Raw genomic sequence first — 70,068 nt, 5'->3', positions numbered from 1 at the left:
GCCAAAGCCGTCACAGCCGCCGGTCTACAGGACGAGCCTCGGCCAGCGACCATAAACCGACGGGCCGGCGGTCCGCTGTGGCCGATGTGCGCTGTTGCATGCCGACGGCTTTCCCTCATCGGGGAATTTTTCCTCTGTTTAAAGCCGGCCATTTTTTAAAGCCGCTGAGTCCGCTCGTTTACTTTTGCGCATCGGAGACGTCCTTCCAAGGATCCGAAAGGCGGACCCCCGGCGGGCCCATATTTCTTCGCAGCAACGCACCGTGGGCCGCAGCGCCGAGCCTACGGAGCCTTCCCGAGAGGCACCTGGGCCCCCGACAAAGCGGGCCTTTCTCTCTTTCTCTCTCTCGGCTCCGTGTAATGCTAATCAAATTTTGCTTAGCAACGCACACTTGTACCGCAAAACATTTCATCCGGCCCCGGGTCTCGGAGGTTTGCGTCCCGAGCCTCGCTCCATGTTTGCTTTGTGTGTGTGTCCTTATTCCCGTTTTTTTCTAATTTCCTTTCGGGAGATCCACCACCATCAGCCGGGGGGGAGGCTGTGAAAATGGCGCAAAACCTGAGGGAGCGAAGCAAACAAATAGAGGGCGAATACGCCAATTGGCATAGGCGCGCACACGGCCACACGGATCACTCACACCAAGAAAAGGCACTCGGGTAGGTAAAATACTCCACTCCCACGTCGGAAACGTCCGTAAAACAAAGGCACAAAAGGTGAAAGGGCAACAGCTGGAGAGCTGAAACAAGTTCCCGGTTTACGAGCATAGACAGAGCAGAACAGCAAGAGACAGAGAGAGAGAAAGAGAGAAAGAGAGAAAGAGAGAAGAGGGACATGATAATACGGTTTATCGACGTGCCATCTCCGAGCGGATGTTGGGGATGCCACCTCACTGGCTGCAAGGACCACGCAACGACGCTCTTTGCACACTTGTTTCACTGCTATTTCGCCTCTGGGACACTGGTTGGGGATGAACTTTGGGAACTGTCACAACCGAACGGTGGCGGTGTCACAGTACTGTGGGTTGTTCCAAATGAAGTAGCCTGATTTACTTGTAGTTTTACATTTCAATAGTCTTTTTTTATAACAAACTTCAGACGATTACTCTACGTAAGCTCTGCTTTTTGGGGATTATCTTTGTTGGGCAGAAAATAAGTGAAAAGATTCAAAAACGATTATGCCTACAACAAACTCATTGGCCCAATGACAACGGGCATGATTTAGTAGACCAACAGAATAGACCGATAAAGTGGGACCTCCCAAGGATATTACTGATTCTATTGTGAGTATCTACATTGGTTTAAATAACAGGCACCAATGGATTGTTCTACAACTTTTAAAATATTCAGTATTAGTCGTTTTCTAAGTAACAGACCGTTTCGTTGCTTGGATCTTATATTCTTGCATGCTCTGAGTCAACTTGTGAAGTTCTACAATTAAAACTTGATTTCCAAACTGTTTTCCAGTTCTAGACAAATATTTCTGCTAAACTTTGTTTTGTTTTAAATAAGTTTAGAAAGATGTTTCACTTTGGGAACTTTTTACTTCTTGACCACTGAACCACTAACCCCAGTCCAAAAGACCAAACCAAAAGCTCCTAAATTTCCCAAACCCACACAGCGAAGGGTGTCAGTATCGTGTGGTGCAGTGTAGTGTACAGACGGTCCGTATTTGCCCCGCAGTGGGAGCGAAAAGTAAACGCCGCAACGACATTCCGAACCAACAGCACCGGACCAGAGTATCCAGGAGGCACTGGCAGCAGCAGCCACACACACACACACCCACGCAGAAGAAAACGAGGGAGCAAAGAAAAAACACGAGCAGCCCCAGGGCCCAGGGCGTTAAGCTTCCATTACCAAATTCAATTTGTTCTCATTTGGCAGGCGTGGAAGCGTGCAGCAATCGGCGGCGAGGCGGAAGGCCTCCGGGGCCCAAAATCAGGGCCCGGGGCGGGCTCATCACCCCATCAGGTGGCAAATCAGATGGCGGAGAACGCAAATGAAGCGTACGCCACCAGAGGCTGAGGCTGAGACCCATCCCGAGGAGCCGAGAGCCCGTTTCGTATGGGCCGTCGAACCGGTACCGTCGGTTACCGAATGGTCTAGCAAAAAGTCCAAAACCCACTCCGGTGTCCGCACCATTAAAGGGGTGTCAGGCGGTGGCTGACACGCAGCTGACATCTCCGGGGAGTAGTCTGTCGACAAAAGTCACGGCGTCCGGCGGCACCGGCGGCATCGGCGGTTCCCGGTGAACCTGTTTTTGTAATAAACTCACCTCACCGGAGGAAGGCGATAAAAAAATCTTAATTTTCTCCAATTCCCCAAGCTTCAAATTACATTCCAGAAGTTTCGGCCATGTTTTTTTCTGCGTGTGTCTCCGGTGCTGCTGGTGCTGTCCCAAAACGACGGAGGGCGCTTGTTTGTAAAATTCTTCCCCAACAAATTTGCCACCACGGCACAACAACAACAGCCGAGCCGCCTCAAACCAACTTCAATTTGGGCCGCCCTTGGGAAGTCCCAGACCAGACAGCCCGGTGGGGTCCGGTGAGGCTCTGGGGCACTTGTCTGAAGCACGCATTAGCAGGCTACACGGTGCGGGGAGAAAAATAGGCTAAAACACAAGTAACTTGATCAAGTTAATTCCCACGCTTCCCATCGGAAGTAGTTGATACTCCACTGGGCTGGGGCCACTGGAGTGTGAGTATCACAAACTTTGTAGCTGGTCTCGCTAGGAAGCGGAATCCCAAAGACAAATATACAGATTAATAAATGCTTTCGATTATAGACCGGACTGGGAACTCCCGACCGCCATGAGATACGCAGCTCCCGACTGCAGACTTATTTGTTGAAGAGCAGCCACTTTAGGCGGGACGCTTCCGTTAATGGAAATATTTAACAAGATTACAAATGCTGAAGAACAAAACAGACCCTCTACTCTCTAGGCCTTCGCCAGCGACACTCGTCGTCCGCGATATCACCGCCAATGGATTCGAAATATTTTTCTTCGCCCGTACGCGCGAAGATCAAACTTCTCAGCTCCCCCGCCTCAAAAGCCAAGTCACCGTTCCGGACACTTCCGACGAAACCCACTGCCTAACAGACTTATCCAATTTCACGTGGCCAACCTCGCTTGGCAGGGCTACACGTTCAATGCTTTGTCGTTGCGACGTTGCGAAAACTTTGCCGGTGCGAGTAATTTATCCTTTTAACCGGCCCGATCCAGACACTCCGCAAAGCGCAAAGATTTATAAACTCCTGATCTGTTACCGAAGAATTCTCCGTAGCGGAGCCTGTGTGGTTCGTGGAACCGGAAAACTGGCGTGAAAAGTAAAATTAAGCGCGTAACCACCGTCAAAGTTGCGTCTGGGCTATCTTTATCCGTGGCCACGTCTAGCCGTTGCGACTCTATTGGCGAATTTTCGCATTTCACACACCAGCTTTCATTGAACCACGCAGAACAGAGAAGAGCAGTAAAAGAATGCCGTAGAGACTAGTTAATAATCGCAAACACAAATCACAACTCCACTTGCGGTTCTTTGATCTCGGATCTCCACCAATCAGGTCCACACAGTCGTTAGTAGACGAGCACATGATTTACCTGTTTTGTAGCACGGACGTTCGTAGTCCTTGCTGCAGGATCACCCGAACGTTGGAACGTAACGAGTTCCGGAACAAACAGCCGTAGAGCACCAGCAGTCACCACCACGATAGAGAGCACTGATTCTTGGACACCAAGCACGCGGTTTAATTTCCACTTCCTGCTAGAGTTATTCGTCCCGCCGGACATCGGACCCAATCGAAGTCCGCCTCGAAGTCCAATCTAATCCAGTGTCTGAAACCGTTTACAACCTCGACCACCAACCGTTATCGCCGTTTTTCGTAGCTCTCGCTGGAACCGATGGGTCGTATAAATAATGTACCGGGCTGTCTGTACACTTCTGGATCCGAAAGATGGAACAGCGTTGTTCAACAGCAGCCCCAATCCTATCGACGTCCGATGGCCACCTCTTCCCACCGATGCTGACGCTCGCTCGGACCTTCATCTTCAACACGTTATCCGCGCTGGTTCGCTATTCGCCCAAAAGCAAGAAAACAGAAACGCGAACACTTCCGATAAACCGTCACTGGTCGGTAGCAAAATGGATGCGTTGTCCTATTTACGCCCGCCGGTGGCGTTCCGTGTGGGATCCCGTCCAGGTGCAATTGATCGAAACCAACTGAACGTAACCGTAACAGCGATTCGGTACCGCAACACTCCGGCCACCCTGGAGAAGCAATCGATTTTCGTTCCCAAAAATGAAACCAAACAAAAACACATTTAGAACCCGGCCAAAGTGGCTGCGGTGGCGGACGTCTGTAAGCGGGCATGATTTGAGGTGTTTTTGTTTACTTCTCTTGACGATGACAATATTCTTTTATCGCCAAACTTTAAGTGCCTCCCCCGTTTTGGGCTATTGCGTTTCGTTTTGGGCTATTGCTATTGGGACACAGTTCCAACACCCGTTCCGACAGCCGCTGGGTGTTGGACCAAGAGCGGCAACCAGCTTTTAAATGTCCTACTTTCAGCAGCAACACCAGCAACGGCAGGTTCTGGGAGGCAATTCAAAAAAATTGCTGTTCTTGGCCACCCTCTCGAATTCTAGCTTCGCCCGGGGAGTGTAAAAATACTTGGTCCATAAAATACCGTCCGGACCCTCGAAAGGAACGGGAGGCCAGACGGGAACGGGCGGCAATCGAACCATGGGAAGGTAATAACTAAAACACACTCCGACCACTCCGATCCATGCGGTATTCCAGTAGAATGCAGCCTCGGCCGGAGTGATCGGTGGCCGATCGAAAGTGGCTGTGTCTTCCTTAACCCACCGGGTTCTGTCCAAATGACGTGCAATAAGTGGGAAGAAAAATGACCGAGGGAAAAGTGAGAAAAACATAGCCACAATGCCTAGGAAAGCAAAATACACAGCAAAACACACAAACGAATGCATAAACAACAAGAGCTACCCGCAGACCAACCAGCCAGCGACAGAACACAGGGTGACACCGAACGGAAGCCACAAGATGAACTGTTCAAATGGAAACTGGCAGTTCATTTCCTTTGCCACGTACAAACTCGTCCACCCCCGTGGCGCCCACTGCCTCCGTATTGGTGTGGCGTCTGGCAAGGACCACAAACACCCCACCCGCCACCCGGTTCCGGTTCCTCTTCAATGGTCGCCGGGAGCTCCCCGGTTGCCGCCGTTCGGTTTGGAACGTCGTTCGGAAATTTATTGTTTGTTTCCGCGTTTCGCGCGGCAAGTTTGTTTTTACGGTCACCATCCACCAATCCGTTCCGGTTTCCGTTCGGTCGATTGTTTTCACTTCACTATTTCACCATCGCAGGGACCGCGTCTCGGGCGCGACCGGATAAACGGGAAACCGGAGCAGCCCTATCGGTGGATTATTGGGTTATTGTTTTTTATCTTTCTAGGTCGCCCATGCTCACGCCCATCGGCGGGCGTTTCGGCTCCGGTCCCCGTCGCCACGCTCAGCGGAAGGAGCGGGGAACCTGGCACCAAGACCCTTATACTTTCGCCCCTTTCGCTAGGGTGGGGAGCTTTCTACCCAGGCCACCAGCTTCTGAAGGCGATTAAACGTCGCCATATTTTGTATATTTGAATATTTTAAGGCGCAGACATTGGAGGCGATGGTTTTATGGCCCCACGTAAGATCTTCTTTGGCAGCTTCACGCCTACCCCACAGCAGCAGCAACAACAGCTGTCCACTCGGACGTATGACGGATAGACGCACAGCTCACAGTTTTTCGCCATCGAATTTGGCTGCCTTTTTCTAATTTTTCACCGTTCGGTGAGAGCCCGAAACGCAGAACGAAGTTACTTTTCACTTTATTGGAACGAAAACACCCGGTCTTGGGTGTGGGTTGGGTGGCCAATTGGTGGCAGTGTTTTTCTCATAATTTTCACTAAACTTTTCAACTTCGGCGCTAGGCTCAGCGGAGCCCGCGCTCCCTCTGTTTTATGTTCGTCGGGTGGGCCCCTAGAAAACATTGCCGTGCAAACAAACAAATGAGGGCTGCGCTCCCTGCCACTTGTGACACACACACACATACACACGCACACACACGGTCACACTACACCTAGTTACGCACGCGTTTGCACGTACGCGGTTCGAGACCCGTGCCACAGCTGAGCCGCCGACCGTTTACTGATAAACGCCTCCAACGGCCGGCTGATGGCCGTGTGATGGCACTCCGGAGATTCCGGCACCAAATTCCGGTCCGAGTCTTCCAAAGGGACCTATCCCGGGCCTCGGGTCCGGTTCCCGGGGGAATAGCTCGAGGCGGAGGCAGTCCTGGGTTTGTGGGAGCTGCCGTTCTGCACGTTCGCGTCGTCCATTACATAATAAATAATTGAAACCGGTCCCTGGAACCGGACACGTCCCACACGGTGCCGGAAATGAGCCAGCGTCTGGACGGTGTGAGGGTCCCGCCGCAGCCACAGACGGAGACGATGCTAGTTTTCGGTGTTTTTGTCGATGTTTTTAAACTTTTCCTCCCCGTTCGGTTTCGTGTTTTGCTTTTCTCGCTCACTTTCCTTCTCCTAGACTTTCGGATCGGGGCCTGACTGACACGACACTTTAGGACTGACACTAGCGCACCATCGGACCACTTGAAGGCTGCTACCGTCTCACCCCGGGGTTAAACTTTGTTAGCCAACTTGCTACAGGAACTCACCCTCCAGAGCACAGCGGCCGATCCACAGCCCCCACAGCCTGTCGCCCGTGCTGGACTTGGACTTGTGACTTGTGGTGGCGAAGAAACTACGCACGGGACGCGCACGAAAGCCCGACGTCGGCTGGCGACGACCGGAGCAGCGTAAAGGTAGGTTCGAACGGATTCTGGCCGAGCGGACGACTGACACGGTGGATGCCAGCACGCGACGTTGACAGTGGCCACCATCGCCCAGCAGCAGCCCAGCAGCATGCTGCCAGCGGAGTTCCCGAGCCCGACCCGAGCGCCGACATCCCAGAAAGGGACGGAAAGCGTGGAAAATCTTCCCTTTTCCAGGGACGGCAAAAAAGCATCGCACGCCAGCGGAGACAAGCTGGCTGGCTTGGCCCGCCGGAGGATGTTCGCTTTTTGGAGGCTCGCCGAAAGCGCCCGAGTGGGCGGCTGGCACGAACAGCCCACGAGCCCACGACGAGTGCGTGTCCTTCGCGCCACCCGAAGCGAATGAACGCGTTCATCATGAACGGCGGATGAACGTTTCGAGGATTCGTTTCGAAAACTATCGGCCAAACGAAGAAGCGCAACACGTTGCCTACATTCAGGCACGGCGACGATGTTCGAAAGTTCATCCTCCGAGCGCACGCGGTAAAGGACGAAGCGTGACCAAGACATTACCCCTCTCCCGGCAGTCTGCAAGCGCCCATTCCACCGGATTGATGCTGGCCTATGGGCGGCCAAGGTCCAATTTTTGGGGGCGAAAGATGGATACGCACACGCACGGAAATCAACCTAAGTCCTGAGGCCGATATCTCCAGATTGCACTATGTGCCCACTCTAATCGGATATTGCTCCGACCCGATGCCTGAATGCCCGGTAAGATAAGAGGTATTGATTTCTGATTCCTGTCAACGGGCCACACTGTTGCCGGGGTCGGAGATTTTGAGCACTGCCACGTGACACGGAAACATCTTAAAAAAGTCGTGACATTTAGTTTTCATCTCGTACATAGTAACTGGAACCGTTCACCTTCTGTGGCTGTCGATTCTCGTAGGTTACGTTTGGTAGTAGAAACTGCAATGCCATGTTTGCATATCGACGAACATATTTGGTCCCTGTGAGTGAAAGTTGTGCTAACTGTTTGCTGATTTCCGAATTCAGTTGTGAATTCAATTTCTGCCTGTCCCTTAATTTCCATCCCCGTTATTTTTTCTTATTTCTGTAACATTTTTAAGAACACTTCAAAGTAAGTAACGTTTGAAGATTCATATAAAAAAATTTAATTTGAATACTTCGAATAAATGCAAATGGATTCAAATGATGCCAAACTATTTTACAACTTTCTTGTTTTTTTTTCTGAAAAATATACACCTTTGACCTTTATCGATTTAGCTGCGGCGACCGAGTGGCGACACTTGTAGTCAAAAGCTCGATGGATTGACGATACAAGCCAACAAAATGTCGACCGTGACCCATTCACGATGGAACCAAAGTGTAATCCTCCAGTTTATGGAAAAATAAATTGCACAAAATCCAGCACCCGCCCTTCGGGCGGTACTCGGCGGTACGACGAGCGATCCCACGGTCACTGATTGTTGCTCGTGTCAAAACAAAGCCCGAAACTTGCTGACATCATCGTCCCCGGTGCGAAGGAAGCGCGAACCAGGAACGATCATCGAACTATCGAATAAATAGAAGCATAAAAGGGGAACGGGTGAGCGTTCCCTTTAGTGGAGCCCAGAGAGTGGTGGCACCGTGCCCAGAGAGCTCCGCCATCCACATTCATCCATCATTTCCTTTCGATTGAAAATCGAAACCGGAGCTCCCCGCCGAAACCCTGGTCAGCCGGCTCTCGCCGGACCCTCCGGGGACTACAGCACCGCGTCCATCAGTACTTGAACCCGTACGCTAGCCGCAGGCATTTCATTCACCTTCCACCTAATTCAATTCAACTTCTGCCACCTACCATTACACGCGAAACACGGCATAAGGCCCCCTCCTTGGCATGAGTGTCCTTCAGCCGCGCTCCGTGTGTATGTGTGTTGAAAGCGCGAAGGATGTGAAATTCCCACACAAAACAACATGGCGGAAAAGGGGCCGGCACCGTCTTCGGCGCTTGCTGAAATAATATTGATAGCACCAATCAACCATGTGCCGCTCCGTTCGAAGCTCCCAGACACTAGGAGCAGGGTGCCTCGGCAGATGGTCGACGCAAAAGGGGCACGGGGCTAAGACAGATGATGATGAGGACGGTGATGAAATGGCGAAAATTGTCGGCCCACCAGTACCGGTGCGAGCCTTTGAACCCTTCCCAACGGCGGTCGGGGATGGCTGCATACCGCAACCGCAAGTGGATTGTGTCTACCCTCTCGTGTTGGCCGTGGTGACGTCGTCCTCGTCGTCGATCGATCCGAGTCGCCAGCCCGCACTATAAACGGACCGACACCAAGAGCCGACGGCGAAAACGATCGATTCTGCTGATTACTTAAGAGATTTGGAATGTGCCCTATTTTTCACTGCCATCATAACTCCTGTGTATGTGTGTGTGTGTGGAGTCGCTTGGTAGCCGGTGGCGCTGTTGTCTGTCGACGTGACACAGACGGTGTCACGGATGCTGGTGCCGTAGGACACCGTTCCTGCCAGCGCAAAGTGTGACTTCTCGGTGGTGAGCTGCTCGAGATGATGTATGAACCGCTGGAACCCACCTACCGGAAGCCACCTACCGGTTGCGGTAAATCTCACGTTTGCACTCACGAAATTTGCAACCCACCGTGGTTCGCCTCAAAATCTTCGCCCGCTGCCGGTGCCACTGACCGCAGCCCGACGCGCCGCCCTGTCATCGAAGCGCAACGAACCAACAACCCAACCGGGTGCTGGGTGACAATGATGATGATTAATGGATAGTCATTTGTAATAAAATTAAGTCTTCTATTTTAGATTCAATTCGGACAGCGGCGGCGGCCGAGCGGTGGTCGAAGCGAAGCCGAGCGAAAATTGGGATGCTCCGACGCGGGACCGGCCATTATTCAAAGTTCGTGTCGGTCGGCGAAGGCCCGAACTTGTTGAGCTAACCCCCAACCGACGACCGGCCTTTGTCGGGGCTCAGTTCAGAGGTTAAGCTGCCTGCCGGGTAGCAGAGAGCGAGAGAGCTTAAGATAGAACGTTAATTATGGAGCAGGAGATGTTTTTGGGCGAGAACCACGTCCGGCCGGCCGGCGGATTGATCGGAGCGATTTCATGGAACTATTGATTTTGGGACGGGCGAAATGTCAATCTTTCAGTCGAATCGATCACGGTTCGAAAGTGATTAGCGGGTCAATAACCATTTAATTATTTTCGGAACGCAAAGCCATTTTCCGAACCCTTAGACTAAATAAAGATAGTGTCAGGAGACTATTTTCGGACTGACATCCTGACCAACTCGAAGAGGAATCCTTGGTACAGTGATTTCACTAATTCGAATGCCACACTCAAAATGTGTGGGAAACTCTCACCTCGAAAAGCCCGTTCAAGTACGTACTCGTCCTGGGCTTTAAAATCCACCAGCAGTCCGCCAAGCGATACCAAACGAAACGAGGACGAAAAATCTCGATAGGCGGAACTCGTGGAACAGAAAGTCATCAAATTAAGCTAATGACACAGCTGTTATCACGATTCTACCGACTTCTGGCGGCCTTGAGTGTCTGCTGTTTTGTGAACAGCTCTCTTTCTGTGGAGACGGAGACGCACCAAGATCGCACACCGAGTAACGGATCGATACGATGGATCGGAGAGTAATGTACTCCTATTAACAACTGGGTGCCTCACCGAAACATGGCGCAACATGTTTCCTTTCGTCGATCTCAAGAAAGAGTAACAAGGGCTCCCGAAAAACCGAAGAGCACGAAAGTGTTGTGATTTCGGTGTTGTTACACGTTCAGGTGGATTTCTCAGTTCTTCCCGTGTGCCAACAAAAAAAGCAAAATGAAATCGTAATGTGCCAATTAGCGAAGTCACGCCGAACGGTTATCGACCAAGTTGCATCAACGGTCGACGTCAAAAAATTGCCGCGGCAGTCTGCTTATACAATGAGCAATCCAAACGGAACGGAACAGATCACGGACTTCAAGTAGTATATGGTTTAGTACATTGGATTATCTTAATATTGTCAGCAAAAAATAGAAACTCCATGTTTTCTTGGCTTCACCCGGGGCCGCCGGTAACTGATGAGGCGAGGCATACGAAATAATTTGGTCCTTCGGACCTGAAGAACCTCTCGGGCCACGGTCAAATCTTCCATCATACCGCTCAGGGGGTACGCTTATCTTGTGTCAACGTTTGCTGAAATTGTTCAAAATAAATCACGAACTCAACTAGGCAAAAACCTTCAACACTCCCGGTGGCCGTGTGTCACGGTCACTCTGCTTCCCTCCAGGACCCCAATTTGGCTTTTCATTAATGGAGCGTGCCAGTCGCCCGACCGTAACGCACACTTTATGGTCAATATGTGAGGATTTGCGCCCTCGAAACCTGTCAGCACGTTTCGAGTACGTGTACGTCCACGCGCGATACTTGGTCTCAGTTCCATTCGTCTCGTTCTTTCTTTCGTTTTTTTTACTTCGTCCCTGCAAACGATGGCAACCCCGTTCAGATCATGGCAAACTCTGCCCACCGCCAGCACTGGGCCGGGTCCCGCTCCGGAGCTTGCTGGTCGTAATGACTGGACCTTCGGTACGGCGTAGGGCGTAGGCTTGAACGTGCACCGGAAACCGGCCTGCGTGCGCACCACATATCTGCCGGGGCAGTAAATCTACGGATCATGTAGCAAATTTATCATTCGGTTTAGGATTGCCGGGTTCCGTTTCTTTAACGACTCATCTGTTAGCTTTAGCGCATGGCGTCGTCAGCGAGTTGGCTGGATCCGGCGCAGAACCGCTGAAGCTAAAATGAGGACGAAGCCACACATCGACTGAATATTGTGCGGATCTCTCGATCCGGTGAGCCATGTGCACCTTGGAAGCGCATCCTATCGGGCGCGTGTGGTGAAGATGGTCAAATGATTGGATTCAAAATAAGTACCTACGCTCGTCCCGTCTCCTATCCCTTGGGTTGCGATGCTGGCGGAGGGCGGCTTGATAGATAATCTCGTACCATGCTTTCGAGGCAAGAACACTGTCGGTACCGGTATTTGCCAATTGTCAGCTGCAGAAGCGGAAAACCTATATACCCGAAGAAAAAGGATATTGCGCCCTTCGGCGTGTGTGAATCGACCGGAGAACAGGGTGATTCTAAACGTTCAAGAAAAAAAGTATGAATTATGTTTTTAAAACTACCCAACTAATGAGCCGCACTCCAACGTTCTACTTCCTGTCCATTGCTTCCGGTTTTTGTTTACTTTGAAAATGTTTTCCCTTACTTGCAACTTGTCACTTTCTTTATTCAGGAGTCCACCTTGCTGTTCGTTCTTCAACTTCTTTCGTTTGAAAAATAGTCTGTGAGCTCTCGTATTTTTGCGACCGAGTGTCCCTGTACGTGCAATCCCACTCGGAGTCGGAGCAAGAATCCGATGGAAGCAATCCGATGGGCACTCTTTCTGCAGCGCTCCGTTTCGTGTCTTCCATTCGCTTCGCAGTACGATTTCGAATTTAGAATTCAATTTCAAAAACAATGCCCCCGGTCTGCCCTGCGGATAATAACGAAAGCTGTCTCAAGCGGTAGCTCCGGGTCGGGCCTTCGACGTGCGGCAGCCTCCGCCGGTTCCGGGTGTCGCACCGGAAGCCTCGGATGTGGTTTGCCGGAGGTAAAACATCGATTTAGATGCAAAACGCTCCCACATGCTGGATAAGGGCCTGGATTCGGTACCGATGGCATCGGAGGATTGCGAATCTTGTCAGCATGCTCGTCGGGTGTGTAATTAGCCAACACTTGGTTTGTTTTGTGCTCGTCCAGCTAAGCGGCAACGGAGATTATCATCGTGGGTGCCAAGCATAGCCGCAATGGCAGCCTCGGTCTGTCTCGGTGAACCATTTTTAAGAGGCGTTCAATGAAGCGTAAAATTTTATGCTCCACACTATGGCACATTAAACTGATTCCTATTTATTTGCCAATCGAAGTTATGCTCGGTCCAGTGCAAGTAGAGCAGTGGATTCAATTAAACTCTCGAATTGTTGCATATTTTAGTCTATTTGATAAGCACTCGAAATCGGCCCGAGTGTGCCCGAGACCTAACGTGAGCGTAATATTCACTCCCCACGGGGTGGGCCAAAGATTGAATTGCACTCATTTCGCAAACATCGCTGCACAGGTTCGGAAAATTTTCCCATTTTCCCATCAATCAGGGTACACAAATTAATGAATTGCCTTTTTCCAATCGATCAGGGCGCCTCTGGCAGATAATAATTTACATTTTTACGGTTCCGAAATGGTTCGCCGGAGCATCAGCTTCAACAGGGTCCGTTCAGCATCGGGAAGCCGCGGAAATGTGCCGATCCTGTGGACGCACCTAGGCCTAGGCGCGGATTATATTTTAGGATCCCGCCGAAATCACAAACTTTTCGATATTGCACCCGATAGTCACCTTAGCGACGCGCCTAAAGTTATGCAAAGCTTATTCATCTATTCCCGCACGCGAGCTTTGACCTCAAGCCAGCCCGGAAAAACCATTAAGCCACCTGGGCCCCGGAAAGTGCGACGCGAAATCGAAATCATCCTGAGCCCCGCCACAAACGGTGTCGTGTGTGTGTGTGTCACGCACGCAACCTTATTAGCGGCGGCGAACTGAACTTGGAGGAAAATCGAACCAACTTCCGGCACTCGGCGCAGAGGAAGTTCACGCCCACGGCCACCCCATCTGGCGTTTGGGGGGTGGCGAAATGTGAAAAGCGTGTAACGCACATACGCGGATGGGGCAGCCGTGCCGCCCGCCAAACGTTCGCCCCATTGACGTTCGTTCTACGCCGAGTGCGCCTGTGGCCAAGGGATTGTGGCATAAAAACCTGGCCAGCGGACGGGGATTTTACTTTGCTGGCGGAAGTCACTTATGGCACCGAACCAGCGGTGCCAATACACCTCATGCTTCCACTGGCTGGCGCGCCCTCGGAGATGGAGAAACCCGGGCTGCCAACTGGCTCAACTCATTTCGCACCACTTGTCGGCGTCGCATTCGGGTCGTAGCCAATTTTCAAATCACTTCCCCACGCCCGCTCATTTGAAGCCTTCAAAGAGCCACTTTCGCCACCCGCCAAATGGAGTTCCTGGCCCCGGTGCCAAATTTCAATACTTCCGTTCGGTTCCACGGGCACGGCTGCTGCGGATGCTACAATCTGTGGTCCGCGCGCGAGAGTCACACTTCTGCTGGGTGACAATCGTACAATGTGACATTTAGGGACAATTTTCGGTTACTTGGGCGTCCCTTACTGTTGCCTTCGTGCGAACCACGCGCTTAGCTTGGGCGTTGTTCCTCTCGGCGCAACGGTGAAAATGTGATGCATGAAGCCAAGAAGCGGCCGGTTTTGGGCGCGTTTTTTGTGCCACACGGAGCCACACCGTGTGCTTCCTTGTTTCCGGAAAATTTCCGTTCCCTGCTTCCGGTTGGCGTTGAAAAATTTTCCACGGCACCCAGGTTCAGGGCCTGAGCAAGCATGGATCGCTCACGCGAAATAATCCGGTAATGGTAAAGATAGCAGCAGCTCGGCGACAGCTAAAAATATACAACATTTTCGGTGTACAATTTTCCGCCCAGAGTGCCTGTTCGGCTGCCGCACGTTTCGGATCCGCTTAACGCCACGCTACCGCTGATGGATGGGTTTCGCTACGGATTGGGCCGGGCAGTCGACAACGGACTGGTCCGACTCATCCGAGCGAACCAATTGGTATCAGCTTGAGGTAGGGAAACACACGGGTTGGTTGGCGCCCGAAACGCTAGATGGAGCGAATCCGTAACCAAGGAGGAAGCGTTTAATTTCGGGCTCATCACGTGAGCTTTAATTCCGTGCCGGACCACTCGCCGGGGTCTCAACGTTCCCAGTAATCGTGAGAGCTGAAAATCCTACAAATTCAAGGATTGACCATTCAAGGATTCGTTTGTTGAGAGAATTCATCGAGTGCTCGAAATACTGCTTCCCATAAGTCGATTATTTTTACAGCATAGTTAACAACTTTAAAATACACAGTTAGTAGTAAGTAGTTAACACAATCCTTGAGAATTCAGGTTTTCGTCAGGTGTTTGCTACTTGTTTTTAACTTTAGTAACTCGTTTCTAAAATTTATCATATTTCAGGACTTCAATAGGATTTATTGTTAGTTACATAATTTATATATTCCTTTGCCAGATGTTGTTTTTTTTACATCTTTCGGGCAATTTTCTAGGACTAATGGAACTTCTTGTGCCCTTATTTCACAAACGAAATAATACGGGTCGATAATACTACTAAGCTTTCTACAAAATGTCGATCGATTTCTCTAACAGTGGTTCAGTACATTGAATTTGTGTGACCACCAATCAATGCTGTCATAATTAATATTTAATTGATTACATAACTGTCATTGGCTATAGTAAAGCACAAATCACCTTTTGAAGTGGTAAACTGGCAATCTTCGCTCATTCTTCTAGCGCACCTTGTTCGGGCATCGTGAAATACATATTTGAGGTTTCCGTACTTTGCAATAAGAATTACTATTCAAATCTATTTCTAACCTCGAAAAATTTACTATCAGGTAGCTAATAAAAGTTTTTTCATTCGTACACAGAATTACAGCAGGGCTGCTTTGTAATTGAGTTGGACAATAAATGTGGCCGACAGGAGAGCTTTCGAAATTCGCCAGTAATCTTCGGTGTACTTTCCTGAGTAGCGTCTTCAAGGAAACAAGTCCGGAAGAGCCCAGTTTAAGACCAACCTCTGGAGTTTCACGAATGACGAATGGGTACGATTGCCGTTCGCACAGAAAAACAACGCCCAAACAACAACAGACTGTTGGGGCCCAACGTTTAGCCATGTATCTGATCGTGGACTCGTGGACGGCTGCGGTTTCCCTAATCTCCCGTGAGTACACCGCCAGCCATTTCAATTAATCCACAAACCACAGCGAAACGGTCTTTTGGCGCTTCTTTCGTTTCCGGCTGTCGGTCTAAACCGCTTTTTTCGGGCCAGTCTGTGTCTGCGGTGGCAAAATCAGACAAGGCCTAAATTCTAATGCCACTTCCGCGAATCCATGCCAAAACCCTTTCGAATCCGCGTGTGTGTGTGTGTTCAGGGCCGTTCGTCCCGGTTGGCTTAACGTTGCAGGGCGTGCAAGCGCCGCTAAAATCGTGCATAAACCATCTCAGCCTAAAGTTAGCAAAAAGTGGCGCGCATAATGTTGAGCTGGGCGCGCAAAAAAGGCCCACAACAAATCAACAGACAGAAGAAGAGACCAAGTTAGGAAACACAAAGCACACGAGGCCCAAATCTCAAATCCTGCGCCTTATCTGTCGAGTACGATCGCATTCCCATAACCTTGTCCACGATTATATAAAGGAGATTTAAAACGAGAGCATCAAATTTTAGGCCATAACCTCCACCACCAGACTTCCTTTCTGAGTTCACGGCCGTAGGCTGTCGCTCCGCCGTCGGCTCAACAATCTTCACAAAATCTCGCTGGCCCTGCTGTGTGAACGATACAAATATATTTTTTATGACACGAATGCACCAAGACCATACCCACACAGACCCTGGGCAGAGATTCACAAAAGAGAGATCTTCCCCTTCCTGCCGATCTCAACCCTGACGCTGCAAGGTTGTGGTCTGGCAGAACTGGTAAAGGCTTTCATCGACTTTCGCCACCCCCAAAGGCAGCCGGAATCGGTGTGCCGGTGTTTGCCCTTCGCCATTCGATCTTCAAGTCGCTAATACAACGCCGTTGATTTTACAACCCGATCCGGGCGGGTTCAGGTCCCCACCATTAGTCGTTGGGTAGCAGAATTGGTTTCGAGCTCTTTCACTCAGCACACAGACCATCCGATAAGGCGTCGTATCTTGATTAAGGATGACTCTGCCGACCGTTTACAGATATTGAAAGTGCCCGTCCTATCCGATGGATTGAATCGTGGCGTAAAAGAAAGCGTAAAAATGAAACCAACAGAAACTGTGGTGAATGAAAGACAACCCTCGGCAACATTGTAACCAATGCAGGCGTTCGCAGTGCACAAGGAAAGTAGTTAGTAGATAGAGTTTCGATTTAATTTTAAATAAAAAAGGAGAGCTTTCTTTCTACCAAACATTTCTCCTGCAAAGGAATCTCCATCAAGCAGCGGTGTCTTATTACACTAGCGAGGTGAACCCAGCAATATTTGCCTTTTGACATGAGGCAACACCTACTCAACGTTGGAACAAATTGCAACATGCTGTTGTTGTATTGGAAAACTCATTCGAACTCCCAATAGTTTGAACCGAACCAGCTCATCAACCTGCGAGACAAGAGACGAGAAAAGTTTCCCCAACCGGACGATGACGACGCTTGTCGAAGACGGGGAAATGTAATAAAAGTGCACTTATCAACAACATTCGACAACAGTGAACCAAAAACAACGACATGTCAAAAGTTCAAATGAGAAAAACCGATCCACAAACAGTTCGCCAAACGAGATACGCAAACAGCTTTCGAACGCTTTCCGACTGCCTGCATCTAACGACCGAACTCGGTCATGGCAGGTTTTTTTGTTGTGCACGGATTCGGTTTAAGAAATCGGTTTTACTACTCTAATAAAACAAACCAATAGAAGAGGGCATCAAATGGAACAGCAGAGGAGAGCATGAAAGAGATAGAGAGCCATTCGACAGGCGACATTCGAAATAGATAGATCAATTTCCTTAACAAGTCAAAAACCGGAACTGCGCCGGGTTGGTGGCCAGTGGTTGTGGGAGGACTACCGCCGAGCACAACAGAGCGTGCACAGTCCCACGCATTACACCCATTCACCGGCAATGGACCCGGAACCAGGGTTTGTGGCATTCGCAGGGTGGGGGCAAAGTAAACGATGTCCACCCGCAGTCTGCAGCCCGTTGAAAGATGCAACAACGACAAGAAACGAAATCGAAGAAGTGAAACAAAACCGAACTGCACTCGGGGTTGCAGTTTCGTACCGATCCGGGACCAAGGACCTCGTCGCACATGGGACCGAACGGACAACTTGCACTTGCACTTCTTGCCTTCTAGCGTTGAGCACTGCTGATCCAGTTCGCAGTCGGTAGGATTGCGACAGCAAAATCCCTTGTTACGAGAGCAGAAATTCATTTTCTCGATACCGCACCATCGACGGCAGCGAGATCGTATTTCGGGCGAATTGTCAAACACACAATGTTTCGCATCGAGACAGTAAAAAACCCAGGCCAGACACCCGACCGACCCGAGAAGCTTTATGTTGCCGTGCGCCGGATTGAAAATAAGAGATAGCATTTATTGGCCACCGCTTCGCTCCGGGCCAATCCGAGTGGGTTTTATAGTTTTGATTAACACCGAACACTATCGCGCAACGCAAGCCCCAGAAAAACGAATTATAAAATATGGTGGACACTAAAACTAATTCGTCCTGTTCTCAATAAATTGGATTTTGCTCCCCATGCACGGATCCTTAAGAACAGGTTCGTGAGAATTGCTCAGACCCCGAGCCGTTCAACCTGATGGGCGCGCGGAATCGTGCGAGGCTCGAATTCGATTGGGCGCCACAAAACAACGGCCCGATGCCATTGAATTAAAACCAGCGCTGCGCCACCACCACCACCACCAACAGTGTAGCATAACTCAGCGCCCGCCCAGCGCCTTCCGGGCGGTGGGTGGGCTTATGTCGAGCCCATCCAATTTTCCACCCACTGAGCACGATGAGATTTCGAGACGGTCATCATACACGTGTTTCTTTCCTTCTATTTTTTGCTCTCCATCATTCCGGAGTCCGGAGAACCGTTTAAACGGCGCATCGGTGTTAGCCTGTGTGTGTTCCGCACGAGCATAGTACATCCACGTCCACTCCGGTCCGGTACGGTTGTCATATTTTAACTCGTTCGCTGTCAAACGGAGATTTCCACGGAGAAAAGGGTTAATTTGATATCTTATCTGTGAGCGTTCCGGGCCCGAGCATGGTGTTACTGTAGCGTTTTCACACAGTTGCGGTCGAATGTATGGGGGAACCGGTATTTCCCATAGTTGAAGGAAAGACAAGCAGACATCGTTTCTTTATCGGTTCGATTGTGTGCCTTGTACCGTGTCTTCCGATCAAGCGATTTTGTCGACGCTTTGGATGAACATCTTTCTTCTGTCCGTGGTTTTCTAGTAAGAGACTCCGAAACGGAGCAAGCGACACAACTGAGCAGAAATAACGGAACTTATTTTGAATACATGCGATCATATGAGGATGCAATAACTCATTTGATGACCAATTAACAAAAAAGGGGAAACAAATCTTATCGCTTTTGGATAAACGTTATCATTAAGTATGTCTAGTAGTGAAAGCTCTTAGCAATATCGAATAGGGTTTAAAGATCCTTTCTGTTTCATTTGTTTCTAACATTTTAGCTGTTTAGTTGGTAAATGAAACTGATGTGATTTGAACTACAAGAATTTTTAAAATTTGATTTATCTTACAATATAAAAACAAATAAGAGCTACTTGGTAGCCCATAAACTCACTAATCAAATATTTGCAACGCAGCGAAGTTCAGCCGTCACAATCTGACCGCATTTCTAGTTTAACCGAACAAACATTTACAAAACATATTGTGAGTGCGAAAAATAATTACTTGCGACACTTGCGAGTTTCTTGAGCGGCTCGTCCGCGAATAATGGGTTCCGGTAACTCGGTGCGTTTTATTCGCGGATGATACTAATAATACTGCTGGCGGCTCGTCCGCGAATAATGGGTTCCGTAACTCGGTGCGTTTTATTCGCGGATGATACTAATAATACTGCTGGCGGCTCGTCCGCGAATAATGGGTTCCGTAACTCGGTGCGTTTTATTCGCGGATGATATTAATATTGCTGTTGCTAAAAAACATTCACTCTTGTTCGCTTCTACTTTTGCACTGCCTGCTCGGCGTCCGGCGACGGCTCCGCGTCCTCGCCGGTCAGTGCCCCTTTTCTTCTCCCTCTATCTTTGGCGCTTCTCGCTCTAACTGTTTACTAGCGCCCTCTGGTTGCACTAGTTGCAGGCGTTTCCTACCACTTATCGTTTAGCTATCACTGGAGGGGAATACGCTCTATTTACAAACAACAACATATATTTACCATTCATTGTTAACAAACAGCCATTTTACTACCCGCATTTTGACAGCATCTTTCAAAAAGCGCCTTTTATCGAATGGGTCGTATCTATCGTTGTCCGAGAAACTCATCCAAACTAAAGTCCCAAGTGTTCCCCGCAGTCCCTTTGCGGTTTGCGACATTAGCTCACGCATCGATCAGCCTTCCAGGCGTGATCCAGGCTCGACAAACGGCGTTGTTTGAAGAGGGATAACTTGGGGCTATCTTGCCCCTTTTTATGCGTCCGATGAAACAGGGCCGACTGCTGACTGTGTGTATTTTTTTAAGCGATGAAACGACGAAGGTACCCGCCAATAAACATACGGCCCAAGTATGTTGGACCACTTCACACGAGTAGCACGTCAATGGACGGCGCGGGTCGGCAAGCTGTCAGCTCGGTGGCAGCTGTCAGTACTTCGGTGCCAAAGAGTTCCCCGGAAACCCGGTTGTTTGGGGTTTGTTTGCTGTGAACCTCATTGCAAAATCGGCATTTTGCTCACCTCTCAATCATCGAGCCCGGTGTCCAGTCATCGACCTACGACAAACCGGAAGACCGATCCCTTCCGGAAACGAATTGCTGATTAGGGCGATCGCCAACAATCTGCCGTACACCGTGCCTCGACAAAGGTGACCGAACCGAGGTGTGTTCGGAGAGTGTGGGGTCCGCTTTATTTTCTTATTATACGAAAAGGGCTCAACTCAAACACCAATCGGCCAGTTGTTCCGGTTCACCGGGTGTTCAGCTTTCCGTTCCGTTTACCTTGGCCTTTTATTAAAATAGGAAGCCTCATTCTTCGGGTCCGAACCCTCGCCACGAGTAGCGATCAAATATTGCTTCCCACCGGGGGGGCGCGCAATTCAGTTTCGTCAGGCTCGTGCCTCTCATTTCACGGTCAATTCTTCCTTAATCATGCACAGCTCCAAAATCGGATCGACCGACTATTCTCGTTCTTTTTGTTCAGAACCAACTGCGCCACAGATCACTTCACCCGAGCCCGAGGTGTTGTACCGGAAAGCGGGCGGAAGTTGCTTTCAGATGCATCTTTGCGATTGTCCAATTTGTCGAGAGCCGATCAGAGCCCGGCCCGAAAGGATGTGATGATTGGCACACTGGCACAAGCGTTACAGTCACCTAAGCATAATCAAATTTCCGGTGAAATAATTTAACGAAGCGAAAACACTCTGGACCCGGACACTCGGACCGTTCGTCCTTGCTAACGGCACGGTATGACCGCTGGCAGGGCCCAGTATTGAGTGGAGCGCACAAAAACCGGTCCCACTACCGCCCGTTTGGAGGTCATTGTGTGTCGCCCGTGACGAGTTCGTTTAGGATATGGATCTAAATTATATTTCACCCTTTCGACTATATTGGTGCGTGTGTCATGAAGCCAATCCCGTTGACACTATCTGATGGCTGAACTCGTGGCCATTCTATTTCACACTGCTACTGCTACTCCCACGTCGTCCGTTGGCCATTATTAAATTGCCAAATCGACAACCACTTTGCTCGCTTTCGTTCAGTTTTTGTTTCTCCGATACACAATTTATTCGGTTCCATCCACTGTTCGGGTCGAGTGCGCTATATTTTAGTTTCAAAATAGCAGACCGTTAGCGAAACACTCAAAACAAATGAAACAAGCGATCGATATGCAACCATTAAATGGTGGAGATAGTAAATATTGAACAATATTGATTTATTGCCGTTCAATGCATTTGTTTCAATATGGCGTCGTATCGTTTCCGGGAAACTAGTGCCACGCAATTAATCGTTATTGGTTTTTCTTTAAAGGAAGCTTTTTTATCGCATTCCTTTCTCTCGCTGTTGATGTGCTAATCCTCTTTTGCTAACCGTTTCAAAAAAACAAACACAACACATTGAAACGATTCATTCATTATAATGCAGGCGCTTACTAGCTTTTCAAATCATTTTCGTTAAAATTGTTTAAGTATGAAGCATAGCGGAAAAATTAAAAATTTAGTTTTATTTGTTTTTGTAGCGTGGTCTGCTACTGTCAAGGGCAAATGTAGAGCTACTTTTCAACTGAAGGCCAGAACAAGCCGTTCTTCATCTCCCTTTCTTGTGGAGACTTTTTCTTTTCTAAATTATTCAGATGCACTCGGTACAAGAGACTTTTCTTCTACATCCTCGTATCGGGGTGTTCACCTCAATGAATTCTCTTCATCTCAACAACTTCAATTGCTTACTTCAACAGTGATGTAATATTTTGTTTAGTTTTCTCTAAAGACTTCTGTTCCTGGTTTTGACAGTTTGAATATACAATGATTATAGTTTGAGTTTTACCTTTATTGTAACGACTATTCTTTGTTCATACTCTTGACTATCTCTCTGGAAGGCGAACCAACTATAACAATCTTTCATATACCTTTCTACTTACATCGTTTTCAGAACGTCAAGCAACCGAGGTTCGTGGCGGAAGATACACAAAATAACATTCAGTAAAGCCCCTGCACGATCCTAGTAAGCCTCGCCAAACCATCGCACCAAGCGTAACCGTAAATCCCGTTCCGGTCAGTCTAGCCTGGTTTGTCGTGTCGTGAAAAAACAATTTCTCTTTGACAACAAGTGCCACGCAGTGCCATCATCCTGGGACGGGCTAGACCCGCTGGTACATTCGGCTCGGCAACTTTGTTCCAATAAAAGAGCGTCGAAGATTTTAATCTTCGCTTAATAGGCGAAGACAGTATGGCCGGCCCAGAACCAAGTGGCGATGCTGGAAACGGCGATTACGCCAGTCTTATTGTGTTTGATCGAAGAACATTTTCTGCCTCGGTAATGAAGTTTGCACGCCGGATTATGGACCAGGCCGGTGTCGTGGAACCTCAACTTTTTCGCTCCCGTCTACTTCTCGTTCCGGCATCGGGCGTTGATGATTGGAAAATCGAATAAAATCTTTAAGCCCACGCACTAGCTCGAACGACCGAAATGCCGGAAGTTAAGGTATGTCTGCAGAGACAAAACGTCCCGATACGGTTGCGTCCGTATCGGCAAAGAAAACCTTCAACCTTCAAAGCACCAGCGATTTAATGTTTTCGCCCTAATCGAACTAGGACAAAATATGATGGGGACGGTCGTGGTTTCGTGACGATAAAAATCAAAGCAACCATCGTTCAGCCGACTGACAATGGGCCGGCTGTTGATGGAACTGCGGCTCATAAAATGCGGCCCCCTTTCAACCACATCTCGGGGGTTGGCACATCTTCGCACCGGACTGACAGCCCCACTGACAGCTGCTCCGGAAACACTCGAAAGCACTCCAATTTCGTGGAAAACAGATCTGATTTTCGGCGCAGTGGCCAGTTGGGTGGGTGACATACCGGCCAGCGGGCCGGACCGAGAGGACGAGTTGTCGGTTTCCGCCAAGTGGTTCCGTTCTTTCTTTCTTCCATGGTCTTGGTGCCTTTTTCCCTTGTGATTGATGGAAGACTAAGGATGGAATCGTCCACCATCCGTTCTGCTCGATGAATAAAATTAAAAATAATAACACCAATCCTAATATCCTGAATGGCGCACTTCTCGAAGTGACGAATAAAATTCCCATAAACGGCAGTGAAAGCTCGTTCCGAAAAACGAACATTGGGACAGCTGTGAGTCGACGGCGTGACGGCGGCTCTCGGTACTGGAGGAAAGACTACCCCACCCGATAATGAGCATCCCGCCGCAGCCACCGTGTCGACGACGAACAACTTGCGCCACCGGCTTCTTGGGAAAAGGTATGAGTTTTTGATTTGTCCGTTCCTTCGTCTTCCTTGAAGGGTGGCGCGTACTTTGGTGGCCAAAACGTTGTCCAACGTCAAGATGGAGCCGCCACCAAGTACGCTGTCCGTGGGCTTTCGCCGACTGCAATTAACACGAGACCGTTGCCCGTTCGGGACCAGCGGCCCTCCTGCCGATCTCCGGACCGGCCCGGTCGAGTGGAAAATAATAAAATTAAATTAGACCACCGAAAGTGTGGCACCGGAGTGCAGCGCGTGACGAAATGTTATTACGTTTCTTCCCGTAGGCCGCCCGCCGGGAAGCAAACGGAACCAAGTGGCGCTAAGTGGGGACTGTCGGGCTGAAATGGGAACAAAAAAGAAACACAGCCCGGAACCGAACGAACGAACAGTGCGACAACCCGGTTCCGGCTACACGAAACTCATTTCCTGGCCACATTGTGACGGGAAGAAAAGACTGACACACATCAAACAGTCCGGTTCGAGCACAAAGTATTTCTACTTTATTCTAATTGTAATTGTTGCACAAATATTTCTTTATTTGTTGTTATCATCTTTATTAGTTTTCTTCAACAAATTGTTTAAATTACTTGTAAATGTTGTCCACCACAAATATTGTGGCTCATCGAGGTCGTTGGATACAATCTTGAAACATTAAATTAGACTTCGCGAATTAAGTTGGATAAGTTAGGCAAAATAATTATCTAATGGTATCTGCGGTTTAATATTGAAATTGACATAAAACTCTCAAACATGGAGCATTTTTTTCTCTGGCGACAAGCCATTTTCAAAGTGGACATCTTTTCGGTTAGCTTTCAGGAAAGCTTTAATCGCAATCTGCTTCCAATGATACTGTTTGTCTTGGGACGAAATTGTTATTCGACCACTACCTAGCGTAATGTGGGCAATTCTGGTGGACAACGATATTGTAAATATTGCCAACTTCTCAGATCTTGGGACTGCCCCATGGGAACGGGATGAGAAACAAATTAACTGTTCCGTTGGTGGATCACTCGGGACTCTTCCCAACTCCGTTTTGGAACTTTTTCGAGCATCGCCCAAAAAACCCCAATCAAGAGCCGAAGCAATTCTCGAACCGGGAAGGATTTTCCGTAAAACTCGCAAACCGCCCGACAAGCAATGCAAAGTAGGTTGCCAATAAGGTCGCTTAATTATACGATCGGCCAAAGAGGCAGAAGGGACGACTTCTGTGTTTCGGAACCGGTCAGAAAGAGAGAGAGAATGAGCAAAAGTGTGTGAAAGAGAGTGGAAAAATGATTCACGAAGCGGCTGCTCGTAAAGCGGTGAAATTATTGGTTCCACTCGATGTAACTTTAGACATCCTGGTTGGGCGTCTCGCGTTCGGCGGAGTTGGTTGGCGGAAAATTATGGCCCACTTCTCATACCGAACGCCAGTCGTAGGCCAGCCGGAAGTGGTGTCACTTGAAGAAATCGAACCGAAAGTCGGTCACGAGCGAGGCGCTACTAACGCCTACGCTGTCGAGGAGGTTTTTTGACTCATTTTTTTATTTTTGGGCACCACTCGCGCCTTATTCGGCTGGAGGCGACTTCCGTGGGGCTCGCGTGGGAACGTGCCACCTTCTCCGCGGTCCGAAGCAATCGAGTATCGAAAGTTAATTGTCACCATTGTGAAAAGTGGGGAAAGTTAAATTAATTTCCCATTCTTCCGGCACCGCACGGCCCACGGTGGGTACACCGGGGTGTGTCCTGAGTGTCCTCGGGAGTCCCCTCGAGTGCGTTCGTTATTGCTGGCAACGAACGGCAATTTCGGGCCAGATACGATTAGGGTTTTGCCTAAATTAGAATGCGCGTTTAAAACATTAAGTGACAGGTCGGGGAAAGGGCGGACCGGCGGCTAATAAACAGCGCCACGAGCCACGTTCGGGCAGGCGGATGCGCTCGTGGACGCAGGCTGCTTTTGTCAGCACATAATGAAAAGTTTTCTTAGGGTTTCCCCTGTTTGGGGCAGAAAGAAGGACTAATTCAATTAAATTAGTCAAAATTATAAACTTCGTATGACACAAGCTAAAACGCTGCAAGGATTCAAGAAGTATGATCCCAAATGGCCGAAATGTGCGCCGCCACGAATGGCGGTTTTGTGTTTTGGCATCAAATAAGGGTTTCCGGTAGCATAACACCGAACCATTTTGTTTATCTATACGCCTGTATTTGACGAAAAATATGCCTCGTCAGACATGACAACGATTGAAACAATTTCGAAGCGTTCCTTTTGTGGGTAGTGTTCCATGATTAAAATTGTACTAAAATGACGCTTCAGGAGCGGAATGACATTAGTCGATCTGACAATCAATGTGAAATATTCAGGATTGCCCGATCCTTCTGACGGCGCACCTTGTATTTAAGTAGCTGAATCCGCTCGATAAGAATTCATTTTCACCTTAGACTTTCGTTACATAATAAAATTCTGTGATTATTTCACTGCTTTTTCAGCCAATTTTTATGTTATGTTTGTCCAACGTGATCTTGAATTTGGCAGTTCGTGCAACTTTTACCGAAATTTGTTGGAGAATCCTGCATCCTTCACGATACAGTTTTGCTCAAACGGTAAAGAGTCAATAACCGTTAACAAGTTGGGCAGTAAACGTTTACAATGTTAACATTCTCTTTTTCGGTGAACTTTGTAGCTTCCGAAACAGTGCAGTAACGCTTCAGAAAACATTCCGCCACAGCACACAGCAGCCAACACCGTAATGATCCGTTTGGATCCTCCAGCACCGACGGTCTTCAGGAGTTTGTACGCGAAATGAAGCGCACCGTCGAAGCCGGGCCAAAACAGGACACCGAGCGTTTGTAGAATTTTAAACAACGTGAAATTGATCCAAAAACCTCTGCCCCAATGCTGCTCCTCCGGACGTTCCAAAGCCCGCTAGTGAACCTCCAAGATGCTAGTGTGGTGCATCCCGTAGCGGTGCATTTTCGGTGCGAGCACGCCACTGCAGCGCGCCGTTGTAAAGCAAACTTCGGAAGCAACCCATATTTTCGCTAAACCAAGCGAAGCCGACCCGTTCGCCGTTCGAAAGTTTGCAATTTATTAAAAGTTTTCACTTTTGTTATTTATTGCCACGCAGTGTGCACGGGCCCTGCTTCTGGTTCCGGCGAGTGGAGCCAGCTCCGCCTGCGGGGAACAACTTTTTACACAGAAGCAATTAGCAAGTCGCATGAAAATGGATGCGGAAATCATTAAGCCGCCGGTGGCAGTGCAAACGTGTTTTTGTTAAATAGCAACACTGCGTTCATTGTGCCTTGGCGATGCGGGACAGATAAACACTTGTATATTTTAATTACTTCCCTCTTGGTTATTTTCAAACTAATGCCTCCTTTATGTTAACCTTCATTCTCGCCAGACCCGCACATTACGGAACCATGATAGCTTTGGACGGTGGAAGAATTCAAACAGCAGCTTCGCTTTACGAACAGCCATTCAAAAGTTCTCGTGACATTGAGAAAATTGTTAAGACTTATTAAACATTCAAACGATCCAAAATTATCCTTATCCATGCGGAATTTCCAAAAATATTGGCTCCAAATTCCCTAAATTAAACACACTTTTGCACTTAAAATGCCGCACGGGCTACGGTTTCACGTGATAGCTGTTGAACTAATCATCACGATCGTGATCCTAAACTCACGCCCATGACCTGCCGCACCTAGCAGTGGCCACACGATACCATCGGTGGTTCCGGTTTCGGAGAACAAGAAATCATAACGATCACAACGCCCGGCCCCAGCGGCGTGCCGGAACGTTGGCCGGAAAACATAAAACCTGCCCGAAACTACGAAAGCCGCTGCTCGTAAGACGACACTCGCTACGTCTGAGTTCACTTGTGGTCCCAAAACCGAGAGCCGGCTCATAAACGGCGGCTCACAAACTGTGACAGCGGCATCACCAGGAACAACGACTCTTTCGACTAGTGTTTGAACGGTACGGCGCAACTAGCACTTCATTCACAACCCTTCGCGTGAAGCGTGATCCGTTCCGTCGCCGCGATGATAGCACAAACGGCAAAATCTTTGTCGTCGAGCAACCTGCTGGAACCTGCTGGGCCTATAAACGGCTCGAGCCACTGCGCCATAAACAGGTTCTTCTGAAAATTGTCGTAAATTTTTATTTACGATCGGAGCGACGAAGACGAACGCTTGCTACTGCCAACCGGCCGGAAGTGTGCGCGTGTCCTGCAGCGTGTCGGGACGCACTGTGTCACACGGGCTCCGGTTCGGTTCGCTTTCATTTCATCCGCTGGCCATCAAACGTCACACGCTGCCATCAAAACGACCGTGCGTGCGTGATGACTGATGGGTCCCGCCAGTGAAGATGATTTTATTTTACTCCGCGCAACGGCCCCGCAACACACCCACCGCACGCCGATCGTGGTTCCTATATTCAATTACGGCCACACCGGTGAACCGCCCCGGTCCCAAATTGGGTGGCACTCAAGTTAAAGTTCTCCGGTACTTTTTGCCGATGCTACACCGTTAGTATCTTGTGTGTGTCTTACATCCCCGTTAACATACGATCGCACTTAGCGCCTTCCGCCAGCAGGGCGGGCTGGTAATTTATGCTATCGGTTTATTGTACCCACTATCACCGGGTTTTAGGGGCCAATTAGAGTCTCGGATCGTTTTTCGGCTGCCGTTGCTGCTGCTGCTAGTGCTGAATTATTCATCGCCCTTCGGCCCCGTCCGTGGATGCAGAGAGGTTTGATTTAGTGTCCTTCTACGGCGGCGTGTAAAGCGTCCGATCGCTACCGAAGGCACACCGAAGAACACACCGGAGGGCCGTTACAGGACCGAAAATCAATTTTACATCCGAGCGGTTTTTTTCGCACACTGGCGACAGCACGGTGCTAGGTTCGGCACACCGGTCTTTAAGGTGCATGATCCGTTGGGAGTGTATTTGATTGAAAGATAATCGCTTCTCGAAAAATCTGAGGGCGCATCGGAACGGAAGAGTGGTTTTTGTGAGGTAAACGCTAAGTAAAAGAAAATTACAACCATTACGGAATCTCTTAATGGCGTTCGCTATCACTAGGTCTGGTCTGGTGTATGAGACTCTCCAGCACTGACAACGAGAGCCAAGCTGTGGCCAAGTGACATGAAAACTTGTGCAAGGTTGTGCTTGTGCTTTTTTCGGATTTTAGATGGCACACTTCAGTTAATTTCAGGCTTAACAAACGACTAGGCGCCTCCATCGAGTTCCTTAAAAATAAAATGCGGCTCCATTAAAGAATTTCAATTAATGTGAATGGGCTAAAAAGATGTGTAGAAAATAATAAATGTGTGAAACATCAACTGTCATCAAACATCAACAAATGGACCATCCCTCAAGGGGTTCACACAGAACAAATGCTGTCATCTGACATGTGTCATTCGAGGCATGCTGTGCTCCAAGCCGTAAATCCTGTCTTCAGCAACTTGCGACTTCCCAAGGTAGACATGGCATACTTTTATTAATAATAACGTGCGCTTACTTTTCTCTCTAAACTCTGTACGTAGTGTGGCTTACAGAGTTGTTGTGTACCGATTATTCGTATAACTGAAAACGTGAAGCATGTCTGTAATATTGTAATAAAAACTCTGTTTTATTCGCTACCCTTATATTTAGTTATTGATGTTTCTGAACTCAAAACCTAGTGACATTCCGAATAGCTTAGGCCTTCAACTGAATGGTTGATCGTTTGACTTGCACCAACCGGAACGTTAAGCTCGGACCATTTGCCCATCCTCCCATCCCAATGTCCTGCTGGCTGATTAGCAGCCATTTCCTGTGACACGTTCGCGCCATACAATGTGAGCCACGTCGCCAGTGTTGGGGCCATCAAAATTTGGATAATAAAATCGACGGCTGTCCCGTTTGAGATACCACGTTTGTTGTGCTCTGCACATTTGAAGTGTTTCATCTATTTTTCTCTCGCTCGTTTCTACTCTTTTTATTTAACTTTTCGATACGATATTTTCCTTTATTTGCGGCACTCAACACCACGGTGCGATGCGCCCACTCGACGGTGCGTGGGACGCTGCGAAAAGTCAAACACGCCAGACACGCCAAGTGGCCGAGAAGTCTGTCGACCGCTCGCGCGCGCTCTGTCAGTGAGGCCGACGACAAGTATTGATTTTCAATTAAAGTTAAAAACACTCAATATAATGAATTTTATTCAATTACTCCGATCTCCTGTTTCGACCGTAGGAGTAGGTCGCCGGGGACGCTAGCGCAAGTGCCCGGTCGGCCAGTGACCGGAAATGCTGGGAGTGCTGGAATCCTAAACTCAACCGATCCGCACAATGCGCATCGATTTGTGAGCCGCTATCGCCGGTAACATTTCAGCATCAATCGCAGTTCACATCGCAATGCATGATCGCCGGGGTGACGAGAACCTCGACAGCGTAATGTTGACTGTGTTAGGCAAAAAAGCTCAATTATGCAATACGGGTAACAGGGAATGGAAAACGGAAACTCGAATGCCAAACGAAATGGAATAACAATTCTGTTTCGTTGTCGAGTGTGTGTTACGATGCGTTTGAAATGCGTATCACCCTATTAAGGACACTTTTTGTTATTTAATCAAACATTCATCTAGTTTTTTTATTAAAACATCATTCAACAAAACGACTCAACTTATCTAGGCGTCCAAGTCCAAGGCGGCTTACGGGAAGCATGGCGCATCGCCTCTGCACTTCCGGTTGAGAATCGTAACAAATGAGGATCATTTTTTGCATTTTTTTCTCCACCCGGTGCTGCTTCTGCAAATTAAGTTCCTCCCGTCGGTTGGTGGGGGCCACTTTGCGAATGCATAATTCTTTCTTCCCTACCGCCACGCCGTGTGGAGTCTTCTGCAGTCCGCGTTTAATATTCCTTTCTTCGTTAGTCCTCGACATTTTTTTCTGCTCGTCCTCTGGACCGCACCGCGAAGGAGAAGATGCTAAGCGATGGTACGCTTTTTTGTCGCCCGTTTACGCGAGGTGCTGGCGGAAATCTTTTCCACCGGTGGCGGCCATGTTTGTACGCCTAGGGACTAAATGGCCCATTTATCATAGTCACGGCGGCCGACATCGCGAGGGTAGGGTGGATTAGCGTTGCTAATTGTAGCTTTTAAAATTGCACATTATTCCAAATCTAGCACCGGAACGCACTGCACTCAATCACCGGGCCGAGCCGCGGCTCGTCTCGTGTGGGACGCTGTCCCTGCACACCGGTGATAATCTGCAGACCAAATGTCCTTTCATTCTCTGTGCCTCTCCCGTTCCCTCATTTGCCCGTGATTGCATTGTTGCGTAATCCGAGTGGAAAACTTAATTTATTCTGTCTCTTTTCAAGCCTCCCAAGAAGGCCCATCTAAGGTCCGGTGTAACGAAAGCAGAGCAACGATAGACGGTCATCTCGCTCGCAGATCTGGAGCTTCATTTTGAAAAGCACTTCATTAGCGAAGGTTGGAGCTTCGAATTCGTCTACACCATTTGAGCGCCACCATACGAAATGACATCACGCAGCAGCCTGAAACAGTTCTTTAAATCCATTCACTCTATAATAGCAACTTACAGTTAATTGAAAACATTTGAAACATTAATTTAGTTCCCAGGTAGAAGGGATACGTTTGCGGGTTTCTTTGTCACCCAGAATCAATTGCCGCGGACGTCATCAAATAGACGATAAAACCGTGTCAACGGTTTAAAATAGTCAGCAAAACCTTTCTCTCTCTCTCGTTCGAGCTCCCGCCGGAACGACGGCCATAAACTCAAATAAATTATAAACTCCCGCCCGCCGGAAAGCTCGTCACTCGAACATTGGCGCTACATCAATCAAAACTGTGGCTGGCGCTGCTTTCACGACGAGCAGTCTGCAATGGCAGCGAATATTTTCAATTTCGTCAAATTCCCAACCCTCTAGGCCAATAAATCTTCGTCACGGCAAACGTGGGTGCTGAAAGTGTGTCCACGAGGAGTGAAACGAAGCTATCATCCGATCCGGGTCCCAATGGATGCAGCGGAGCGTCTAATGAAAACAATTAAGTTTTCTCCTGCAGCTGCACTTGTGCGACACCGAGCCGTTGGCTCAAGATGGTGACGGAGCACTAGCTCAACGGTTAGCTGCTGGACAGCTGTTCGATGCACCCGCCAATTCTTAAACATCTTTGAATTCTGTCGTGAATCGGCCAGAAGGTCCATTTGTACTCGACCCACGCGAAAGTGCAGTTTATGTCGGTGTCGGTTTTACTGCTGAAAATTGAAATACTCTAACATCGATCATTTTATGAAGCCCACGCTCAACAATTCCTAACATTACAATAAAAAAACAGTAATTTAACAAAATTGTACACACAATGGTATGCAAAGTATGGGAAAACATTATGCCATCTGCAACAAAATAAGTATCTTACTTTTCGCAACCGCAGCAAAAAGTGGCCACCATAGTTTTGCTGACAGTCAACAGCCCAACAAACTGAACCGACCTTCTCGATGTACCAAATCGATTCCCTCAATCAGTGGGCACACTTCCGTTCCGTACGTTCATATTTTATTGGGCTTCAATCCGAAGGGCGCCGTGAGTTAACTCCTGCGATGCGGTTCCAGGCCCGAAACCGCCATTTGGTAGCCCGGCAATCAAAGCCTGCACCGTCAGACGCTAAGCCAAGCGGTCCCGTGAATTTTAATCAAATCAACTGAAACCTTACTGATTGGCGGGACCGTCAGCTTCCGTGGCGGTATCGCATCTTATCCATAAATCGTTCCGATTGCTAACGTAAGCCCTCGGAAGGGGTCGTTTTTTTCCTTCTTCTTTCCCACCCGTCCACCGCGGTAGCACTCCTTCGAAGCGGGGAGAATTTTCACTTTATTCATAGCGCCTTTCGGTCGGTTTAATTAAATATTTGCCACTCTCCGGGAAGGCTGCCGCCCGGGAAACCACAATCCGGAAAATCCCGGAAAAAGGCGATATCGATGTTTATCGAACGGATTAGGTGTCCTCGGTGGGGCGGCCACAGGGCGGCTCGTGTGTGTCCCACCGTGAACGTGATGCTTGATTATGCCTTCCATCAATCCCAGCATCGGCAACGTCCCCGTGATGCTGTGCCCGCAACACGATCACGTGTACCACGGCCATCTATCGAGCCGCGCACACCATACATCAGCCTAGAAGCGACCTCAGGATACGATAAATATTATCTCACGCAATCTCGCCTCAGCCCGCAACACACACGGCCATCGGTTACAAGAAATTACGGATCTTAAAAAGCATAAGCTGCTGAAATTGAACGACATCGACCGAGGTTGCCACGGACTCAAATTTCCCAGGAGGCAAAAGCTTTGTCGGACCCGGGCGTGGGAGATTGGAAGATTTTCGTCTTCGCCTTTTGGTGCCGGCTGACGGTTGGATCGACAGGCAAGTTCCGTTCCGGAACTGCAGCCAGAGACCGAAGCGTTTCTTTTTTGCTTCTTCGTTCACACGTTCATCTATTTGAAGGAAAATGGAAAGCTGAAGCACAAGGAGCGACTGCGGGTGTCACTTACGGCAGAGCCTGGCCGTGCCAGAAGCAATACCGGCAAAGGCATGAACATTTACGCGCGAAAACGGTACGGCGCGTGTATGAATGCTTTACAACATGTCCCTGAGAAGTTTACTCGGAAGTGTGTGTTTATGTACTAGTATTGTTGAAAGCACGTTAAAGACCGTCACGATGAGTTTAAACATTTTATTGCATAGTATCGCGATCATGTAGAGGGTGAACCATTTTCTGATATAGATTTTCCACATATATAATACGGAACATCCTTGTTTTTGGAGTTGAAACACTTCTAAACTACTCATTTTGATCATTAACAATGCAAACAGCTAGTAAAACCATAATAAAAGCAAATGGCAGATTATAAACCTCAATAACTTCTATTAAAGTGATAAAAAATAATTGGAAAGGGGAACGTCTCTTTTGATCAGAGACAATGGCTCTTTGAAGTTGGTTTTGTGTTATAATATCGTCGATTTTTCCAGAACAAGACAAATCGCATGCATTAAATAATTCATCCATCATAAGATCTGAAACAACAATATGTTATGCTTTTGGTTGTACATCGTTCGTTTGCTCTTTTGTTGAATCAGCTCATTAATTCAATAAATTCTTTACGAATTTTTACGTATGTTACACCAAGGCCATGATATTTTTTACAAATTGCCACATATTTATCAAAAATTAATCATTATAAAAGTCATCTCATATAATACTTTTTATGAAATAATACATACTAATATTTGATTTAAGATAACCATTTCCTTTTACAATAATGGTACACAACAGAGAGGAGACGTAAGTAATATAATAACCATTTTAAAGTTTCTCTTACTCTCAATTTCCGAAAGGAAAGATTGTATTGTTTTCCCTGAGAAATTGCATTATGGTGATGAAAATGCTTCGCTATCTTTAAACATTCTAAAAAATGAATTTTTGTATTATAAAACTGGAGAACCATGGCATACTTTTATAGCTTTATCTTTCTCACAGCTCCTAGAAGCGGATAAAATATTGCATCATAGGATTAGTCCGATCCTGACCTCCCATCAGACCATTCCCAAACCCAGCCAGCTTCACAAGTTCACGAGCCGCAATCATGGAAAGCCTTACAAGGAACACCATTTGGAAGAGAGTCGAGTCTCGTAATGTCCTGAGACGGTTCAACAGGCACGTAGCGTCAATTTGGGTGGGCCCAGCACCTAAAAGTGGACTAGTCCAGCGCGCGCCGCATAATTGTACCACGCACCGGGCATCGAGATGAGCCTCCAGAAGTGAGGCTAAAGTAATCGAGAAAGTTTTTCAATTTCCAACAATCCAACACCGCCGAACAGCTTGTAGAACACGTTCACGAAACATGTAAAATTATGATGGGCCCTACCAGTGCTAGATGGCAGCTTCCTTTCCATTGGCGAGTGGGCAGCACGGGTAACATTCGCGGTAGCGACGGAGAAGTTGGCTGCTTAGCATTCGAACATTTCAAACCGCTTGACACCTGATGAAGCAGCCGGAAAATTCTCACACATGCCGGTACAAGTCCGGCCTAATCACATCAACACCGTGCCATCGAAAAGTTGTGCTACAACCCATCACTAATGAAGCAATCAAATGGGATCGCTGCCCACGCCGACTGCCAAGTGCCGTTGTGCCAAGTAGTTCATCCCGAAGCTGCAGTTCCAACTGCTGTTCGGTGCGCACGAGGACACCACGACAACCGCTAACACGTGCGCGATCCTTCGCGCTTGTGCCGGAAAAGCCTTTCGACACCTCAAATCACGGACGCTGAACCTCGTGACGGTGGGGGACTGCGAGCGGTCAAATTGAGACAAATGGTTTCCGTTGTTTTTGCCTTTTTCTTCATCCGACGCCATGAAAATCAGAACCCAGAACGATGAGATGCATATTTATTTGCATACTCATTTGCAAAAATTATTTCTCACTGACGCCGGTGGTTTCTGGTTCGCTGGTTGTGCCCAGTGTAAGTGTTACAACGTGGAACGAGCCACACCGGTGGTAGGCCTTAGTGACCTCAGGAACATCAGGTCCGGCCCACCAATCTGCCGGCAGTTCCTTTGAAACGGTCGTGTTTGTCAATTTACATGCTAATGGACTCGCCACCGACCGAAACGCTGATTCCAAGGCTTTGCACAATTGTGGTCTTTTGAACCCTTTCTGGATGGTGGCAGGTTGCTGAAGGCTGCAATCAGTGCTGTAGCCGAAAACATAGCGATTTCAAAGGGCTATGGCAATGTGTATTCTGTTGGACTACATTAAAAATAAAATGAAATGCATAGCTGGACAATAACACTTTACAGTACCTTTGTGGAATATGCAATCATCAACAGGTGAGCAAAGAGTAAACACTGTACGGAAGCAACGTAACACCTACTCGAAGTTGTAAATATCACTTCAAAAGGCATCGCTTTTCACCTCGAATAAATCCGCTGCTTAATGCATTCTTGAGCTACCCGAAGAAGAGATTTCTATGTCTCCGGAACTAGCCGACAAATTTGGAATTTTCACTACAACAGAACCGGTCATGTTTCATTGGTAAATGTGAGACGGACCAATTTAAAAAAAAATCCACTCGAAACATTCCGGAAACATTTTTCCTCGCTTAACGTCGTTACTACTACTAGATAGCTACAGCGACAATTCCACATGCCAATGCTGCCTTTAATAGATTACACTTATTGCAAACATTTAAAAACACCCAAACCAACAAGTCTGACTTGTTCCCCAACTCTTCTCAGCACGCACTCCACATCAGTGTTTACTGTTTATTAATTTCTCTTCAAGACCAAGAACTTGTGACAGTCCCAGTGCTTGTGACGCGTGTCGGGACTCCACCAGGAAGGAACAAAAAGAGTGTTCCATTGTTCTACCAACATCGGCCAACGTTCCGCAGACACTCGAGCGCGAAGCGAAATCGAGAACTCGAGAAATGAAAATTTAACAAAACGGTGAAGAGCGACCGAAAAAAGAAACGCTCCCTAACTCAATCCCAGCGTTGATATTGTTCCCGAAACGATGTTTAATTACTTCCCGCTGCTGTCAGTAAATGAACTAAATTACGCCTGCTGGCCATTTCCGGCACACAATCCATCTGCAGTGCCAGGAAATCATCCTGGAACATCCCTGGTTCATCCCGCCCCATTCAGGGATCCGGTTCCGGAGGCGGAACTGCATCGCCCATCGTCAGTGAAACGGTGCTGCAACACCGTAGACCGGTGGACCGGAAGACGCGGTTCGCGGACGCAACCAGAAACTGTCGCTTGACGAGACGAAAAGTTTAGCAACAGGCGAAGGTGCGCACGTTTGGCGCGAGGGGTAGAAAGAAAAATTACAAACAGCAAAGGAAAAGCAATCCCCCGGTGCTCCGGTTCCAATCTGACCCGGTTCCGGTACTCATCAGCTTTTCGCCCCACTTGGCGCGGTGTGTTTTACGAGAAAAACTTTCCGGCGGCCCGGGCTGAAGTTTATTAATTATAGTTTCGTGTTATTTTTTATATTATATTCAACTAAAGTCCGCAACTCTTGCCACCGGTTGGACGGCAACAGATCCTGTTACATCGCCATTTGCCGTGCTGCCCTGCTGTGTGGCCCAGTGACGACGCGTTAACCCGTGTCCGAAATGCTCGCCCAGCCGAAACTTCCCCGAGATGCTTCTAATGAAGTCTGGTTGAAAACGTTCAGCAACTGTTCCGCAACTCGGCCGCAAGTCCTTTTTTATTCATTGAGTTGGCAGCGTTTTCGTTTTTTTTTTACCCCACCCGAACGTAACTTATACGAAGGCTCATTACGTGCTGTTGATCGCTATTGTGAAAGACTTTAATTGTTTCACTGTTTTCGGTGGTTGAAAGTTGAGTTTTTTTTCTGATCGGTGTTTCAAGTTTTCTGTGGCCACGGCGAGTACATCGTTTCTGTGGTTGTTCTACCATTCCAACGTAATTTATTTATTTATTCTGTTACAACGTACAGAGAAGAAACTCAAATTTATGCATTCCACCAACGACATTGTTAACTTTCGCAGTTACGTCTTACAGGGGACGACGAAACGGACGATTGACTTCTTCAAACCCTAGGTCTTTCAGCAAGGTTTAAGATTGATTTTAGTTTATTCCAATAACGTTGTTGCTGTTCACTAATTATTTGCCACCTTCAGTTTCATTTACTGCTGTCAAACATCTTCAATTTCTATCGCTTTTATATACTTTTATCGTTTGTTCATCATACTTATTCTCTGTAAGCTGTAATCTAACCTCATAGTAACTTGTTGATAACCTAAGGCTGGACAAAAATCCTTGTTTTCCCTAAGTCTCGCCCGTTGCCTAGACAGCTGCATGAATTGCAGATGTACGGCGTGTAATTCAAAGCTCGGGAGCAGATTATGCAACGAGTCACGGCGACAGCTTCCAAGTGCATTTGCATTGCTCTTGGGAACTTATTGAATTTCCGCTGTCCTCACAAAAAGTCCAGAACCGACCAGCAACCGGTCGGTCCGTCTTGAGACATGCAAACGAATGGTGCAAGTTCACAGGGTCGTACAGGACAGCAGTGTGCCGGACAGAACTGAAGCGTGAAACAGGAAACAAGGACACCACCTCGCCATCCCATTGTCTGCCAGTCCGCCTTCCCGTTTTTTTCTTTTCGAACAGGCAGAGAACGAAAGCAAGCAAAAAGAAACGGACAGATTCAGGCCAGGCCAGAAAAGCCGGAAGCGGAAACCGGATCTAGCCCGGTCGGGGGTTCGACGACGACGACGGTCGCTTCTGCAAGCCATCGATCAACCAAACGGGATGAGTAATGGCTAATCGGTTTGATGATTTTTATGCTCTGGCTATCCATTAAAATCGTGCATCTTTGCGCTTATCTTCTTGGCCGGACCGTCGACGGGCTCGATCGATTGCTGCACTGCTGCGGTGTTCGCTCGCTGTTATCGCTCCACCGTCTACGCTTCCGGTGCCACTTACGGGCGACGAACGGACGACATACATATGCATAGTTTCGTGCCCGTGCAACATGCACCGCCACTGACAATGATGGCCAATTTCCCGTTCGAAATGGTCTTTTCTTACCCCCGCCAACTCTAGTTCGGGCCAACAAAAACGGGCGACTGCGTTGTAGCATAAATCACCATCAGCCAGCTACACAATGGCCGCAGCTGGTGTCATGTGAGACCTCCCATTCTTCCCATGCAATCCGTCGGTGTCGAGGCGTTTGGAGAAATTGACCCGAATCAACCCAGATCCGAATTACCAACGATCTTTTGGTGTCGATTTCCGAGCCAGAACCACCCCGTTGGTTGGTTCCTTGGGTCAACACATTTAAAGCTCAATCCAACTGTTGGCGCAAGCATAATGATCAATTTCTGGTCAATTGTATTCAGTTCTATTAAGGAGTATTCGTATGTATTTGCTTATAAAATTGTTATAATTTCTTACAAGTTTTTATATTCTGCTATCTTCTTCTGCTATTTCGAATCTACATATATCTATTGATTTAACATTGTAATAAATTGATCCAAAACGATCCTGCATTGACTTGATTTAAGAAGCCCTTAAGAAGCGAAGGTATCATAAAAATAGCGACGGGCATTGGAGGTTGTGGTAGGTGAAATAACTGTCCTAGCCACAATCCGTAAAAGAATCACTGTTGTTACGGACGGATAATCTTATTGCTTTCGAGTGGTTCACTTTAGGATCATTGAGTGTCTTCTATGGGGTCCCCTGCGCGAGTTCTCCTCATAAAACCTCAAATACATCCCCTTTATTGCGTTCAGTATAATACCGTACGTGTTGACGTAGTTTAACGATCAAGAAGATGTTCGTGACATCTGCATACGCCATAACACGATTCCGCAAGCGTGCTGGGCACTCTGTATTGTCTCTGTTTCGTAGCTCAAGATACACCTGCATGACATAAAAATTCCGGCCCAGCATGCCGATTAAGCGAACGGTTGCCGGTTTTAATTTTCTGCAACAACACTGCCGGCAACGGAGAAGGTATTGGACTTCTGGAACCTAATCAACTGGCTGACCAGAAGGTGAGTTGCTGCAGCAATTTAATATGTGAACCACAAGCGAGACATGAATTGAAGATTAAACGTTCCGGCTTCATTCCCGTTTTGGTGCAGTTTCACCACATTTCGTCGCTAGAAATTTCTTCCAATCAAACCCATAATGATGAGCTCTATATTTACAATACTGGGTAGAGTTTTATCAAACACTCGATAGAAAACTCTCAGCACACGGTAAGTACTGCAAACTTGGAAGTTACATGACTTGTGGCCTGTTCACTTGCGGCAGCTGTGGGCATCCCACAAACTCCGTCCCTAGATGATTCGCGGGGGTTGCGAGGCCACTTCTCACTTCCCATGGAATATTTAGTCTTCATTTAGAATTCATGAAATCTTCTGTAATGGCGTTTAGGAACAAACTGCGTATTGGTCCCACTGCTACCGCTAGATGATGCCAGATCTGCGTTCCGAATGTGTTCCGCAAACCCGTGCCGTTCGGCACTGTAAACCATTTTCGAAGAAAACGATTCCTTTCGGTACCAGCTAGCCAGTAATTAGCATGTTTCTGGCGCCTAGCGCGTGATTTCGTTATCAGATACGGTCGACCCCGAGGCCTAGAGGCACGTGTTTTTCGAGGCGCTCCTGGTGCTCAACAGGAACTGTTTGCTTTCCTCGGCAAGCACAATTATTGATACAGCGCATACCGAAACGCAAACAGTGCCACTTGCACTTGCCACCACTTGTTCGACATAGGGTGGCGGTTTGTCTTAAAACAGAAGAATTAATTACCCGTCCACCTTAATATGGTTAGTTTTCGGGAATTTCCATTCTTCGCCGAATTGTTATTCCCGTTATATGAGTTCGGTTTCGTATAAAGAACGTGATCGTAAAAACGCCTAAATCTATGCAATTACATATAAGCTACTATTTTTCGATTCGTTTTTAAATGGTGATCTATTTAATATATTTGTTATTAATTATGTTCTTCCGAACATAACTTTAAAGACGAATGTTAACGGAGCAAAAATTAATTAAATTAAAGTACATCATAATGCTTATGCGCGCATAAAGCAGCGCAGTTGAAACACGTAAACCTGTTAATCATGTTCCACTTGTTACGCGAATGATGAAACCATTTCTGGCATCTATTATTTCGCGAGCAACAGCGTCGACCGAAACTTGCAGCCCATCGCGGAGGGCCACCCGTTGGCTCGGTGGCATCACGTCGAATTTGGCTGCCATTTGGCTCGCCTCTAATCACCAGCAAAACGTTCTCAAACCAAAAAAAACCTGCCCTCCGAGCTCATCACGACAAGAAGCGATCAATCAATTTCCCATTTTGGGCTCATTTTTCACCCAGGAAGTGTTCCGCATTGAGCGAACCGTCTAGTCGGCTGCTGCCGCAAAAGGGGAAGCCACCCAATATTGGTACCCAAGTACCGGTGATGCTCAAGTAGCGGCCCGAGAAATCATCGACACTGACGCATCCAAGTCGTCTCTAGTAGATCGCATTTAATCAGGGCCGCTGGGTTTACGGAGGACCCCGAAACAATGAACCTCGCGGAAACAGGAGCCCCTCTATGGACGACGAGCCGGGAAAACACTTTTCACTCGCGAAATAATTGATGTCGGTGTCTTCGGCTGGCGGTCCCGATCTTCAACCGACCAGAGAACAAGCCAAGATTGTATCGAATCATTATGGCTGATAGCGCTTGATTGATGGCCAGTCGGCTTTGAAACGGGGCCGACAGTGCCGAAGAATGGCGCGTTTCATTCATTCCGTGGTTCCAGCCCTCCGATGAGATCCGGTAACTGCACGTGTCAGGGTAATATCCACCACCAGCCCTAATCGGTGGTACATTAAAATCGTGTCCAAAACGGGGGTCCATGGTTAAAGTATCATCGACAAATCGATAGGCGCCAGGTGATGATCGTTTCTCGTAACGAGATGCGCATTTCAGGGCGGCATTTCACGTGAAGGCATTTTGCTAAAGTATTTATGAAAACAATTTACGGAATTCGAAATTCATCTTCCAACAGGATTCGGAAGCGCGAAATAAAAGGCAACGATGCATGAATTATGAATCATACAAAGGAATGCCCCGAGGCCCCAAGAACTCATTTTTCATCAAGCCCCGATTGGTTAGGCTTGACGAGACAAATAAGAGTATAAAACTATCTCCCAAGTGAAAGACGTTTGCCAAATTAGCATCCACGCCTCGGCTAGCATAAAGAACTCCAGCATTTCCCGTAGGAGAGCAGTGAAATAGAGAGAGAGAGAGAAACATTTCATCATTTACCACCCGTCCGGGTCTTACTCCCGGGACGCACAGCAGGTTGATCACGGTTGTTTAGAGAACTTTGAATTAAAAAAGGACGCCTCCCTCGTGGGGCTTGTGCTTCGGGAACTACAAAACGTGCATCCCATTTGCGCTCCGTTCCGGCGGATGTGCGGTAGGAGATCCGCCTAATGGTGTGCGGTATTCTTAATCAAAACCGAACAGTTCGTGGCGTTGTGCGCGGAAAAACTTGCACATAAAGAGACGATGGGAACAAAAACTGCAGTAATAAAGCTGCCAAAGGAAAACGTAATGGCGGAACGACATACAAAGAAGCGTGTTTAATGCTATATCCACTTCAGAACCTTCAAACCACTATGCTATGCTATGAAAAGTTACCCACAACTAAAACCACAATAAAGTCCGAAGACTAAAACAGGTAACCATAGCTAAAATACTAAACTAAGTACAGCTAAAGGCTCCACATCAAGTGAGCAACCTTTAATAAAACGTTGCAGCAGAAATTAAAAAAAAAAAAATCTTTAAAACCAGTTTCTAAACTAAACCAAAGTAAAAAAAGAAAATTAAAATTGGAAAAGAGGCCGAATAGGAAGAGACGAAGAATGGGAACAACGAATGTTTCTTTTTGTGTTGTTCCTACAGATTCCTATCCCCGCATGAATTGCTCCGTAATGAAAATGGCCAAAAACCGTAAAAAATGTGAATATAGATTCCCCCAAGGGATGTTACCGAAATGTGCATAATTTAGGCAGAGTAGGACCGTCTGCTGTCTGCCGCAGCGGGACTATATCCTAACACGAACCTACGATCGCGCACTTTTTAAACACATAAAGTGGCCACTCTATCGGGTCTTAAATTTTAGCCAAACTAGCGTTCGCGTTATTTGAAAGTTACTTCCCGATTCTTTCTTCGCCATACATCGCCAGGCCGGGCGCACATCCGGAAGACGCGCGGACCTTTCGGATACCTGGTACGGTACGTAATAAATGGGATCGTTGTCCTCATTGGTCCTACCTTCTGCTGGAAACTGCACTACTCTGCGCAAAAGGCTTCGATCTCCTCCGAGAGCGATATCGGTGCTCGGGAGGTGTGCAATTGAACCCTTATCATGGCGCCAAATTTATGGACCGACCCTTTCACCCTTTTGGCCCACACACTAACCGGGTGTACTTATTTGGTGCAAATTAAAGCATTTTCAACTCCCCAGTGCAACCGAGCGGTCGGTTACTTCCGGTCCGGTTTCTTCGCTGCCTGTAAGTGAATATTACACTTTCCACTAATGCGTAACCGACTTCGACCCTAACCAATAGCACACCGGGGACCCCGTGATGGGTTGTGTTAGGGCAGGTGTGAAACACTAATTTCATAGCACTGCGTTGCGTGAGGTTTGTAACAAACGAAGCCTATTTAAGACGATAGCAATTGGTGCGACACAAAGCATAAACAACATCTAAATCGTCTTATGCATGTATCTAAACAAGGGAACTGATAAAATACTTATCAAGTGCGAGACTTTTTTGAACTTGTTAAGCTCTTCCTGTCAAACCATAAGTGAATGCTCTCATTTTAATTTTTCACATAAACTGGTTTATTTGTCCAATTTCAGGAATCTTCCTAGAACGAAGGCCAAGCCGTCAAGCGATCTGTCCTGTGAGTAGTTTTATACCCTCCGTATCCGTATCCATCTAATTGAGACACATCAAACCCACTCTGAGTGATGGGATATAAAGATCAACATTAAAATTTCCTTTGAAAAGACCATCATTTTATTCATGACCATCGGTTCCATAAAACCGAAATGCAAATAGCGCACAGGGAACCGGCACGGCACGGGCAGTCCCATTTTTACGATGCTCGGGAGATGGCGTCCTTGAAGGGCCCGGGCCGGCAGGTGACTGCTGGCCAACGGTGAGGCACTCACGCCCCGAGTCCCGTGTCGAATCTGTTTCAATTAACTTCAAAACCATATGATTTATGCAAACTCAGTCCATTCGCCGGCACGACCTCCGCCGGGGAGCTTTCCCTGGTTATCCCTTCAATACCCGAGCGGCCTCAATTTGGTTCACATTTACATTCATTGTTCCCTGGCAACCTGGCCTCGCATGCATGTGTGTGGGTGTGTGTATGTGTGTGTTTGGGTGCCTCTAGCAGTAATCCTTAAATTACCCGGCTGCGACACTGCCGGAGACGAGTCAAAACCAAACAAAAAGGGAAGTTGGAAACCGAACAAAAAAACGAAAGATGGAAGTTTGCATCCCACGTGGCGCTGGTACGCAGAGAGGTTATTTATACGACACTGGCCAAGATTTATGAACACGTTCCGCCGTTTTGAAGGTAAACACGCACACATACACCAGCAGACGCCGGGGGCGGTAGTTGCACCGAGCGTCGCCCGTGGACCTACCGGTTTCGGGTGAAGCTTAAAACTATTCTTTGATTTACGACACTTCCGCCAAACAAACGAGAGCAGCCCCGGCCGGATAGCTGGCGGTGGCCTGTTGTGGCACCGAACCCTCCGTCGAAACCCATTATTGATATTCCCCCCGGGGGTGCTACTCCAGAAGCAAACTCACTTACCGGAAATTATCGAAGGATGCTCCCGGAACTATCCTCTGGCCCCGGTGGAGTCTATCGAAAGGCGCACCATGCGAACAACGAGACATCGCAGCCTTTGCTGCCAAGACGTGACTCACTGAAACCAGTACAACCCGGACCCGGGCACTGCGGCCGGGGATGACCCGTGCACGGTAAGAGTGCTATTGATGTTGCGAGCTTTAAATTTTGAATTTACGATGAAGGAGAATGGCGTGTAGCCGCCTCTGCACGGTTCATTCTGATGTCTTGGCTCCGACGGATTCACTCCCAGCTCCAGATGGTGCTGTTGCTGTCGGCTGCCGACGGGTGACATTGTCTTACCACACCACACACCGGGCGGAACCTGGGACGGAACGTTTGCTCTTGAGGTGTCGCCACGTGGCGGCATGGAGTGTTTGCCGATGCCATCTAAAAGCCAATGTCGTCGTTCCGTCGAGCCACTTCTTAAACGACAGCAACGTGTCTACGGACGTGGGAAAGATTCTGATTCTCTGGCAGCAATCTAGTGCATCCATTAAAATGTACACCGTCCGGACGATGTCCACCGGGTGGATGTCCACTTCTCTTGGCTCACATAAAGTAAACCTAATCCTCGCCTCGGCTACACCACTCCGTGAAAGCCCCTCCGTACATCCCGTAAGTAGTGTTTCCCTAACGCCATCCCTGTGAAAGTCTTATGCCAAGAGTCGTAATTTATGCCAGCGAGGTGTCGGCCTTCGCCAGAGAGATCTCCTTGTACCGACCTATAAATCGTGCCGGTGGAGGGCGTAATGAAGCTCCCAGTTTTTGCGCCGAATCGGGAACGAAGGTTCTTTATTTTAACCGGATGTACGTCGCTTGCAGGAATCTTGTTTCCGCTCAAAATCCTAATCAACCCGTAACGATTGAGATAGAGAATGCGTCACGCTCCGTCCGCCGTCCGAGTGGCCCCTCTCCACTCGATAGCACCTTTCTGGAAGGGCACTTTTAAAAAAAGGGTGTGCCTTGAAAAAGTTTTCGATTTTGATTACACGCCTCACCGGCGACCGGCGGAAGTGCCGATGAGTGATCTTCAGGATGCGAGTACCGAAGCGCAGCGAACAGGGTTCTGCATGTTCCGCGCAAACCGCCCCTCCCCTCCCGGGGCCTTCCAGTGCGAGTGAGAAATTGTTTTTCTTTCGTTCGTTTCTCGAACGGCCTCGGCCGCAAATCAAATCAATCCGGACCGAATGCCGCAATCACTCCGGCCGGAGCGATCATCCGGAAGGTGGAAAAGTTTTGGGCCATGAGCGGGGCGGAGAGAAAAGTGTAAGCCGGAAGCCGCCAGGAATTTGTTGACCATCATCCATCGTCCATCATCAAACATCGGACCGGTAGCCGCCCGCCCAGGAATGGGTAACGGTGTCCCCCGGTAAGTGATCCGCGCCTAAACTAATCTAAAAACTGTGATTAATTTTGTTGAGGTGTGTTTAGATTGCCCTGTGTTAAAACGGGGCTCCGTGTCGTGTTTGCGTACGGCACCGGAGCGGTGGAGAACACATCATTAGGTGGTACTGAACCCTTGTTTCCCTGTTTACACGGGAACGGAATGTTATCGTTTCGAAGTCGAAAAGAAACTCCATCGGGAACGTGGAGGAACAGAATAGGACGCAAAGAACTGACCGATCCCGGTGCGGGACTTGTTGTTTAGAAGATTTGGTTAAATGTTGAATATGGTTTTGTGTGAGGACCACATTTATTGAGTCTTTAATTCAGATATTTAATTCATCCATTATTTTATTTGTTTGTTTTTTATTTATTTTCACTTCTTTTTTCGTTGACTATTGTACTCGTCACACCGATAATATTTAAACATTTCAACGCTTTACGTAAGACAACAGGCTACAAAATGTTTATAGTTTATTCCATTACAGTTCCTAATATTTTTGCCTTTCTAGACGCGATTGACTCGCCGTAGGCATTACTTTTGTTAATATTTAAAGTGAACCTTGATGAAACACGGCTTCTCGTTCACCCATTCATAGCACCAATAATATCATTCAAATATACTGTATTGAAGGCGCGATCTTCCGGGGGATTTCCGAATCCAAGAAGGTAAACAACAGATCAACAGTTCTCCGCACGCAACGGTTCTCGTAATGTACGGCCGATGCTCAAACGGAAAGCAGTTAGAACCGGTTCGATCACCGTTGCGAGCCGATGCCACTTCTAGTCACATATCGGAAACCACCAATAGAATCGCCTCCAAGAAGAGAGGCCAAAACCTGGAGGGTTCGCGGAAGCAAAACAGGTTTCAATCATGGCATCGTCCAGCAGCTTGACACCCACACGAAGTTCCGCTCGGAGGAGTGTTCCGCGCGCCGGTCAATGTCTTGAGCTGTCACTGAACTACGTCACCCCCCTTTGACCCGCGCGAAAGCCTCGCAGAGTCAAGGCTAACCCCACTCCAGACGTCGCAGACAAACGCGAAGCCGATTCCCACGAGACGAATCTCAAGACGTTGCGAATCTGACAACCGCCGCTGGCGATGATCGTCCAAAATATTTCAATGTCACCGAGCGGTTTTCGAGCGGTTGGGTTGGCTTGTCGTGAGATCTTGATGTATAAATAAGAGTGTCACCCGATGGTGGCTGGCATAGAAGCGCGAAACGCGATCAACCGAGACGACGACCGAGGCTTTCGTCTGCAGACTGTTGTTGAAGATCAAGTGGACCATGTCGGGAAAAGTGTGCGTGTTGTGGCTGCTGGTGATGACCACCGTCGGGATCTCGCTTGCCATCCCGATCCAGAACTCTGGCGCTGGTGCCGGGGTCGAGAAACAAGTCCAGCCGACACAGCTGGAAGCGGTGGACAGCCAGGTGTTGCAAGCTGTGGCTAGTGACTCCGAAGTGGATCGCAACAAGCGGCAGCTGGGCTTCGGTGGTATCGGCATCGGTCTCGAACTGTTCGGAGGTGGCTTCGGAGGGGGTGGCTTCGGAGGAGGTTACGGTGGTGGGCCCTTCGGTGGTTACGGTGGTGGACCCTATGGAGGCTTCGCAGGACCCTATGGAGGCTTCGCAGGACCCTATGGAGGCTTCGCAGGACCATATGGAGGGTATTCGAACGGCTATGAATACGGCTACGGGTCGGGATACAACAACGGGTTCTTCGGTTAATGGACCGAGCCCGCCGACAGTGCTCGCCTAGCTACCTGAAGTATTAGGCTCAGTGATGCCAAATAAATTATTTCACTATTTACACTCCACGTTCGCGTTCTTCCTTTCGCTCGAGGTGCTTGGTGGCTGGTGTCTCGTTCACTTAGGAAGCCCGGCTCCGATCGGTTGACAACGACCAGGACCGGCTTGGGGCGCGACAAAGTAATCTTCCTCGTGGCCGCTTGCTGGCGCAATTTGTGTTCCGAGCTCAGATCCGGCCCAAGCGATGCTGGGATGCGATGTTTGCCGGTTTCGAAAGTTATGCTGCGCCAATGTTCTCGCGGTGCGTGGTGTTGGTGAGTCGATTCATTTGAGATTCCACGCAAAATCCACAGAAACGCGTCACGCCGCCGGTAATTAACGGAAAAGATTTATTACCATTCGTGGCGCAGCCGAACGTTGCTTTCGTTATAAGTCATTTTATAGATCTCGTTTGAGATTGTTTGAATAATCTCGGCGTCCCAGCCGGACTTTCTTTATCCTTCGTCGGTTTCCTCTGCAAAGAACTACCGAGTGCGCTAACTATACGGACAGTTGTGTTTAAAAAGCTCTGTTTGCCGTAAAGCACAAGCAACACCACATTAACCCCGTTATGTTCGTTCGTAAAGTGCAAATTATCTTTGGTTATTATTCGGAATGCTCCCAAACCAAGGCGAAGATGACGATGGCGATCGAAATGTGTTTCGAAATGAAAATTTCATTTTGCCATTCGACTTCATTTTCCACATCACCAATCAACCTCGAACGCTCGGAGACCTCGCCGGTGTCCTCCTGCAGAGGATGCATTTGCCAACTCTTGGCAATAAAACTTAAGCGCCTCGTTTCAAAATTTTATGCTCGCCTGTCCGTCGCTGGGCAACCTTGGCGGGCCTGTGGGAAATTCCCACGGACGCATTCCACGGCGGCCCTGGAACCGATCAGAAAGTGATTTAACAATTCACCCGTTCCGACCAGCGGGGCCAAGATGTTAACTTTGCTCGCAAACAATTTCCTGCTGCCTAATTGAAAGTTAAACATCTTCTCAACCGCACCAGTCTGACGGTTTGCGAACGGGCGCTTCTGGCATTTGGCAACTCCCTCGCGGGCAAGGGCACGAAAAATCACAACAATGAAATGGCCAACAATAAATTCACGCACCCCTTTCCGTTCGCGACTGGCGACCTCAGCCTTGCCCTGCGGATGTCGGAGATTCGAAGAATAGAACGAAATTCGTTCGTTATAAAACGCTTCCCGTAATAGAATTGTGGCTCGGTGCGACCTCGGGGTTGGGGTCGAGTCGAGATTTCCTTACGCGGGGAGGGTGGTCGTTGCGGTAGGAACGTTCCCTTTTTCACATCGTATAGATCCCATCATAAAGATCGGAACTGTCTATTAGAAGCTTTTAAATTAAAACTAGAAAAACGGAGAAAAACTAGAGTTTTTGTCAAAGCATACGTACAGAAATTGTTTAATGTTGTCCATTATTAACAAATATGCCAATAAAAATTATGAAAAACATATACACATTGCAGCTAAAAATATCAAAGTTCGCTGTAGAAATTAAAGGCCAAATGACGAAGAAATTCCGTTGAATTCGACCCGTGCCGAAAAATGTTACTTATGTTAATGCTATTGTGCATCCCACGAAAGTGAGAGGAACGAAGTTCCCGGACGTGGCTATCTTCAAATCAAATCATGACTCATTCTTACGAAACAATCAGAACAACGAGTCTGTAAGTTGTTGTTAAAAATGAGTTGAAAGATATGTAAAACTTATAAAAAATGTAAATCCCACACATTTTTATTCTAGAAACAAACAACACTTTCTCAACCATTCAATCGCGCCCTGAAAGTTACATGGAAAAAACAGAGGTTTGCAAGAAAGCCCGAAAAATAATTCCCTTCGCCGGTGGCATTCCTTTCGCAATTCCGTCCATCCGCCTCCGGAGGCTGCGTAAATCCGTAAAGAATCGAACCCCGAGGTGGTCTTTTAGCTTATCCGGCCAGGATCTCAACCAAGGACCGCGCTATACGCCTTTGATGTTGCGCACCGAACGCAATCAGCTTGATCTACTTTCACCCGAAAACGGGTTATGCAAGGCGGAACCCGTATTTATCCGTAATCGGCCACAAACAATTCAAAAGCAATAGAATCCGCACCGCCCTCAAACTCTTCGGAGGCGTTCTCGGTGTGGAAGCTTTCGCAAACATTGGCTCCGAATTCGTTACATTTCTTGCGATATCGTATTTTAACCATCCCGCGTATGGCTGGCTGTTTGGCCGAACTTGCCAGATCTTGAACCAGATACCCTCCGCAGGCGCAGGCCAGTGCTATTTTCATCCTTCACGATGTGTGGTGGTGTGAATTTCTTTTGGGCCCGTGAAACGATCCGATTCATAAATCAAACTTTTCCCGGCCGCGGGTGCCACTGTCGCTTAACTTCTTCCGTCGCCGGGACTTTTTATGACGCCAAAGACCGAAGGCGTCAAGTAACGAGTTACACACGAACGCGCGCCCGTGTGTCAGAAGTATCGTTTAGTTTACGGGTTGACGAAAGTAAACCGAAAACTTTCGAGCACAACGCGGGCCCTTGCTCAATAACAAAAAAAGGTGGTCCCATCACATCGATGACCTGGCCTCGCCACCCCTTCCGGGCACACACTTCTTCGCGCCAAGGGTTTCTGGGGGAGTTTATTGGAAAACTTTTTCAATATAACCGCGCGCACTATATCGCTGGGAACTGTGCGAAGTGAGCGACCGAGGAGTCGTTCGACTATCCATCAACCCGCGTTCCGGGGTCCACCCGCGAAGACACGGGTCGGGCGGGTACACACACCCCCCATTCAGTTGGCAGCTTAACCGGACATTCCAGGCCCGGATTCTCCCACTCTAAGCGCGGGGCGGCGTTAGGCTGGGAAAGGAAGGTTTGATCAGTTATTGATGGTCCGTAGACTGCACGCTGGATAAAGCAATCGTTTAACGGCGTAATCCCCGCCATCCATTCAGCGGGGAAAGGAAAACAACCAAAATGGATGCCGGTTCCGTCACGCGAAGGGTCGGACTGTAAAGTATTGCAAACCAATCGACCATAGTGCAAGCTACATTAGGTTAATTACAACGCCTGGTTTGGTGGAAAAGCCAATTCTGCATCCTCCCAAACGGGTAGCTCAAGCCGGCCGGTAAACTGCTTAACCGTTTGATCGGTCCAATCAAAACCATTAATATCGTACCCTGGGAAGAGTACCGGAGGGAGAAACAGTCTCAGCTTGCCCAGCCGGGAACTCTAGATCCACCGCCAAAGCCTCCGACGAACTGACTGACGGCGATAATTAAATAACCTTGACTCTTTTGGCCTTAGTAAATAAATTGACAAATAATTACATGTCAGTCCCCGATGGGTTCCCGAGGTGTTCGACCTGAAAAGTAAGGGCTTCATCGGGCCCATCGCGCCCAATTCTCGATGCCTGTTTGACGCAACCGGTGGACGGAGCAGTTAAAGGATTGAAACGGTTGCCCCAGGAACGACCAGTACAGCGCAGGAATCCTGCCACAGGTCGCTTAATTATGGACGGACAGACGATGCTGTTGAAAGTTGCTGGGATTCTAATTGGCGGAACAATGACAGGTCACACAAGCTCCACGAAATACTGTCGGTCGAAGATCGGCGAAAGTGAACAATATCAGTCTAATTTTTAAGAGCACATCCTTTTAAAGAATTGTGACTAGGTTGACTAGTAACTAGACTAGTTTTGATAAGTAACTAATAATTTTAAAACTATTTTCAGAAACAAAACGTTGTGAAGTTTCAATGGAACCCTTTTTATGTAGTCAAACAAAAATATAAATAACTCATCGAACGAAAAACGGCACGTTTAATTGGGTTTAAAGGTTTAAAGGGTTGAAAAACAAAATTAAAACGATAATTTGGCTAATAGTTAAACATCACTATTTTCACACTTCAATCTCGTGATCATCGCGAGCGACGAAATGGAAGTCACTGAAGCTTACAGCACTGTTAGTATGTTTCCTGAAACACTGTTAACCGGACATTCATTGGAGGCACCAGCGCCCGACACTTATTATACGATAATTATACCAGAAGCTGAAAGCTGAAAACTATTTTCTCATTGCCCGTAAACCGTCAACGGAACACTACACTGCACTCAGAACGCTCCCCGGACCCATACCGATACTAAATATCAACTATTGTTTCGACACTTTTCAGTCCTTGAATGCAAAAAAACTTTTCGCCAGTTCCATTATTTATTCACCGTTACTAAAATGGTTGGCTCCGCCATGGGACCGGATGAAAGTGAATGAAATGGCCGTTCTGCGCCCAACGTCCCCAGTAGATAAATGCAGCAACCTCTATAGGGCCCACACCTTGACGTAGTCGACCAGCAGCGAGGCAGATTTGCCGCGGTCCCGGTCGAGGTTCCACGTCGGCAGCCACTGGGTGCGCCCGTTCCAGAAGTCGGTGGCCGCCTGTGGCGAGTCGTTCCGCCACGGTTTGCCACCGGCCTGATTGGTGGCCGCATCCGGGAAGTACGCCACACCGCCAACCGCCAGATTGATGACGAAGTGGAACTCCTGATCGAACGGGGCCATGCGCGTCCCGTGACGCCACGGGTTCTCCAGATCGCCGTGGCGGGCGAAATCGCCCAACATCCAAAAGTCTCCGCCCAACGTGGCCAGCGCTTCTCCGTTGACGCTCACCGTCATATTGTCCGGTGTCCAGACAAACCCGAACGTATTGAAGTCCTTATTAAACTCCTGGCCCGCTGGCGCATTCTTGCTGAAGGTCGCCTTCTCGTACCCATTGTAGGCAGGGCCCGGGCCAAAGTGTAACGTCTGGCCAACCTGACCCGCACCGATTTGCACGTTATTCAGCATCAGGTTGTCGTTGCCGCGTGACTCCATCAGATCGATCTCTCCCGACGCCGGCCAGCTACCGTACGCGTTACGCTTCGGCAACAGCCAGATAGCGGGCCACAACCAATCCCCTGTGGGCAGTTTAGCACGCACCTCCGCCCGGCCGTACTTGAAGTTAAACGACTCGATCGTTCGGAGCCGAGCACTCTTGACCGGGTTCACGATGTGCTGCGACGTGCCGACCCGCTCACAGCCCCAGAACGCATCGTTGGTGCAGCTGAAGACGAAAAGTGACGCGGGATAAGCTTCGCGGCATCCTAATCTTTTCGAGTGTGTGGGAATGGCCCACACCAGACCAATGGGGATTCCCACCGTGACACCAAGGTTATCGCTGTCGAAAATACTCACTGATCCGTCGGGTAGTTGCCCTTCAGGCTGAGCGTGCCGGATGTCATGAAACCGTGCCCGTGATGGTCCGCCGTTAGCGTTGGGCGAATGTTCAGCGCACCGTCTTCGGCGAACGAGTTGGACCGATTGTTTGTGTACCATTGGAACTCCCAGTTCTATAAGGAACGGGGCAAATCATGCCGTCAATCATGGCGCCCGCGGGGGGTAGGATTGCGCCCAACTTACACCGCCACCGGCCAGGGTATTCTCGTGGGCCCACTTCTCGAAGTCCAGAAAGTCAAAGTTGTCCTCGAAGATGAGCTCACCGCTGCAGAAGCTGCGCCCCCGTTCGATCAAATTACCGCTCGCCGTCGTGACCGATTTGACACACCCCGGACTGGTCGGGGTCGTAGTTTCACCGTACACGCTACCTCCCGCAGCGCAAAGCAATAGAGGAACAGCGATGATCAATCGCCCGGCACCACCCGGCGCTGACTTCATTGTCACTTTCGTCACTAAACCGTCACACCAAACGCAACTAAACGATCTCGGACGAGCCACCAGACTCGTTGACGGTTGAGGCGATACTGGCGACCGACGACGATCGACGGCGGATGTTTTATAACGCCCGATAGAACACGATCGGCAGAACGCGTTACGCGATGCGCAAACAGGTTGTTCCGTTCTGCCTGACCGGATCGTCCCGGTGCTTAACCCTCATTGGGTGGACCGTAAAGTTCTTATTGGTGAAGGACGGGCTCATTTTTTACATATTTTAAAGCTCTTCCGTTTTGATCAATAGAAGAACTTTGAAGATAATGTTTTTATTCGATATGTTAATTCAGTATCCCTTGTACGAATTAAAATAATTGTCACAACATTTCATTTGAATGTTTAGATGATAAGCGTATGATAGTAAACGAAACTTTTACATTATTTATAACCCTATTCATACTTCTCGCTATGATCGACACACCATTGTCCACCGAGCTAGCCCCATGCCAGCGGTGAGAACTAACCGATCGTGTACCGACCACTATAAGCTTTTCAGATAACCGATCACCACACGGGATTCACTGGACGCTTATCATGGACGCCGCATCTCACGAAGCCGAGCCCCGTCACGCCAGGCTCACACCCGCCCGGCGCGACCGCCGCGAGGCCCGTGAAACCGTTGAAAGTGAGCGATTAAAATATGTATTTTCGACCGATACCGCACGCGATACGTTGCCGGAGTCGGCCACCTCGAGCATTGGCACGACCGTAGAAAGGGAAAATTGAAATTCCCGCACAATTAGGGGATTTCCATCGGCAAATCCAACATAAACGGTACATGCTGTTGATGCAAACCACAACACGCGTTGTGTGGAGCGCGCGGCACCAAACAGGTTTTATCGCCGAAGTACATCGTGACCCGCCGTGCATGAACATGCATGAAACGTTAATTACTTCGAACGGAGTTGTGTAAACCGCCGATTGTGACATCCCACCGATCGGCGGGCATACATTGTTTGCACCTTAATATTATTCAAAGTTGGGGTATCGTCCTTTTTTTTGGAGATCAAAGATAGAATCGGTGGTCGGTTATTTATTTGCAATAGCTCGGAATAGGAAGGCCTGGATAAGGTACTAAGGTCCTACCGCTCAATAGCACTACTGCGCTAGTTATTGTCCCCAGCCGTGGTTCGCTTCAGAGCGCCCAAACTCGCACGTAGTCCAGCTGCATCAACGCATCCTTCGATTCGGCGTCGTCCAGGTTCCACGTCGGCAGCCAATCGTTCTTGCCGTTCCAAAAGTCCGTCATGGCGCCCGGTGACCCATTCTGCCACGGTTTGCGCGTCGGGTTGATGTCGTCGTCCGAGAAGTGTTCGGACCCGCCGACCGCCAGCGTCACCTGACAGTAGAACTCCTGGTCGAACGGGGCCATAATGCTGCCGTAGCGCCACGGATTATCCAGCCCCGGGGCACTAATATTGAAGTTACCCTTCTGCCAGAACCCGGTGCCGACCTTCACCGTGCCCGTCTCGATGTCGTTGATGCTGAACGTGATGTGGTCCGGTGTCCACTCCATCTGGTACCGGTGGAACCCGGTCTGGTAGCCCTTGCCCGACTCCGAGTTCCGCGTGAACGACGTACCGGGGGTCGCCAGTTCCGGCGAGCTGTAGGCCACGTTCGGGCCAAACTTGAGCGCCGACGTAACCTGTTCGATTCCGACGTTTATGCCGTTCTTGATTAGGTCCCGGTTGCCCTTCGATTCCAGCAGATCGATCTCCCCGGACGCCGGCCATCGCCCGTAGGCGCTCACTTTCGGCAGAAACCAGACGGCGGGCCACAACCAGTCGCCGGCCGGTAGCTTGGCGCTTACCTCCACCTTGCCGTACCGGAACGCAAACGAGTCCACCGTTCGGATGCTGGCACTCTTGACCGGGTTCAGTACCTGCCCGTGTGTGCCGCGCCGCTCGCAGCCACCGGCGGAGTGTTTTGTACATCTGGGGATGAGAAACCAAACAAGAAAGGGAACGGGCCTGTCGCTCTCTCTCCGCCATGCCCTATCTTACTGGTCGGCCGGAGAACCTCCGTGGATGTTCAGCACACCCGACCGTAGGAACGGCTCACCGAACTCATCCACCGTCAGGGTCGGTTTGATGAACAGGTTGCCCTCCTTGACGAAAGAGTTCGACCGATTGTTCGTGAACCACTGAAACTCCGAGTCCTGGAGGGTCGGAAAAAGGCAAGCAACCGTAAGTCATTACGTCGGCTCAACATGGTTCCGCCTCCAACGCGTACCGTGTTCCCCGCGAGAGTATTCTCGTGCTGCCAGGTATCCAGATCGAACCCATCGAATGTGTCCTCGAAGATGAGATCTCCCGGACAGAACGGACCTGACGGGGCCTTCACACCGCTGGCCGTCGTAAGGGACTTCTCCTGACACTTGGAGCTCGAGCTTGTCTTTCCGGCCAGCACACTCGCGGCCAACGCGAGGACCACCAGCATGGGGCACAGATTTCGCGCACGCATCGCTGCTCGTTCAACTTTTAAACCGGATAGAACTGTCACTGTGGACACCTTTGGCGACAGTCTTATATACTAAGCCGCGCTCCCGGGATCGTGGGAAACGGTTCCCGTACCGGCCGCCCTCGCCCCGACCGACAGCATAATTATGCTTGCCGGGCATTGATTTACCGGCGGCCAGTCACCATCGATCATCGGGCGCGCATTCGATGGCCCCCCACGGCACTCGGAAGTAGCGTCGGTGTGAAAGTTGGAGCATCACCACTGTGTCCACTGTGTGTCGCAAAGCCGTCCCCGATTCCGAACCCCAGTCAGATTATAATCGCAACTGTCATGTCGGACACGGTGCGGCCGGGTGCGGGTGATGTTTTTATTGCAGTCTAACGCCACACCCGCGGCGTTCCCGGTGGGTGCTCAGTGACGGACGCTGCCCTCCGGGTGGCACCGGTCGGACGGTGGCCGATGGATGGATGACAGGGCGATAAGAATCGGGCAATGAAAAACTATGTTTTCAGCAGCTGAAGGCGTCAGCACCGTGACGCGCACCAGCGACGAAGGCAGCTGATCTGAGCCCATGATGGAACTGCCGCGCGCCATCGCCCAAGTTACACAACGATTATTGCCGAATTGATCGTCGTAATATTCAAAAACCATGCCGTAGCCTAATTATTAGTCCAACTAAGATTCGCGAAAGTACGCATTGAAGAATGAATTCATGTTGAAATCCGAGATCCCAAGCCGCGAAAGAAAAATGAGACCATCTTATCCTCGTTCAATTTGAATACGTGGACCCCGGCTGGTGCTTTTCCATTCATTTACTCGTTCCGATCGGTTCGATGGTAGTAATTAAGCTTCTGAACTGTTTCGTGAAGCCCCCTTTTCGCAGAATGTATTTAAAATGCTGATGTTAATGTTAATTACGAAACCGTTCGAGGCCAGATCGGCACAGCTGTGCCTCCCATGTGCTCCCAGCTGAAAATGAAGCGTTTCGGAGAAACATTTACATCGGGACGTACGCAATGAATATTGAACGTGTTTTGGATTGAAAACTGCTTACTTTATTGTCTTTGTGGTAAAAATTTACTTAAACTAATGGCATTGCATAAAACAGTAGTAAACAATGCTTCTGTGGCATGTCCAATCCTCCGTCGGTCGCTTACACTAATGTGAGATAGCCTCGAATTGACGTTTGAATCGTTTGGTGCTTCCGCGTCGGCTATTTCTTCGTCAGGCTTCGTTGGTTTGGCTTCACTAAGGTACTAAGTTTTCGATTTCTTAAACTCTTACTTTGGAAGATTTGTTGCTCTGTTTCAACGGTGGACTCCTACCGATCGTCGACCGCCGCCAGTCCCGATAATTCGAATTATTTCTTACTTTTCCGTGTCCCCCACGTATTTGGGGCATCCGATATTGTCAAAGTATAACTAACACGTCCTGCCGTACCTCTAACTATATCCAAAACCTACCCTAAGCTCAGTTCTCTTGTCTTAAAGCTTCCAAAAGTTAAGTAGCGCTTCCGTCAGTGCCAGCCTTCCGGTTGCCAATGGAATGGCGACGCGTCGCAAAGTGTTGCTCGATTTCGACAAAACTTTTACCGAACGTTTCCGGCACGTACCAGTAGATATATGCTACGCCAGCCAAACTGGTGGCCGCGTACAGGTAGAAGATCCCGCGAATTGCAACGAGCTCCAACAGGTAGGGAAACACCTTGACCACGCCAAACATCAACACGTACGCGACGGACACGGTGAAACCACCGAGCTTACCCTTAACCTGCAAGAAAAATCGCCATAAAGTTACTACAGATGAACCGCGGACGTTTTGGCGCACCGGCGCATACTTACATCCGTGGGTAGAAGCTCGCCAATCATTGTCCACGGTAGTACGAGGTAACCGAGCGCGCTAAAGCAAACGTAGCCCAGCACACAGACGAGCAGCGCATAGCTTCCGGTGTCTGTGGCACCTGGCATGAAATCGATGTACAGAGCCGCAGTGGCCATGCAGACACCCATCGCCAGCCCGGATATGCACAGAAGTGGCCGACGGCCATACTTTCGTGAACACCCGGACGTCACGATGGACATAACGAACCGTATCAGTCCCAACACGACCAGGGCGGTGTATTGGTTGAACGTTTGACCTTCCGTCTCTCCGGTCACACCGGCACCGTTGATTTCCTGAAACACGTTCAGGGCGTAGAAGATCAGCACATATGCCCCGGACAGCTGCTGGAACAGGAACACCAGCAGCAGTATCGTCATCGGTCGGTAAACTCGCGGCTGCAGGAAAACCTTGGGCGAGAGCGCCCCCAGAACACTGCCCTTCTTGGTGGCCGACAGATGGCGAGGGCTAGCGCTGGAGACGATCTGTCGGTACTGCTCCTCGGCAAGCTAAAAATGAAGCGGAGTTAGATCAAGAGGGTGCCCTCTCTTCCTTCTCTACGGCTCGCTCACCTGCTTGTCACGGTACAGCCAGCTCAAGACGTCTCTCGCCTTCGATGGGTCCTGCTTCGTAAAGGTCATCAGCCAGTGAGGAGACTCCGGGATCATGAGCAGCAGTAGAAACGTAACGATCGAGAAACCGGCGAAGATGTACGCTATAGCACGCCAGTCAAAAAAGACCGCTAGGGAAAGGAAGAGTACACCGTAAAGGTACCGGGCGATCCGGGGAATCTTGGGTCGTATCCACTTACCTAACACGCACGTGAGAAGGATGCCAAACGAAACAAAGACACTGTTGGCGCAGAGCAGCATCGGGCGTAGCGAGACGTGCGATATTTCGCTCACGTACACGAGAGCCACCGTGGTAAGGCCACCGGAAGTGCCCAGGATAATGCGGGCGATGTAGATCATGCTCACGTTCGACGCCCCGGCAATCAGCAGCCAGCCAACCGCAAACGGGACACAGGTAGCCAACGATACCTTCTTGCGCCCGAACTGGTCCATCAGCTGGCCCACCACGAGCGACCCGAGCGGCAGAGCGATCGTCACGACCGACGCGATCCAGGATGCTTCGTTTCGACCGATCAGGATCGGGCTGTCGGGCTCGGACAGCTGCGGCAGCAGGATGGCCGAGTACGTCATGTTAATGCCCGCCTGGACGACCATGAGGTTTACGAGGCAGGTGGCCAGCACCTGAAAGGCGGCAGACGAGATGCGGATTAAGGATCTGTTGGTTAACGAATTGTCACGTCTCGTTACCTGATGATAGCCTTCCTTCCAACCGATCACTTTGGGAACACTCGGCCTGCCGTCGCCCGACCTGTGCGACGAACCATTGTTGGTGTCGGGCCCTGCCGCCAGCGGTTGGGCTTCCAGATCGTGCGAAAGCATCTTCCGTTCGTCTTCGTGGCCCGCCTTCGCTGCAACCGGTGTGCGTTCGACCAGCTCAATGCAATTTCCCTCCACAGCCTGGCCATTTTCAACGGGAGCCATAGCTCTCCGGAGCGTGGTCACGTTGCCTGGTTCCAACCTTTCCCGGACATCCAGATATCACAGACAGCAAGAGTAGTGTAAGAGCAGCGTGCGAGATACTGTCCGGCTTTCTGAACCTGATCTGTTGACCAGTGGAGTGATGACTGGAGAAATGCGTGCCTGCCGCCCCCGGTGAACTGCGCGCAATGGATAGCCGTCAACAAGCGGGTGATAAATGGCCCGACCATACAGGGTCCGCCGTGGTTCTGTGCAACGCCCGTAAGGTATCAGATTGTCCTAACAGCCGCCACCCCTAAACCTAGGCACCGGCGATAAGCCATGTTGATGGAGTCTTCCTCTCTTCCAGGCCGGCCGATAAGGTTGTGGCCAGACCTACGCCACACAACCTACGTCGGTTTTCGCATGAAGCTTGCGCTTTTATTAGCCACCACCGACGGAGGGCCGCAAGATTGACAGAACGCGTGATAAGAGGCCCAGACCGAGACATATATCCGACCAAGGTTTTGTGGTTCCGCTGTAAGTCGAAAGCACTCGCAGTCAAGATACATTACCAAACACATACTCTCAAATGTATAGCGATAAGGAAAGGCAAAACCGGGCAATGGAGACGAAACGCATCCATTATTTATCTGATTCATTATTTGTTTAAGTAACAATACGTACGAACGTTCACTCTTTGTAGTGCATGAAGGACCCACAACCGATAAATTGATGCCACTGACTTTATCACAAGTTGTTAAAGGTCCTCAACTACGCGAAACTCTCTTATCATGGCTAGTGCTTATCTCTAACCTTAAAAGATGGCGGAGTGCAGACCAGGGCGCACTCCTCATACAGTCAGCTGTTTCTTCATATATCCGTTCCGAATCAGATTTTTGAGTAGAGTTGAGAATTCCAAAAGACTAGCCTCTAGTCGTGGGTAGAATAAAAAAATCGCCATGGTAAATTCGATTTGTTTAGACAGGCAACAAAAGACACAAAATATTGCCATGGCTTACTGAGCATCGGCAGTTCAACATGCAAATGTGAATTGCGACATTAAAATTTAATTTTCGATCTACGCTACCATTGCCAACACCATCCAGCTGTGTGCCGTGTGGCCTGCGAAAATGTATTCCAATCAACCAGTCGATTGAAATTACCCTTTCGAATCCTGTGTGTCTTCGAAAAGTTTCGAGCACACAAACAGCGGCAGCCACGATGCCGCCAGATGGCCAGTGGATGATTGTGATAACATTATTATTAAAGCACAATGATAACAACCGCGACGGGGCGCAAAAGCGATAACTCCGGCACCACCGGCACGAACGTCACGCACGCACGGCGCCTTGTGATGGATGAGGGCGAAAAAATAGTCAGCGGCAAAAAAAAACCGCAAACAAAGCACGTGGTCGGTGCAAAATGTTTGTGTTTGGTTCGACCGGGCGGCTGGCGTACCTTCGCGGACCAAAACAAAGATAAACCACCAACACACCGAAGCCAATCGGGGAGGGCGAATGCACCAGACGACCGACGCGCACGCACACAAACCATGCACCAAGGACGCAGAAAGTGAAAGGACTTAACTCGATTTGGGTTCATTCAGGGCTGCCATTGCTTCGCCCAACAATGGATGCTTAATAGACTCGATTCAGTTTCGATTGGCTTTAATTGTTCGAGAATGTTTTTCTCAATCCGGCGGAAACGAAGTCGGCGGAGTTCGCATCGTACCCGAGGTCAATAAACTGGAGCAATCGTTAGAACCGAACGAGCGAACCGAACAAATACAAATCGGAGGGCCCAGCAGTGCACGAATTCTCACGCACACACACCCATACACACATGGTTGCAGACACGCACGAACGGCGGAGTCGTCGCACTTAATTTATTCCGCTCACGCTCTTCGATACGGTGTAAGGCTCAATTAAACCAATTCTTGGCGGAAATGGATTAATAACCGATCAACTACTCCACAGACTGATAATGCGTCTCCATCGATATCACGTTCTGCGGGCGCGTGGCGCAGTGAAGCATGGGTAACTAGCACTAGGGGCGGGGAGGTCGCACGGAAACTTACATCGATGTTCGGGGACCACCACTGGACAGACGGCCCGGGAGCCCGGGACGCGGTCTCTCCACCGGATTTCACAGCATCAGCAAAAAAACGCGACTTAGCAGCGGGCAGCAGCGGAACCGTGTATTTTGACAGCGTGAGTCGAACGTAAACAACACCCCACCATCGTACGCGCGCACGTTCACCGTTCACTGTTTACCATCGAACAACGGCACCGCACCACTACCGCTCTATTGTGCACCACTACCACCAGAGCGGAACTGGGCGCCTGAGAAAACTGTCCGTAGAGACCGACTTCACGACTGCGACTGCGCCATGCGGTGCTGGTCAGCTGTCTCGGGTGACCATGAAGGACGAGCACCGGTGGATCCCGCGCGGCCAACGCGCTGCGGCGGGTTTTAAAAGTGCAACGTTTGCACAACTTGCACTGACTGCGTGTAAGCCCTTCAAGCAGTGCAACAAAATCACACCGATAATCCGTTAAAAATTGTCTTCCGTTTTAGCATGGACCCCGTTTGGCGCGCGTTTGGTGGCCAAATGGCTGTAACCGATGGAAACGTGGCTTCAATTTTTTAATGGGAAATTAGTATTGCGAAAAAGGCACGAATCGTTGGCGTACATTTAGGTATGCTTTGGAGCCACTTTGCGATCATGAGCTATGTAACCTATTATTTGCAACTAAAAGTTCAATAATAACGGTCTTAAATTCAAGATTGTTTAAACAAATTCAAACAGTGCTCATCTTGATGATCAATAGCATCAAACTTTGTGCATCTAAAACTTTTCTACATTATTATTACATAATTCAAGTAAAATATTCATAACAAGGATAAATATAACTTCATTGGTTCATCTGCTGTGATACAACCCCCTGGCGGTCTTGGTATGCAACAGAGACAATGTTAATCTCTGTTGTCTACTGTAACGTTGTTTTTTACTGGTGGGGTTGTTTGCCGCGCCAACCCCCCGTCACACCGGCAAGGGAATCGAACCCAGGCCAGCTGTATGACAACGGTAGAAATATATCGGGGCAACGAAATAAATGTAAAATAACAGAATGTTTACAAAATATGTTCTAATAAGTACTTCTAACTAGATTTTATTCTTAAAAACGATAATAACAATTATGTAAATACTTGAATGTTCAAGAAATGTATCCTTTGAAGGCCCCACAGTCTACCTTATTCTTCGGCACGTACGTGACTACGATGTAAATTCAACATATTTCCTCCGAACACTTTTCAATGGCTGTTTTAACAAAAAGTTTCTGAGTTTAATGCAGTTGAGTTTTTATTAGCCACCCTTCCAAGCATGTTGTAGGTTCAATTTTATCTTATCTTGTCAAACCATGAGATATTCTCCGAGGATCGACAGATAGTGGTGAGCTTTCAAAACACCATACTTACCGCAAAACGTTGGGTCAGATTTTGTTATTAATTACTACGACTTCTTGCCGTACTTGACCTACTTTTTGGTGGCGGACCGGCAAAAATCGGCAATTGCTTATCGTTTTACAAATTGTTTGCATCGTGGTTACCGAAAAGCAAAACAAATCCGACCATCAGTCGTTCACAACAATTGTTCCGGCGACGATTGTGATATTGTTTAAAGTAGATGCAACACACAGCCTCAACACGGTGCAATCATTGGTGTAGCTGTTTCTATCTCGGCTCTTCTTTTATACCTTCCACACAAAACATAACCTATTCATTTGCCCTTTACTTTGCTGCTCTTGGAGCACATCACATATCTTCCCACCTGCGTTACGCTAACGATAAGGATGATGCTGCTGTTTGAAGTGGAGAAGTCTGTCGACATTTTCCAAGCGCCCTTCGGCACCGAACGTCCTTTTCCTACAATCCAAATCCAAATAACAATAACCCGCGTTCGATGGTTGGCTTTCTGCTCCTGCGATTCATTGGTGTGACCGGCACCGCCACTTGTAACTATAATCTCATTTTACACCCTGCATCCATTTACACACTCTCTCGTCGCCAATGAAGTGAAGGCACTAATTGGAAGATCATCCCAAAAGTTTCCCATTCTTGTGCACCATAACCCGGAAGATATGACGGAATGGTAAATCCTCCGAGACGGTGAACGTTTGCCGTCGACATGGGGCCATCTTTTAGCCGAGCAAAACTTTACGCATCATGCTGCTACTCGGTTCAGCGCCTGCATCGGAAGAGCTCGTGTCGGCGACGCACCTGCGGACAAAAGATTTGGTTTAATTTCCATCGATGTCCATATACGCCTATTGCACAGTGTACATACTTGGAAGAACACAAATACTGCAACAGCGGAATACGATATTTGCCACAAAAGTCCACAAACTTGATGTGCTCCACGCGGTTGTCGAAAAACACTCCTGCAAATTGAATGAAACAAAATGGCAATCCGTTGTGAGATCCACTGAAGAAAACGACAGCCTCGAGCTGCTTATCGGTGGAAGTACTTCTTACCCTTGCAGTTGGGGTTAACACAGCAGTTGGCAGTTTGCAGGTACTCAATCAGCATACGCGGCAAATCATCCGGCCCGTAGCGAATGGCACTGGATTTTACGGTACGCCCGGCAAGCTCCAGCAGACTGGGAGGATTCAGGGTCATATCCTTGACGAAACGCACGACCAATGGATTGTCACGCAAACTTAGCTACAAGAGAGGAAAACCGAAACCGTTACAAGAATCGAAAGTGCAACCCTTGATTCTTATCACAAGGATCCCTTCCCTTCGAATCTGTTTGTATAAGAATCAATCGGGAGCGATCGGTGCTGATCGGCCAGAGGACAATTGGCGATCGCTTAATTGCCCTTGTTGTTAATCGCAATACAAAATCTGCGCTCGGTGTCTTATCAGCAGGCTTCAACTTTGTCAACCATCCATGGCTCCGCGTCCAAGAATGACGCCTCATCAAAAGCGCACTTGAACTTCGTTCGTTCTTGTGTAATTTATGACGCCATTTTTGAAACAGTTTCCTGTTTACCGATTGATTGGAAAGAACCTAGAGGTGAAAGGGGTGGGCAATCGATAGTGTGAGCTTTTCGTAACATTGTTCTTCTGCTGAATGGTACTCGCTGTGGCGGCATGACTTGCAACTAAACCCCTCTCGTGTAATTAAATTTGATTGACAATATGATTTTGCTCGTAATTGTGTCAAACTGGTGAGCGATGCACCAAACTGCATGTACGGCTTGGACGGAAAAGAAAGAAACCCGGACGAACCCCGCAGACCAGCCTGCAGTGGTCGGAGAAGGTTATCTTGAAAAACGTTGTCTTTTGCGGCAGGCCCTGGCGAGGCTCTTATCACATCACACGGTAACTTTAACGACGACATTTAGCGAACGTGCTTGAACGCGATCCCGCATAGAATAAAACCCCACTTAGTGCGTGGGCTTAGTAGACCACTTGTCGAGTGTCGGAAAGTACTGTGACAAGGATCAGCGCGAAATGAGGTCAAGATGATGTAACTAGCCTGTTCACTCCGTAGCTTCACTCTTCGCTACGCGATCGTTACTCACCTCGGTGAGGTTTTTCAACGTTATGATTTCCCGTGGCAGATGTCGCAGCTGGTTCTTGTGCAGCAGCAGCGATTTTAGGTTCACCAGGCGTGCGATGGACGCGGGCAGCGCCTCGATCTGATTATCACAAAGGACGAGCGCATGCAGATGGTTCAGCAGGCCAACGGTTTCCGGAATCTCGCTGATCAGGTTGCCACCGAGGGACAGTAGTTGCAAGCTGAAAAATGGAAACGACGCCTTAGAAAGCAAATCTAATGAGAACACACAAAAACGTTTAATTGTCAGTCATTGTCCGCATCCCTATTGGTGGGCCATTTTCACCTGGCCGTTCATTGTTTCTTTGGTTTCGCTACACATTCGGGTACACGAATTGATGACATTCAAACTGTACCGCCAAATGGCATCTCGAGCTACAACCGTCCCGCTTGGTCCGATAACGGGCTATCTCTCGGTATCTCCGGGGACAGATAAACGAATTGGGCGATCGCCCATTCGCTTCGCTCTCTTCCAATAATCTGCGTCATACACAGCTGGCTGAGTTGTTGCCGGCCGGCTCAGTATCTTCCGTTCGAAAGAGTAAAGTTCATGCAGCGTCCAAACGACAAGCACGTAGTATAATAAACAAAAGGCTCAATGTCGTTGCCAACGCCGTTGAACATCGAGCTCTTTTGCCCCTTGAGCCCCCTTGAGCGCAAAAAGAAAAGTGCAAACTCACGCGTCGGCAGATTGCACCAAATTTGCACACGGCCCATCATGCCGTGCGCTTTCGCGGTCACTCGCTGTCGTCTCGTGCTAGAGCTAGAGCTACTTACTGCTGCAGCTTCCAGATGTCCTTCGACACGTTCGTGATCTGATTGCCACCGAGGTACAGATACTTGAGCGAGCGCAGTTCGACGATCTGCTCGGGAAAGTGCTCGAACCGGTTGCCGCTCAGATTCAGCTCCTTCAGGCCGCTGCCGACCGTCGCGAGGAGCGACTTCGGTAGCGACTTGTCCGTCAAAAGGTTATTCTTCACGATCAGCGTCGTCAGCTGGCACTGCGTGATCACGTCCGGAAGCCGCTCGAGCTGGTTGTTGCTCAGGTCCAGCACCCGGAGGTTCGTAAAGTCCGTCAGCGAAGACGGAACGCGCACCAGCTTGTTGTGGTTCAGCAGCACGGTCTCGATATCTTCCGCCAGCTTCTTGGACTTGGACACGCGCAACAGATCGTCGTCCAGGTGCCGCTTGTTCGAATGGCCCAGGTCAACGGTTTTCTGCTCGCGCGAATCACTGTCGCAGCTGTCGGACGTGTACACGACATCCATTCTGCTGTCCACTGTCCCTACGATACCGGAAGGCTGGCAACACCTGTGCTTGGCTGATGTAGCGCGCCGCAGCAGCGGTCCCTAGTTGTTGTTTTCCAATTTCGCGCCTTGTTGATGTCTACTCGGCGGGATTGCTGTTTTGCTGTTTACCACCGACACCGACGCGACACACAATCTAAAGGTAGCTCATACGTTGCTGATGCAGCGGATGTTGTCTGTAAAGGTTCAAATTCGAAAAAAGGTATAAATAAGCATATGGCGCACCAGTTGACTGTTCCGACCGCGACCAGGCGACGGTACAATCACTGCGAAATCGCTGGGGCGTGAAGCAAACGAAGAAGGAACGTTGGCGTGATGATGATGGTTCTACGATGAAAATAGAACAACCAATAAATAAACACGAAAAAGGCAGCCGTAATCGGCACGTTACTTCTTGAACCCAAATAGATGGCCACTAATATTGGCATCGAGAAAAGGGGCAGGCGCAAGAATCTCTCACGCACGGGCCCACAGTGGCACGCCGGAAACGATAAAGTGGCAAAAAATGGGTAAATTTCTTCAACGCGTCGTTGGTGCGCACGCACCATGCTCACCCTCGATCGCGACACAGTGCCACTACGCGATGGTTCCGTCGTGAGGCGACTATCTGGCAGGCGATAACAGAGCACTTGCACGGTTAGCGATTACTTGGCCCGTGGTTACTGTTGCTGGTAGCCCCTACACATAGCTTCTTCGATACAAAACTCACGGCTCGTTGGGGGTTCTTAACGAATCTAGACCGATCTTTACCGGGTCGGAGACGTTGGGGGAGCTGTTTCAGCTGTTCGATACCAGCAGGCAGCTCAATCTGCGACACAAACTTACTTCAACTCCTTGCTGGAGGCGAGTGACGGAAATCGTTGTCTGCCGTGCGCTCGAACCGCAAGCCGCTTATCAGTGCGCCCGTTGCTCCCCAGCCGGACCGTGCAAACCGTGCATTACCTCCACCCCAGGGCCAGAGCGAGCGAGAGAGGTACGCAAGGACAGAGTATCTCGCGCAACGCACGACGCACGTCCGAGTGTGGTCCGCGACCGCTAGCCCAGGCAACTTCCAATCGACTGATAGCTCGGCGACCGGGAACGATCATTTGTGGCGTTCCCCCAACGGAGTGCGGCCAATTTCGCACACACCGTTGAATCTTACTGTACTCCCTCTCTCTCTCTCTCTTTCTCTGGGTCAGTTCTAAAGCACGGTTCCAGTTTGGGTGATAAGCAAAGGCAATGGTATGTCACACACAGTAATCCTGCCATCCAATAGGCACGACTTAAACGTGTGTTCACCGTCATTACAACTCGTTGCCATTGTGTGAGCGTTTGCAATCCAACAACACCGGGTCGCGAGTGTGTGAGAAAGAGAGAGCGTTTCTATTGGCCTTCTGGCACCGATTTCTCTTCCGCGCAGCCACTGAATGCCTACATTTCAATTGTCTTAATCGGTATAAATTAACAACCATCAGTAGTCATCAACGCCGTGGCTGGCGCTCTGCGTCCGTCCAAGGACACGAAATACCGCGGCTGGTCAAATATTCATTTCATTCGCCAATAGCTTAACGCTAGATATTTGAAAGAACTCGCCACAATTGGAACATAAGCGATTATGAAATAGACGACGAGAATGGCGGACAACTGGCTTGAACGCTGAATGATGGGTGAAATGAAGCTGGAAAGCTTAGCCAAAAATAAATTATGGTTGTGCGTCTGCTACGCAAAAGGAATCTGTAGTGTGTAAATGAAATAAACCAAACACGTTTAAAGCTGAAGGTGCACAAGAACGTAAATGAAAGAACATGCTTCACTCTTGTGGCTCACCTTCTCATTTGGCCACCAAAATGCTGACCTACGGAGCTTCGGACGGGTAGCGGACGTTCACACGTTCATCGCTCTACCCTTCGCGGCGCCAAAAATCACTTACAATAAGATACGGGTATCGGCCATTGGCAAATACCCGGCCGTACGGAATGTGTTACTTTCGCGCTATGATTCGTCCCACACCTAAAACACGGCACGGTTACAGTGGGCGGCCTAATCCGTCATACACGGCGGTACATCGACGCTGTCCGACATGCCCATTAACTGCTTCAAAGACTTGCCCTTCAGGCGAACGTACTCCTGGTACCACTTGTTAATGAGCGCCGCTCGTCGCTCCTCGAAGTACTGGATCGCGTCGTGGATAAAAATTTCATTCTCCAGCAGGGCATTGGTTTGGCGTGCGCGGCCAGCGGCAGCTCGTGACAGTTCGTCCGCTATCTGGTTACCGCTCACCTCCACGTGGCCCGGTATCCACTGGATCGTCACCTGAAACGTTTGCGCCATTCGCAGAATCTCGTGCGCCACCGCATTCCGAACCCGCGAGTCGCGGTTGCGCTTTAGAAACAGGCATGCCGCCTGGCTGTCGGTAAGCAGGACGGCCTCCCGTATCCCGCGGTCCGCTATGTGTTGCATGGCCACCTTGATGGCGAGCGTTTCCGCCGTCATGATGCTCGTATCCAGTGCCAGCTGCAACGCAATGCGGACGCCGTTCGTTTCGTCGTACACTCCGATTCCACACTGACCGTCCGGGGCTTTCGAAGCGTCGGTGTAAATGTGCACGCGCCCGCAGTATTCGCTCTCCAGCACAAACTCCGTCAACCGCCGCAATGTTTCCGGCTCCAGCGTGGAGCGGTTCAGTATGAGCGGCTTCAGCGACGGATTAACCGGAACGTCGGATAGCAGCTCGACCGTGCGAATGTGTTTGGCGATAGCTTCGAACACGTACCGGTGCTCGAGAAAGACGCGCCGTAAAAACGACAGCCGCTCGTCCTTCGACGCTGGTTGTTGGAGATTGTCTCCTTGGACAAGCGCCAGTTCACTGTACATCCGATTGTTACTGCGACAGTGTTGTGCAATCTCACGGGCTGCTATGATTTCGCGCACCAGCTCTAGCTGCTCCCGACGTGCCGTCCGTTCCCGACGATTCCTGTACTCGGCCAGTGCGCTACGGCAAAGCGTCCAGCTTCCATCCCGATGGACGGTTTGTTGCGGAGGCTGACGGGCGCCGGTGAAGCACTCGTTCAGCTGGACGAGCAGCTTCCTGTACAGTTTGACCCACGCTTCGGAGCGGGAAAACATGTCGCGTTGACGAACGAATTAAAAAACCAATCACGGCCAAACGCCCTCTGCCTGGATCACTGGCTCACTCAATTTGTTGGGCACAAAACCGAAAAAATCAACTGTACTACGAATGGTAGTAGATGGCCACCAGTCTACTACGCATCAGCTCACTTTGGTTTGGCTCTCTCGAAACGGAGTGCAACGATTGAAGGATTGTTTTTTTTCCTGTTCGATATTTTACCTCTCAATAAACAGCTGCACCAAGCAAGAACGATGACGAGCGACGAATGTGTGGTCGGTGCGGGATTTGTTTCCAAAGAGTGGCCCCACCACCACTCGAAAGTATTTATAACATCACAGGACCGCGACAATGCCGCGCATTTCGCTTTCTGACGTTTAGAACCAAAACAAACCGCCAAGTGTTTATGCAAGACATTGGAAACATTTGTTTAGGCGGTGAAATTATCTGGATGAAACAATAATCTTTGGCGTTTTTTTAAAGTGTTTTATAAAAATAATCAAACGACGCTCCAGAACGACAAACTAATAACGACAAACTATACAATATTACGAAAAACCATCGGGGACGAAGAAAATGGACGTTACAATAAGCCTTTTCGATGACAGCGTGCTGTGAAGGAATCAAAACTTTGGAGTCACCCTGTGCTGTCACAATGGACGCGTCAAGTTCCAATGCAAACGAAGCAAATAAGTGACCGGTGCGAGTCCGAAATTTAAAACAATTGTTGTAGTTTTCAACCAGCCCAAAATGGCATCCCGATCAGTGATGGTAGACGAAAGTAAGGACGATGGATCGGAAGACTTTTGGAGCGATTTTCTCACGACAGAGGGAATCGATGAAGTAATGGACAGTACCACAGTAACGGAGCTCTACAATCAGCATGTTGCGAGGGTAGATGCGACCACCGCGGAAGATATCCGTAAAATCAACGAAAGCTGGAACATCCGGCCTCCGGCGCCCTCAGTAACTGCGCCGCGTGCACCTGTTCGTCCGGGTCTCTCGGCCTCGCAAAAATCAATCGTACAGCAGCCACAAC

The 70,068-nt window shown here is 49.0% G+C and overlaps 5 protein-coding genes across 8 annotated transcripts; 1 reads left to right on the top strand and 4 right to left on the bottom strand.

Annotated features, from left to right (window-relative positions):
- Positions 1-46,842: 46,842 nt before the first annotated feature.
- On the top strand, positions 46,843-47,283 carry LOC128270176 (heterogeneous nuclear ribonucleoprotein A3 homolog 2-like). The gene has a single exon (XM_053007582.1). It carries the CDS (start codon positions 46,843-46,845, stop codon positions 47,281-47,283), a length of 441 nt encoding a protein of 146 aa, XP_052863542.1.
- Positions 47,284-51,527: 4,244 nt separating this feature from the next.
- On the bottom strand, positions 51,528-53,142 carry LOC128271944 (beta-1,3-glucan-binding protein-like). The gene is made up of 3 exons (XM_053009636.1): positions 52,808-53,142; positions 52,583-52,737; positions 51,528-52,451 (listed from the first exon to the last, which is right to left on the bottom strand). Exons 1-3 carry the CDS (start codon positions 53,060-53,062, stop codon positions 51,671-51,673), a joined length of 1,191 nt encoding a protein of 396 aa, XP_052865596.1. The 5' UTR covers positions 53,063-53,142; the 3' UTR covers positions 51,528-51,670.
- Positions 53,143-54,123: 981 nt separating this feature from the next.
- LOC128271945 (beta-1,3-glucan-binding protein-like) lies at positions 54,124-55,588 on the bottom strand. The gene is made up of 3 exons (XM_053009637.1): positions 55,349-55,588; positions 55,120-55,274; positions 54,124-55,050 (listed from the first exon to the last, which is right to left on the bottom strand). Exons 1-3 carry the CDS (start codon positions 55,577-55,579, stop codon positions 54,252-54,254), a joined length of 1,185 nt encoding a protein of 394 aa, XP_052865597.1. The 5' UTR covers positions 55,580-55,588; the 3' UTR covers positions 54,124-54,251.
- A 1,040-nt stretch (positions 55,589-56,628) lies between these two features.
- On the bottom strand, positions 56,629-61,270 carry LOC128271943 (facilitated trehalose transporter Tret1-like). Its single transcript, XM_053009635.1, has 6 exons — positions 61,064-61,270; positions 58,774-59,183; positions 58,266-58,707; positions 58,027-58,196; positions 57,418-57,963; positions 56,629-57,346 (listed from the first exon to the last, which is right to left on the bottom strand). The coding sequence occupies exons 2-6, from the start codon at positions 59,005-59,007 to the stop codon at positions 57,077-57,079; spliced, it is 1,662 nt and encodes a 553-aa protein (XP_052865595.1). The 5' UTR covers positions 59,008-59,183; positions 61,064-61,270; the 3' UTR covers positions 56,629-57,076.
- Positions 61,271-62,703: 1,433 nt separating this feature from the next.
- Positions 62,704-69,396, bottom strand: LOC128275708 (leucine-rich repeat-containing protein 58). 4 transcript variants are annotated; one of them, XM_053014301.1, is made up of 6 exons: positions 69,252-69,396; positions 65,391-66,096; positions 64,579-64,795; positions 63,523-63,712; positions 63,335-63,428; positions 62,704-63,267 (listed from the first exon to the last, which is right to left on the bottom strand). In XM_053014301.1, exons 2-6 carry the CDS (start codon positions 65,879-65,881, stop codon positions 63,189-63,191), a joined length of 1,071 nt encoding a protein of 356 aa, XP_052870261.1. In that variant the 5' UTR covers positions 65,882-66,096; positions 69,252-69,396; the 3' UTR covers positions 62,704-63,188. The 4 variants fall into 4 exon arrangements, 3 of the variants coding, with proteins under 3 accessions (XP_052870261.1, XP_052870260.1, XP_052870262.1); XM_053014300.1 differs by lacking the exon at positions 69,252-69,396 and adding an exon at positions 66,746-66,969; XM_053014302.1 differs by lacking the exon at positions 69,252-69,396 and adding an exon at positions 66,671-66,746.
- Between the last annotated feature and the right edge of the window lie 672 nt (positions 69,397-70,068).

The sequence above is a fragment of the Anopheles cruzii genome, chromosome 3 (genome assembly GCF_943734635.1).
Source record: "Anopheles cruzii chromosome 3, idAnoCruzAS_RS32_06, whole genome shotgun sequence".
NCBI classification, from domain to species: domain Eukaryota; kingdom Metazoa; phylum Arthropoda; class Insecta; order Diptera; family Culicidae; genus Anopheles; species Anopheles cruzii.
This window is presented reverse-complemented; position numbering and strand designations above follow the sequence as displayed.

What these genes read in the sequence shown, in the direction of transcription:
- LOC128270176 (XM_053007582.1), top strand. Translation starts at nt 46,843, where the DNA reads ATGTCGGGAAAAGTGTGCGTGTTGTGGCTGCTGGTGATGACCACCGTC.
- LOC128271944 (XM_053009636.1), bottom strand. Translation starts at nt 53,062, where the DNA reads ATGAAGTCAGCGCCGGGTGGTGCCGGGCGATTGATCATCGCTGTTCCT. An exon ending in ATACCCTGGCCGGTGGCGGT is followed by an intron (nt 52,738 to 52,807) that starts GTAAGTTGGGCG and finishes CGTTCCTTATAG; the next exon opens with AACTGGGAGTTCCAATGGTA. An exon ending in GGCAACTACCCGACGGATCA is followed by an intron (nt 52,452 to 52,582) that starts GTGAGTATTTTC and finishes TTTCGTCTTCAG; the next exon opens with CTGCACCAACGATGCGTTCT.
- LOC128271945 (XM_053009637.1), bottom strand. Translation starts at nt 55,579, where the DNA reads ATGCGTGCGCGAAATCTGTGCCCCATGCTGGTGGTCCTCGCGTTGGCC. An exon ending in ATACTCTCGCGGGGAACACG is followed by an intron (nt 55,275 to 55,348) that starts GTACGCGTTGGA and finishes CCGACCCTCCAG; the next exon opens with GACTCGGAGTTTCAGTGGTT. An exon ending in GGAGGTTCTCCGGCCGACCA is followed by an intron (nt 55,051 to 55,119) that starts GTAAGATAGGGC and finishes TCTCATCCCCAG; the next exon opens with ATGTACAAAACACTCCGCCG.
- LOC128271943 (XM_053009635.1), bottom strand. Translation starts at nt 59,007, where the DNA reads ATGGCTCCCGTTGAAAATGGCCAGGCTGTGGAGGGAAATTGCATTGAG. An exon ending in GGAAGGAAGGCTATCATCAG is followed by an intron (nt 58,708 to 58,773) that starts GTAACGAGACGT and finishes GCCGCCTTTCAG; the next exon opens with GTGCTGGCCACCTGCCTCGT. An exon ending in GCGAGCTTCTACCCACGGAT is followed by an intron (nt 57,347 to 57,417) that starts GTAAGTATGCGC and finishes TTTTTCTTGCAG; the next exon opens with GTTAAGGGTAAGCTCGGTGG.
- LOC128275708 (XM_053014301.1), bottom strand. Translation starts at nt 65,881, where the DNA reads ATGGATGTCGTGTACACGTCCGACAGCTGCGACAGTGATTCGCGCGAG. An exon ending in GACATCTGGAAGCTGCAGCA is followed by an intron (nt 64,796 to 65,390) that starts GTAAGTAGCTCT and finishes TCCATTTTTCAG; the next exon opens with CTTGCAACTACTGTCCCTCG. An exon ending in CAGTATTTGTGTTCTTCCAA is followed by an intron (nt 63,268 to 63,334) that starts GTATGTACACTG and finishes TTTTGTCCGCAG; the next exon opens with GTGCGTCGCCGACACGAGCT.